The sequence below is a fragment of the Arachis hypogaea genome, chromosome 13, assembly GCF_003086295.3.
Source record: "Arachis hypogaea cultivar Tifrunner chromosome 13, arahy.Tifrunner.gnm2.J5K5, whole genome shotgun sequence".
NCBI lineage: Eukaryota > Viridiplantae > Streptophyta > Magnoliopsida > Fabales > Fabaceae > Arachis > Arachis hypogaea.
In genome coordinates this window covers 16,554,519-16,626,607 of record NC_092048.1, presented here as the reverse complement: position 1 = coordinate 16,626,607, position 72,089 = coordinate 16,554,519, and the positions used below count along the sequence as shown (strand labels likewise).

The 72,089-nt window shown below is 34.3% G+C and overlaps 6 protein-coding genes across 6 annotated transcripts; 3 read left to right on the top strand and 3 right to left on the bottom strand.

The window, feature by feature from the left end:
- Window positions 1–9,006: 9,006 nt before the first annotated feature.
- Window positions 9,007–13,504, bottom strand: LOC112737477 (uncharacterized). Its single transcript, XM_025787393.2, has 4 exons — window positions 13,015–13,504; window positions 12,472–12,573; window positions 11,411–11,574; window positions 9,007–9,391 (listed from the first exon to the last, which is right to left on the bottom strand). The coding sequence occupies exons 1-4, from the start codon at window positions 13,106–13,108 to the stop codon at window positions 9,284–9,286; spliced, it is 468 nt and encodes a 155-aa protein (XP_025643178.1). The 5' UTR covers window positions 13,109–13,504; the 3' UTR covers window positions 9,007–9,283.
- A 1,617-nt stretch (window positions 13,505–15,121) lies between these two features.
- LOC112737476 (dnaJ protein homolog) lies at window positions 15,122–17,699 on the bottom strand. Its single transcript, XM_025787392.3, has 6 exons — window positions 17,293–17,699; window positions 16,733–16,901; window positions 16,486–16,624; window positions 16,094–16,370; window positions 15,800–15,998; window positions 15,122–15,696 (listed from the first exon to the last, which is right to left on the bottom strand). The coding sequence occupies exons 1-6, from the start codon at window positions 17,440–17,442 to the stop codon at window positions 15,377–15,379; spliced, it is 1,254 nt and encodes a 417-aa protein (XP_025643177.1). The 5' UTR covers window positions 17,443–17,699; the 3' UTR covers window positions 15,122–15,376.
- A 23,386-nt stretch (window positions 17,700–41,085) lies between these two features.
- LOC114924959 (uncharacterized) lies at window positions 41,086–41,784 on the bottom strand. The gene has a single exon (XM_029291193.1). It carries the CDS (start codon window positions 41,782–41,784, stop codon window positions 41,086–41,088), a length of 699 nt encoding a protein of 232 aa, XP_029147026.1.
- An 8,042-nt stretch (window positions 41,785–49,826) lies between these two features.
- LOC112737475 (glycosyltransferase BC10) lies at window positions 49,827–52,631 on the top strand. The gene is made up of 2 exons (XM_025787391.3): window positions 49,827–51,306; window positions 52,367–52,631. Exon 1 carries the CDS (start codon window positions 50,194–50,196, stop codon window positions 51,280–51,282), a length of 1,089 nt encoding a protein of 362 aa, XP_025643176.1. The 5' UTR covers window positions 49,827–50,193; the 3' UTR covers window positions 51,283–51,306; window positions 52,367–52,631.
- A 2,835-nt stretch (window positions 52,632–55,466) lies between these two features.
- LOC112732793 (uncharacterized) lies at window positions 55,467–55,964 on the top strand. The gene has a single exon (XM_025781593.1). The coding sequence runs from the start codon at window positions 55,467–55,469 to the stop codon at window positions 55,962–55,964; it is 498 nt and encodes a 165-aa protein (XP_025637378.1).
- Window positions 55,965–68,169: 12,205 nt separating this feature from the next.
- LOC112737474 (uncharacterized) lies at window positions 68,170–70,601 on the top strand. Its single transcript, XM_025787390.3, has 3 exons — window positions 68,170–68,575; window positions 69,903–70,010; window positions 70,107–70,601. Exons 1-3 carry the CDS (start codon window positions 68,264–68,266, stop codon window positions 70,416–70,418), a joined length of 732 nt encoding a protein of 243 aa, XP_025643175.1. The 5' UTR covers window positions 68,170–68,263; the 3' UTR covers window positions 70,419–70,601.
- Window positions 70,602–72,089: the final 1,488 nt, after the last annotated feature.

The following is a 72,089-nucleotide window of genomic DNA, read 5'->3' as shown; positions in this document are numbered from 1 at the left end:
GTTCATTTTGTAACTCAATAGCCAATTGTACATATTGTACAAATAGTCCATTGCCTCTCTAGCAGGACTCTTATATGTTTCATATTCTTCTTTGTTTAATTTTTTTGCTTCCATTCTTGTTAAGAGAGTAAAATAAGATGAAACTTGAGAATGTAAAAGAAGATGATGATGATGATGATGATGAAAAAGAAGAAGAAATAGCAGCAGAAGATGAGGAGGAGGAGAAAGAGGAAGAATTTTGAATTATACAAAATTTATCAGAATAAAAATATATCGAAATATTTCTACAATACACCGAAAGATTTTCAAAATACACCGAAATATTTACAAAATACACCAAAACGAAAATAAAATAAATTTATCACAATAATAATTTAGATTCAGAATTCCTACACCGAAACTTTGCTACAAATACATAAAATATTTTCTTTAATGTATTTTTTTCTTCTTCTTTTTTTTCTTATTTCTTTCTTTCTTTTAGTTGAATGAATGTAGGTTCATCCTCTTTCAAGTAATTTTGCAGCATTATGTGTTTTTTTTTCTTCTTTGTTTGATTTTTTTTTATTCTTGTTAAGAGAGTAAAACAAGAAGAAACTTGAGAATGTAAAACAAAAAAGAAAAGATGAATAAGAAAAAAAAGATGATGATGATGGTGAAAAAGAAGAAGAAGTAACAACAGAAGATGATGATGAGGAGGAAGAAGAAGAAGAGTTTTGAATTATGCAAAACTTATTAAAATAAAAATACATCAAAAAATTTTCACAATACACCGAAAGATTTCCAAAATACGACGAAAGTTTTCTAAAATACACCAAAACGAAAATGGCTAGAACAGATTCATCACAATAATAATTCAGATTCATAACTCCAACACCGAATTTCTTTATTGATTGTGGCACACAAACTCAGTTTAAAAACAACACAAAAAAATGACTGAATTATCAACAAAAACACATCCAAATCAATTTTACGATAACAATAACAATCACGATAACTCATCAATATGGCAAAAATTCTACGATAACAATAACAATAACGATAACAATGATAACGACGATACGTATAAGAAGAAGACGACGATAACTATAACGATGATGATCATGATGATGAAGATGATGGAGGAAAAAGAGGAAAAGGAAAGAGGATGAAGATGATGGAGGAGAAAGAAAAAAAGGAAGGAGGAGAAAAAATTTCAACGAGAAAAGAAGGAGGAAGAGAAGGAAGAGGAGGAGGAGGAGATGATGTTGTTGGTGACGGCAATAATAAAATATCAAAGTGACGAAGAAGAAAAAAAAGAAGCACGTAAGATAAATTAGATTACAAGAACTTGTATAGACTTATATGTCAAAATGATTTGTATATAAAAAATATTTGTTTAGAATTTTAGATTCACTTGTGTTAATATAAATCCGTTGACTCCCGTGTGTTTCATTTTTTTTTTTTCTGTTGTGTTCGGATATAATTTTACTCTCCTGTATATGCATTTCAATATTTAGTTGTATAACTAGTATTTTTACCCGTAATATTATTACAGGAATATAAGTCTTTTAAAATTACGTAAGTCCTAGTATTATAGATTATGACACGAAAAATTTATAGTATTAAACTACTTTTATAAAATGGTATTAAGGGACAAAAGTCCCCGTCGGCTAAGAAGACCAGAATCTTAAACAAAATTAAATAATAAATTTTTTAGTTATTATTTTTAAATGAAAGAGTTTAATTTTTTTACTTAATTTTAACATTCGTTATCTAAAATTTAAAAGAATTTAATGTGTATATTTTTATATTTGATTAGGTATTAAGTTTGTTGCACAAATAGAAATAATTAATTTTTATACTTACTATTTAAAAATAATATTTTTTCTATATATAAAAATATAATTAGATATTAATATAAAAAAATTATATTTATAGTTATAAAATTAAATCATTTTTTTTAAAACAATTGAATCTTGATTCTAACTTTTAATCACAATATTAGTATTTTTTTTAAAATTATATGTAATAAATATTTAAAAGAAGAAAAGTAAAAATATATATTAAAAAGATAAGTAGTAAAAATTTAAATTTAAATAAAATATATGTATATAATAATATTTTTTATTTAAATTATATTATGTTGTTAATTTTATTTTTTGTAGAATATAAAGGTAGAAAAAAATAGAGAATGAGAGAAAAGAGAGAAAAAGATAAAGAAGAAGAATGAGAGAGGGAGTTTGTTAATTTTGGAAGTTAAGAAATTTTTTTATTTTAATTATAATAAAAATATCTAGTGACAAATTTTGATTTGTCAGATTACTAATATAAAATATGAATTATAAATTATATATAGAGTAGGAAGGATAGAGAGAAATAGAAAAAAAGAGAGGTAGATAAGAAAATATAAGAAGGATGTTTACTAATTTTAAAGGAAAATATTTTCTCTAAATTTTAATAAGAGAGTGTCGTATGACACATTTTAGTTATTAAATTAGTTAGTAATATATAAATATAATATAAAATATAGCTATATTTCAATTTTAGTATTTTAATTTAATTTAAATACAATTAGAGAATGTTATATTGTATATTTTGATTGTCAAATTCGTAATTAGTCATTAATAATGATAATGATATATAAGAGAGATAGAGTGAGTGAATGAATGAGAGAGATAGAGAAAGGAAGAGAGAAGAGGAGAGAGTTTTTTTAATTTTGAAGGGAAAGATTTGATTTCAATTGCAATGAGGGAGTGACATGTGGCACATTTTGGCCTTAAAATTAGTAATATATAATAGATAATAGATATATAAATATAATATATAATATAGCTATATTTTAATTTTAATTTAATTTAAATACAATTAGAGAATGTTATGTTGTATATTTTGATTGTCAAATTCGTAATTAGTCATTGATAATGATATATAAGAGAGATAGAGTGAATAAAGAAATGAGAGAAATAAAGAAAGGAAGAGAGAAGAGAGGTGAGTTCTTTGATTTTGGAGGAAAATATTTGATTTCAATTACAATTAGAGAGTGACATGTGGCACATTTTAGCCTTAAAATTAGAGATATATAATAGATATAATAGATTTGTATTTTGGCCTACCATTAATTTCCTTAATAATGTTTAGTTTTTGACAAAAGTTTCAGTCTTTTAAGCCTTACATAAGATGAATGCATTTTACTGATCAAAACATTCATAGTATACAACTAGGATTTTTTATTTAAATAAATTAAAGAATTGTTTTATTTATTGAAATAAATAATTTTAAAAATTATTAGAAAAATATGTAAGATTACGAATCTTGTTTTTACATTATCAATAAGATAAGACAGTACGCATAATACGTTCGTTTACAACATAAACGAGATAAGTATGGATAAAACTTATATATATATATATATATATATATATATATATATATATATATATATATATATATATCGTTTACAGCGAGATTATGAGTCCTATTTCCAATTTTTCCACCACTTTTTCTTCTCTTTTATTCTTTTCTGATCAATCGACTGAACGCGACATGGCACTATAATGGGGCAGCCGACTTCACGGTTAATTTTGTTATTTTGATGTTTATGTTGAGAGAGAGAGAGAGAGAGAGAGAGAGAGAGAGAGAGAGAGAGAGAGAGAGAGAGAGAGAGAGAGAGAGAGAGAGAGAGAGAGACTTGCATTGCCAAGAACTAGAATACAATTTATGGTTTAAGTGGCTAAATATATCATTAGCAACAGGTCACCGATAGGGTATAATTCTAGAAAAGTGGTTCTCATTTTTTTGTAATTAAGTTTTTAATTACATAATTATTAATTTAGATATTGAATGCTGGGCTAGATATTTTTCAACCATTGAAATTAATTTATTAGTTATATACAAACAACAACAAAGCCTTGTCCCACTAAGTGGGGTTGGCTACATGAATCAAACGACGCCATTGTGCTCTATCATGTATCATGTCTACAGAGAGACCGTTTACATGTAGGTCTCGTTTGAACACCTCATGGATGGTCTTCTTAGGTCTTCCTCTACCTTTCGCCCTTTGTCCATCTTCAATCTCTTCCACCCTCCTGACTAGATGTTCTACCGGTCTTCTTCTCACATGTCCAAACCACCTGAGACGCGATTCAACCATCTTTTCCACAATGGGTGCTACTCCAACTTTCTCCCTTATATCTTCATTCCTTATTTTATCCAATCGCGTATGACCACTCATCCATCTCAACATCTTCATCTCTGCCACACTCAGCTTATGTTCGTGCTCCCCTTTAGCCGCCCAACACTCCGTACCATACAGTATAGCCGGTCTTATAGCGGTGCGATAGAATTTACCTTTAAGTTTTAAAGGCACTTTTTTGTCGCATATAAAACCAGATGCACTCCGCCATTTTGACCAACCTGCTTGGATCCTATGATTTACATCCTGTTCAATCTCTCCATTGTCCTGTATGATGCACCCAAGATACTTAAAACTTTTAATTTTTCGTAGGGTTTTTTCTCCAATCTTCACCTCTATATCGGGGTTTTTCCTTCTCAGACTGAACTTACATTCCATATATTTCGTCTTGCTACGGCTTATGCGCAGACCATACACTTCTAAAGCTTCTCTCCATAACTCCAACTTCTTATTTAGGTCTTCCCTTGACTCTCCCATAAGGATGATATCATCGGCAAAAAGTATGCACCATAGCACAGGCTCTTGGATGTGCTCTGTGAGTACTTCCAAGACTAATGTGAAAAGGTATGGACTTAAGGATGATCCCTAGTGTAATCCTATACCAATAGGGAATTCCTCTGTCACACCACCTTGAGTCTTCACACTAGTTGTGGCCCCATCATACATGTCTTTAATTGCCCAAATATATGCGATCCTTACTCTCCTCTTTTCTAAAACCTTCCATAAGACATCCCTTGGTATCCAATCATACGCTTTTTCCAAATCAATAAACACCATATGTAGATCCCTTTTATTACTACGATACCTCTCCATCATCCTTCTTAATAGGTATATCGCTTCAGTGGTAGATCTACCTGGCATAAATCCAAATTGGTTCTCTGTTACTTGTGTCTCTTTTCTCAACCTCCGTTCTATCACCTTTTCCCACAACTTCATAGTATGACTCATAAGCTTAATCCCTCAATAGTTTTCACAACTTTGTATATCCCCTTATTCTTGTAGATAGGTACCAAGGTACTCTTTCTCCACTCATCAGGTATCTTCTTTGACCTTAAAATCTCATTAAAAAGCATGGTTAACCAGTTGATGCCTTTTTCTCCAAGACCCTTCCAAACCTCAATCGGGATATTATCAGGTCCTACTGTCCTGCCATTTTTCATCTGTTTTAGAGCCTCTTTTACCTCGAAGTCTCGAATCCTTCGATAGTAGTCAAAGTTTTAATCTTCTTCCCTTGTGCATAATCGACCAAGGCTCGGAAGAGTCTTCTGTCCCTCATTAAATAACTCGTAGAAGTAGCTCTTCCACCTTTCATTAATCTTCTCCTCTTGAGCCAACACCTCTCCATCCTTATCCTTTATGCACTTAACCTGATCCAAATCTCTCGTTCTTCTTTCCCGACTCTTTGCGATTATATATATACCTTTTTCTCCTTCTTTCGTGCCCAAAGACTGGTAGAGACCCTCATATGCTCTTGTTCTTGCTTCACTTACAGCCACTTTTGTCTCTTTCTTAGCCGCCTTATATTTTTCCCAGTTATCTGCATTGCGGCATAAAGACCACTCTTTGAAGCATTCCCTTTTTATCTTTATCTTTTCTTGTATACTCGCATTCCACCACCAGGACTCCTTGTCTCTTGGTCCTATTCCTTTAGATTCACCAAAACTTTCTTTTGCTGTTCTTCTAATAACTTCTGTCATCTCCCTCCACATCTCTTCCGTGCTTCCATTTCCATCCCACTTTGCCTCTTCTCCTACCCGTCTTAGAAAGCTTCTTTGTTCTTCACCTTTCATCCGCCACCACCTTTCTTAGTTATATGTTTCTTAATTTATTAATTTAGTTATTAACTATCCAAATAAAAGTTATTTTTTAAGTTAAGTGAACAATTGTGTAATTTTATATTTACCTAAATTAAATTATTAAGCAAAAATTTGTTAATTAAATTATTAATTATTTTAGTCAATATTTTTATTTTAAGTAATGTATTGAAAAAATATTTATTAATTAATTAAGTAAATATTGATGTAAAAGTTTTATTGACATAAATTCAGTTAGTACATACGTGTAAATTTCTGTTAATAAATGTATATAATAGTTAGCTTAGTGTTTATGTCAATGTACGTATACAAATTTTTTTTAATGAGTGCTAGGGGCCAGCACTTTTGTTAAATTTTGGCCAGTACTTAACCATTAAAAGAAAATTGAATGATTCTACATCATTAGATGCAATCTCACACCATTAAAAATATTATTGATGGCTAAAAACCACAAAATCTGCTGGTCCCCTAGACTTTTTCTTTTTTAATTGTGATCATTTATTTTTTGTGAGAGGCTTCGCTTACTTCTGCCTCGACGAGTGAGTCACACGCTTCCACCACCGGACGCCATCGTCCCATATTTGAGGGAGGCTGGCTTCGACAACGCGATGCCTCTCAGGGACTTCGTCTTTGATAACTATCTGATCACGGTATTCGTAAAGCACTGACGTCCAAAAACCCACACGTTTCATCTGCCATGGGGTGAGGCTACTATCACCCTGCAGGACGTTGTGTACCACCTCAGGCTACGCACGCACGGGACTCCAGGGACATTCAGTTGCAACTTGGCGGCAATGCACATGTTACTTTAATCGGTCCGATTCGAACACTTGATACTCAGCACTTATGGAAATGCTGTAGTTCTTCACACCTTGCATTACTGCATCTCTGCTTTTGAATTTGTGGTCGACCCGAAACTCCATCCCCATAGTACAGTCTAGGTTGTATCGTCTTTTCGTGTGTTAGAAAATAGAGATTTTTCATGCATCGTGTCTAAATCCAATGCATGATAGTGACTTGGTACATCTAATAGCGCCAGAATCGGGTGGGGGGAGGCAAAACATAGCGTACTGCTACCTCGGCCGGCATCTCTGGAGCAGACTCTTCCTCCTCATCATCTTCAGAGGAATCACTATCGTTGCTATCCACAACGTACTCTTCGTTGGAGTCTTCATCACCCACATCTATGTCTTTTACTGGACTAGCAACATGAATCGGTGGTGTGAGAGGTGGGTCATCCTGTATAAAGGTTGAGTGGACGGATCCACGGCCACCAACATCACCAACCTCGGCGGAAAGCTCCATCACTTGTTCAGCCATTATTCTCCCATTGATGTCAAACATGAGTCGCACATGTTCGTCGCCCTAGAGTCGAAACAGACAAAACCGAAAAACTCCGTTACCCAACGGTGCTAACAACCTATATCCCACCCTTCCGATCTCTTTTCTCCATAAACCACCAAGGTTGCTCAATATCAGACTCTTCAACTTGGACAACGAACTTACATGCCGAGTGCGCAACAGTAATGGATTATCACACTCAAATATCAGTCCATTGTCATTGTTCCTCATACGACAATTGTGATACACATACAACCACATATCCGCTACTAATGGACATTTTTGTCTATTTTTTAGAAGAAAAAGGGAGGAGAATAAGATATGAAATGTATGTGGAGAATGTCAAGAGTTGCACATCCTTTTATAGCTGTTGAAATTTGTCTTACTGTATCTCGTTTATACTATAAACGTTGTAATTTACCATGTATTTCATTTATAGTATAAACGAGATATGTTGTAAACGAGATATACACGTGTCACGCACACTGTCTTATCTTGTTTAAACTGTAAACGAAATAAATAATTTTACGTATTTTTATAATAATTTTTAAAATTATTTATTTTAATAAATAAAATATTTATTTAAATAAAAAATCCTATACAACTAGGATCACTGAAAAATTTTCTGATATAATAGAAATAAGCATGTGTGTCAACAATAGGAAACTTTAAAACATGTTACAAAAATGTAATATTTTGAAATTTGTGACATTTCCTTATTGAATGCACAGTAAAAATGTCACGTTCTACAATCTTCATATATAATAAATCAGAGTGTCGTGTTCCATTTATATAAAAAATATATTTTAAAGAATAAATAGTATTTATAAATAATATTTTTTTTTAAATCGAAAATGAGAGAGAATTAAAGATATAAAAATTAAATTAAATCTCAATGGATACAATTTTTTAAAAAATCGAAAAATTCGATTAAAAAATTATTATAATTAAGTGATTAGATTTAAAAATTGTTTAAAAAATAATATTTTAAAGAATAAATAACATTTCTCAATTTGTTATAATAGTTGTTAGGTATAATTATTATTATAATAGTTGTTAGTGCTACATCAAACGTTATTATTATTATTATTTGATATAATATCAAACATTAATTAAAATTAAAATTGTTCAAAATTGATATAACATCTTTTTTTTATCACTCATAGACAACATAATAAGAAAGGAAAAAAATGAATTACAAGAAGTTCTAAGTTCTGTTAATACAACTGTCTAATATTTAATTAATATTTTTTATATATAAATCAAACACTACAAAGTTTGATATGTGAAACACTACGTCCGAAGTGTCGTATTCTTTATATCCCATTCCAACACATTAGTTTTTATAGTTTGTTTGTTTTTTTTTTTTTTTTTTTTGGATAACTTGGTCTCATGTTTTAAATTATTAGACAAATTAGTTTCTAATATTTTTTAGGAAATGTCAAATTAATCTTTTATTATTCTAAGAATTTATATGATTGAAAATTTAAAATTGTCTAAAATTTTAAAGAATAAAAGATAAGTTTATCTTTTTTATTTTATTAAAGATTAATTTTATCAATATTCTAAAATATCAAGAACTAATTTGTCAATTATAGTTGTTTGAAACTAATTTATCTAAAGCAATTTGTTATGAACCAATATGAGCATTACTCTATTGATTTTCCTGTCTGAACTATGTTGTGGAAAGGGAAATCATACTTTCTGATCTAAAGATCACAGAAAGCAAACAAGTTTTGTCATTGACATTGATTCAAGTATGCACAACATACACATGTTTGGAGTTGGACATGATTGTTCTCTCAGAAGAACATTAAACAACACTGCCCCCACTACATCTTTCAATTTTTCCCACCTTTATTGCTAAGATATGAATCTTCAAAGCTATCGTGGTACATATTACAACACAAACATGACAACCATGCAGTAACAACCAGATGAGAGTGCAAAAGAGAATTTAGGCATCCGACACCATGGATCCAAATTGAATTTTGAAGCTAAACTTAATGCAAGTTAAGAGCTCATTTTTGTTATCCTTCAGTGTCATCTTCAGAGTGTAGGATCCCTGCAGAGAAACAAAAATTGCAGTGAAAACTAGGAAATGAACCCAGCAATTATTGGACTTAAATGTTCACCTCCACCGGGAATATTGTCATCAAATACAGGATCAACTAAAACGTGAATGCTAGTAGTTCTATGCCCAATCTCTGAGAAATATTTGCATGCTTTTATAACACAATTCATGTATGCTTTAGGAACATCTATAGCCATTCATTTCATATATAATATTTAAAGTTACATATATAAAACAAAAAATGAGTGGTTGGAAGCTGAAACTCCATTTCCCGTATAATACTCAAGTCGTCTCTCTATAAACAAGGGCATATAATGCTTCTGTGTTTGGGTAGGTGGATGTTTTGGGTTGATGTATCATGTATGAAAGGTTTCACACTTCAAATTTAAACCATTAGTGCTTATGCATATGTTAATTCGAATAACACTCCACATGAGTTACAATCTCATTGCTCAGCCATACTATTTCATCAAAAAGCATTTTTTTTCTCCACTTCATTAGAGAAATTACCGTATTCCAATAACTTAATAACTCCATGCAAGTATAACTACACATATAAATGGATACTGGAAAATGGGCTGTTCACCCAATTACAACAATAAAAAAAAGCTGAAAAGAAATTTGTAAAACTAATTAACTAACCGTAAGGAACCTGGGATTCATGCAGGAAGATTGCACTAAACACAGAAATTCCTCTGGAATTAACACTGAAATTGCAAGAACAATACAATGTGTATGGCACTTCAAAGGCCAATCCTCATCCTCATAATTCTGAGGCATACCCCATGATATCCCTCTCATTCCCTTATGTAGTTCCCTCTTCTTGTTAATACCAGAATACTGATTCCTCTCACTCACTTGCTAGTTAAGCAAGTTAGTTTCAAAACACCCAAGCGATTAGTTTAGAAATAAGTCCCTGGTTTATTGTTGACTAGGTTCCTGACACTAGCATTAAAGCAAAAAATACCAATCACAACAGACAAAAAATGGTTGTTTAACAAATTTCATTTTGTCACCAAGCTAGAATCATATCTGACTATCCCAAAGACTTCGTAAGATTGACCAAATAAAAGTTCGGTTCTGCTAGGGAACCAACTAGGAGTGAAGCCAACTCCAACCAACTAGTTGAAAAACAGGTTCGTTAAAAAAAGAAATAAAAACAAATCCTCACTACGCTAGTTTTTCGAATGTCAAAATAAAAAATAAAAGGGAGTTGGCTTAGTTGGTTTGTTATGTAGTTGGTCTCTTATAATGTATATTGTATACCACACTATTGTTGATATTCTAAAGAGAGAAAAATTTAATTACACTTTAATCTTGATTACGTTACATAGAAAACCAATTTTGCATTTACCAAGTCAAAAGGGAAGATTGAGTAGCATGCCAAGGACAAATTTGCAGTCGAATAATGAAAAGCTTATCACCCAAATCAAAGTCATATGAAGTAAGTTAATAATGCTAACTTAAATCTAAGTTTCAAGGCTCAAGCACAAAATGAGTGGGAAATCACAATGATTTTCAATGAATTTCCTATCATAGTATCAATTAACTTGCATCAAAGGTTGAAGTAAGCTTTATTTCATGATACTATGATAGGATCATACTTTTAGAATCTTTTAGCATTGGTAAGACATATGAGTGTGCATGAGACAAATCAAAACTAACCGGTGGAGTAAATGAAGGCAATGTCTGGGTGTGGAAAATCACAATTCAAAAGGGAAGAGTGAGTAGCATGCCAAGAACAAATTTGCGAATGTCGAATAATGAAAAGCTTATATTCAAATCAAAGTCAAATGAAATAATGGTAAAAAGAATCTAAGTTTCAATGCTCAAGCAGCAAATGAGTGGTAGATTACAATGATTTTTCAATGAATTTTCCATCATGGTATCAATTAAATTGCATCAAAGGTTGAAGTAAGCTTTATTCATGACATTATGATAGATCATACTTTTAGAATCTCGTAGCATTGGTAAGACATGTGAGTGTGAGTGAGACAAATCAAAACTAACCGGTGGAGTAAATGAAGGCAATGTCTGGGTGTGGGAAATCACGAAGTCTCCAGAAGCGACAGGGCAGGAGGATACTTCTTCACAAAAATCATGATTTTCAGTACGGACAGGTATCCCAAGATACGAAACTGCAATTACCAACTTCCCTCCAGAAATAGCTTGACCTGCATGAAAGATAGAAAAAAGTACACTCATAATTCAGCAAACTAATGCATGATACATTAACTTGATGAAGCAGCACCAATACAAATATTAAGAAACAAATAATGTACTCAGAATCCAGAACATAAATGGTAAATTGTATTAAGTCTTCAGATCTAGTATTTAAGGCATATTGTGTTCCTGAAAACAATAATAAAATGGGTGGAACTTGTAATGTACTCAGAATCCAGAACATAAATGGCAAATTGTATTAAATCTACAGATCTAGTATTTAAGGCATATCGTGTTCCTGAAAACAATAATAAAATGGGTTTAACGTGTAAGGGACTAGGGCTAGAAGTGAGTTAATCCAACTCATGAGTCACGAGCTATTTCTTGCTTGATAAACTAAGGTCATGAGCTTCATTGGCTGACTTTAAGCATTGAGTTTCATATTTGAGCGTTGGACTTATTTGCTAAATGAGTCGAGCTTGAGCTTTGCTATGTTCAACTCAGTAGCTTGTACCATATGTGAGGTGCATAATTATACTGAGAACAAGTTACCTACTTATAGGCAAAAGCTTAATCTATACTTGAGCAAGCTTAATCTCAATAACCTTCTATTTAGTTGTGCTTGAGGCTCATGGCTTGGCTCGGTAACAAATGAGCCAAATCATGAGTAAAGCCTAATATTATCAACCAAAGCTTGAGCTTCCAAGCATAGGCTCAACTCAGTTCATTTCCATCCCTATATGTGACCATTCTGGGTCAACCCCTGGAATGCACTGTAATTTGCAATTAATAATTAATCCAGTACCTATTAACTACATTAGAACTTCTAACATGCTTTTAAAGCATATGTTATGCGAATTGGAAAAGCGAGAATTAAACAAGAGAAAAGTGTGAAGAAGAGGGATTACCAGAAGAAGCTTTAATTTTAAAGGTAGCAGGTTTCCCACTAACAACAGGCTCTGGAGATATTTCAACTGCAGAAACCTTCACATCATAGTTTGCCTTCTTATCTGCACAGATTTTGAGTGTGAAAATAAACAAATAAATAAATAGGCAAAAAGAGCACAATCCAAAACCAAATCCGAATCAAGCATTGACCAAAGGTCAACAACAGTGAAGGATCACACTCGCACATGACCTCAAACACAAAAATCACGAAAATCCATTTACATCAAAATGAATGCAGCAGTTTACAACAAAAACTTAATCCCATAAGAAACAGTACGATTATAAAGAAAAAATATCCAACTTCAGAAATCCATTCGATAGGATCAAGTCAACTGTAACTTCCAGAACTGCAAGACTATTCAATTACATAACTAGATAGAAATAAGCAGAGGAAATAGTAAACTAAACAGTTACCTCGAAACTGATTGAGCCTTAGGAAAAAGAAAAAGAAGAGGATAGTGAAAAGAGAAAGGTGAGGGAGCAGCAGTAGAAGAAACGCATACCGCAGTAGTCAAATTCGACTTTGGCATGAGCGCGAAAGGATGAAAGAAGGAAGATGGACAAGCATAGAAGAATGTTGAGCTTTGGAAAATCCATGGGGTTTCCGTTTCTGAGGAAGCTCAAAGGAAAGGAAATAATAGAAAGATGTTGAATTAGGGGTGTGGACTGTGTAGGCCTACATTCTGCATTAATAATATATGGGACACAGCGTAACGTGGTAGGTGTCTTCGCCTCACCATTTGGATTCGAAGTTTTGACAAACCAAATGCAAATAAAGAGACAAAATGGAAATAAAAATTAAAAAAATATATTATTATAATAATAATAATAATAAGTACAAAATCTTTGACAACTAGGCCCAATTTTATCTTGTTGAATGTTGATGGCATTATATTCACGGTTCTTTTGGGCTTCCGTCTTTTCCTTTCTCTCCGTGGGTCTTCGGTCTTCACAATGGCCGAAAGCAATCCAACTACTCTGTTCCCATAATCTGTAAAGTTTAAACCGAAATTAGATGAGCGAAAGAAGAAAAAAAAAATAGTTACATAAGAGTATAAGACCAACTTTTGGTTATCAAATTAATGTCCCAAAAATAAAACTTTTGGTTGCCAAATGCCCTAATCAGTCTTTAATTTTTTATTTTATTAGATAAATTAATTTTTATATTTTAATAAAAATAGATAAATCAATATCTATTATTATTTAATAATAATTTTTTTAAAAATCTCTCTATAGACAATTTGTCTAATATAATAACAATTTAAACACTAATCTGATAATTAAATCTGATATAATAACAATTTAAATAATAATTTAATAATTAAAATTTATTATAAACTAAGATATCCTATTAAATTTTTAAATAAACTAAATTAGGAAATTACGCTTCCAACATATTTCATGAGTACAACTGAACAATCATCCTTGACATTTTCCTTTTTAGGGTACGTTACAATCATCCTCGAACATTTTTCCCTTTTACGGGCAAAGTACGTTAGTACTTACTCAATTTACTTTTACTGTTATTACAGAGACTCGAAGACATTCAATTTAGATCTATGAAGTACGAACACTTCACTGAGTTATCGTCATCTGACACATGTGTCTCCAGTATCCAATCGTGTTTTAATAAAAAATAAAAAAATTCTTTTCCAAACACGTTTGAATACACCTAAATACTATCACGTGTCAGCGTGTCAAATCTTATTCTTAACAAATATTCTTAAAATAAATTTAGATATAATATATATTATTATTTATTAAAACAAAAAATATTTTAAATACTTGATATAATTAAAATAAAATATTAAAAATAATTAAAAAATTAATTTAAATTTTAATATCAATAAAATATCAAAATATCATTACAATTTATTTAAAAAATGCTTTATATTTTATATGTATGCATATTCCCGTGTCATGTAACATTTAAAATTCGCGTGTTGGCGTGTGTCTCGTGTCGTGTCCTGTGTCCATATCAGTGTCCGTGCATCATAGATTTAGATTTAGTTTAATAAAACTTTTACTTTTCAAAAATAGTTTATAAAAATTAACTTTTACAAATTGTAACATTTATATTTGGTAAATGAGTAAATCAAATTAAAAATAACTTTTAATAAATACAAATAACATCAATTTTAAAATTTTAAAATACTATAATAAATATAAATATAAATATTAAATTTAAAAATTAATTAACATATGAGATAATATTAAATTTTTAAATTTTAAAAAATACAAACTAACTTTAAAAAATTCTATTTTAAAAAATTTTCAATCTTTTAAAAGCTGCAAAATGCTTTAAAAAATACTCTATCTTTTAAAAACTGCAAACAAAAATATATGATTTTTTTTATTTAACAAACGAAAAGTTTAAGAAGCAGAGCACATCCCTATTCCATACCCCGGCTACCAGCCTACACTCACATGACGCGATATACGTAAGTCTCGGAATCCCTCTGATTACACTCGCTTGAAATACTTCGGGAAAATTCAGACATTCAACTTTTCTTTCCTCCAGTTACTATCTACTAAGTGTACAAATCTCTCGAATTTATCAGATCAAGTAATTCACACACCAAAACAAGGTCATAAAAAAACTGTCTGGAAAAAATGAAAAATCACTCCATAAAGAATATTCAGTGAAGTCGTTGTTGTCAAGAATAGAAAGTATCCCTTAAGAAAAGGAAATTATCCCTTAATAATAATATAAGGCAATAAGTACACTGTTAAAAACTTCAGATCATTGATCAAACACTGTTTTATGCTTCTACTCCACACACTAAGGTCAACAACACTCATCATAGAATCCTTCATCATTATCATATCTGACTCTACCCTCTTTGCCACAGAACAGAACATTCTCTACTGCTGGGCGCACTGTACCCTCTGTGCACCACCAGGCATGTCATCATCTTCTTCATATGCCTCCTGCTGAGCTTGTGCCTTCCTCCTTGACTCTTCCTCCATGTTGACATCATGTAGTGTGGTCTCCTCACACTCATCAAGCTCCATGTCTGTTAACTGTGAAGAAGGCCTCGATGGCAGAACAGCTTCTAGAGCCTTAACCTGATCAGGGTTCAAAGACTCTGGGAATTCAACAGTGAAGTGGATGTAAAGCTTGCCCTTCATGAATGGCCTCTGGTATATTGGCATTCCCTCATCATTAATCGCTTTGAATGAGTCTGCAATTATATAACACACAACCCATGTTAGAAATCACAAACATAATCAAACACTGCAGAATTGAATGATAGGGGAACTAATGAACTATTTGCTATTGCATACCAGGCTTGACAACTTCACCAGGGTTTGATTTAATAAGGAGTTGCCTGCCATCCAAGTGTGTGAGCACAAATTGGAAGCCACATAGCGACTCAGTGAGGGACAAAGTGTGTTCTACAAAAAGGTCTTCTGCCTTCCTTTTGAACTTGGGGTGCTCCTTTTGCTGAAGGACAAATACAATATCCCCAGTGATAGTATCTGGCTGCAAAACACAAACAATTCCAACTCAGTCCGAATACTGCAGTTGATTATTAAGCTCAATATAGTAACACTTTAAGGTATTCCTCATCGGCTCACCGCTTCATCGGCTTCACCAGGGAATGTAATCTTCTGTCCGTTCTGCATACCCTTTTCAACATGGACCTCAAGAACCTTCTTCTCCTGCACAACCTTCTCTCCTTTGCACTGTGGGCAACGGTCCCTGTCACTGATGGTTTCGCCAGTACCCTTACATTCATTGCAAGGATGCTGCATTTGCTGAATCATAGAGGGACCAAGGTGCCTGATAGAAACCTTCATACCAGTTCCTTGGCAACCAGCGCACTTTGTAGAATTCCCAGACTTGGACCCTTTGCTGCAAAGTTCAATAACACAAACAACCACACAAACGTAAGAAACCAGTGTACATACAATCAATCACATCATAATAGAGTACCAATAACTTGAAATTTTGATATGATTATACTTACCCATTGCACTTTGAGCAAAGTACATTGCGAGAGAGCGAGAGCTTCTTAGATGTTCCGAGGTATAGGTCTTCAAGCGAGACCTTGAGAGGGTGAACCACATCTTCTCCCCTTCTCTGCCTCCTCCCTCTGCTACTACCACCTGTTCAAAGAAGCCATCAACAAATCTCTCAAAACCCAATCAAAATACAAAATTAACACAACCAATAAAAATTTCCCGAAACTGAAAAAACATCTGATTATAACATACCGCCGCCAAAGGGACTCCCACCAAAGAAAGACTGGAAGATATCAAATGGGTCGTGGCCGCCACCACCGCCACCCATTCCTTCTTTGAGAGCATCCTCACCATACTGATCATAAATCTCTCGCTTTTCAGGATCACTCAGAACCTCATAAGCCTGGGCAAGCTCTTTAAACTGCAACAAACCAATCCAAAATCCAAATTAACAAACGAGTAATGCTTTGTTTCGTTTACTTTTGCAATCTCAGTTCTATATATATATATATATATGCACGTCATAAATCAGCTCAATCCGAAGTCCAAACACATCCCTAAACATGAATTGCACAAGAAAGCACAATTTTTAACCTATCAAACCTCGAATCGGTTCTTTAAATAAACACAAATTAAAAAACCTGTCTACACAGTAACAACATATCTTGACTTTCAATTTTAAAAATTTTAACGCCAAATCAATTACAAAACCCGAAGAGTGATGTTTTAACAAATTCAACAAACAACATCTTCATCCAAATCATGATAACAAAAGACACAAATCAGTAATCAAAGAACAAGAAATCCGTTACCTTCTCGGGATCACCGCCTTTGTCAGGGTGATTCTTGATGGCGGCTTTCTTGTAAGCCTTCTTGAGATCATCCTGTGAAGCGTTCTTGGAGACTCCAAGGATCTCATAGTACCTGGTGTTATCGCTCTTCTTCGGCGCCCTCCCAAACATCCTGGTCCCTTATCGAAGAAGGTCAAAACTTCGAAACCCTAACTACTTCCGCCCAACTGAACAACAACAAGAAGAAGCGTTGTAGTCAGAGGGTTCTAGATCTCACGCGCACAACAACTAAAAGAAGCTAAGGTGAAAACCCTGGTTTTGGGCCTCGTATATATTTATGCACGGGTTAACACTGACCACGCGAAATACTTCAGTACTCAATTTCTTTTGGGGAGTTTAATTTTTCTTTTTATGGATTTTAGGGTTTGATGGATGGACGGTTAGGATGGAGTGCGGAATTGTACTTGGTGGGTCCCAGAGAAGAGTCTAGAATTTGTTGACGCGGGCCGTTGGATTTGTTTACCTTTGTTGAGAATTTGTTCTAGATCCTTCTCAGCAAGCTCTAGGAAAAGCTACCGAGTTCCATTTTCTTTTTTTATTTAAATATTTTTATTTTTTTTTTTATTATTTGTCGTTAGATCAGAACCCAAATTTGACCAGCCCATGAGGTACGTCGAAGTTAGCTTTTCACTTCCTCACAAAAAAAAAATAGTTTTTCACTTCTGTTTTTTACTTTGTGGAGGTATGCAAATTATAAAAACAAAATTAATATATTTGATTATTTGTTGTAATATATACATTTTTTTAAAATAAAATAAAAAAATAATTAATTTTTTAAATAAGATTTTTAACTTTAATTTTTAGAATATTATTTTTTTAGCATTAAGAGCAAATTTTTATATTTTTATAGAGTACGTTTTATTTTTGGCGAATTTCAATATACTTTTCATAAATATTAGGGCGAGAAAAAAAAAATTATATGGTTAACAATGGTAATCATTATTCTCGTCTTCAGAGAGTATATAAGAGTACACAAGAGTACACAAGAATAAGTCGTATTATTTTTTTGGAAAATAGTGATTTTTTTTTAATTTATAACTAAAAAAAATTTAGTTAAATATGATTTTTTTCTGTATACTCTGGAGACGATGTATTCCTATATAGTGTTGAAGAGATGATAATGACTTAAAAATTAGAATTTTTGAAAATTTGAGTGAAATTCGTTGAAGTGCGGTGAACTCTATAAAATTATAGAAATTTACAAAAAAGTTGGACGAACTCACTCTAACAAAAAAAATTGTATTTCTGAAATTAAGATTGAAATATTGACTTTGGAAAAATAATAATTTTTTTATTTTATTTTAAAAAAAATTCCTGTAACAATGAAATTTTACCTAATTTTTTCAATTTTAAAATAGCTTGATTTATCGTAAGTTAAATTTAATTTTTTATTTAATATAAATTTTGATAACCTAATTAATTAATTATTTTATTTTATAATATCATTTTATATTTTTTTTCTTAAATCACATATTCATTAATCACTTTTAAACAAAAAAAATTCAAAAGATAACAAAAAAGAAGAAAAGGCATTTCGGAGGGAATAAAAAGGCTTAAGGTTAGTTTGGGTAAATTTTTTAAATAAACTCTTTTGAAAAATGAGTTTAAAATATAACGATTTTTATTAATAACAGCTTATAAATAAATCATTTTGTATTTAAATTTTAGTTATAGAAATACTTATTTTAAAGTCTAATTAGTGAGTTTGTTATGACTTATAAATTAAGATCAATTATGGCTATTTGACATTTTCCGAAATTTGGGGATGACGAAGTGGAATTAACTCTTCTTAATTATTATATTTGTGGTCAATGACTTGGATAGGAAACCTTAACTCTCAATCTTTATCAAGATGCATTTTAGCACTTAAATTTCTTCGTTTTTCTCTTTACTTTCTTCTCATTTAATTTCTTGTCTTTTGCATTTTAACCCTTTTTTCTCATAGCCAATAATACACACACCTCATTGTAGACCCTAGATTTAAAACTCTGGTTTTTATTGGTTTGAATTGCGATCCAATCTAAAATCTTATAGGGTCATTTGTTGGTTAGGAATTATACTTACGACGAAATTCTACTAAAAAATTATAGATCGACGTTTGGCCTGCATCAGCTGGCAAGATGATGAACTTGCGAATGACGCTGTAGAATTCAAGGTGGGTGACTATATATTCTTTAAATTGTAGCCATACTGACAGTAACTAGTGGCATGGCACAAGAGTCAGAAATTGGGAATGAGATATTTTGGTCATAATCCAATAGTCAATAGAATCAGGAAGGTGGCTTATCGACTGCATTTAGCGTAAGTCACTTCATTACAAACCTAAATTGTTCAATGCTAAGAGGGCGTATGAGTTTCATATCCACCTTACACCCACAGAACTACTAACAACATATCAATCCACATTATTATCTATCATTTATACCCATCATATTATGGTACATTAGTTCAATGAGTAAACACTATACAAGATTGAAAAAAAATAACTAAAAAATATTTTTTCTTAAAGGATGGGGAGTGTTCAAAGCCAGACTTGATTTGATTTGACTTGACTTCAGCACAGGTATTGCATCACTTCCTGTCCAACCTTACCAGATGCTGTTGATGCTTTGCCGCTGCTGCCTTATCAGCAGCCTCGCGCATCACTGCATCAGTGCCCGCTTTGTCCATTTCTCTGTTGTAACTTTTTCAGCTGCCTCTTTTTTCTTTGCCTGGCAAGATAATGAACTTGCGAATAATGTTATGGTATTCAAGGTGGGTGACTACGTATTCGTCAAAATTCAATCATACCAGCAGCAATCAGTGGCATGGCGCAAGAGTCAGAAGTTGGGAATGAGATATTTTGGCCTTTTTTTCAATAGTCACTAGAATCGGGAAGGTGGCTTATCTACTACATTTAGTATAAGTCAATTGATTACAAACCTAAATTATTCAATGTTAAGAGGGTGAGTGAGTTTCATCTCCACCTTACACCCACAGAACTACTAACAAACATATCAAGTCACATTATTGTCTATCATTTATACCCACTAGATTATGGTAAATCAGTTCAGTGAGTAAATATTGTACAAGATTGAAAAACATTAAGTAAAAAATAATATTTTTCTTAACGGAAAGGGAATGTTCAAGACCTGGCTTGATTTGATTTGACTTCAGCACATGTATCGCATCACTTCCTGCCCAACTTCATCAAATGTCGTTAATGCTTTGCAGCTGCAGCCTTATCAGCAGCCTCCGGCATCAATTCCCACTTTACCCGTCTTTTTGTCGTAACTTTTTCAGCTGCCTCTTTTTTCTTTGGCTGGCAAGATGATGAACTTGCGAATGATGCTGTGAAATTCATGGTGGGTGACATTGTATTCGTCAAATTGCATCCATACCGACAGCAATCAATAGCATGGCGCAAGTGTTAGAAGTTGAGAATGAGAAATTTTGTCCATTTTTCAATAGTCGATAGAATCAGGAAGGTGACTTATCAACTGCATTTAGTGTAAGTCAATCGATTACAAACTTAAATTGTTCAATGCTAAAAGGGTGTATGAGTTTCATTTCTACCTTACACCTACGGAACTACTAACAACATACCAAGCCACATTATTGTCTATCATTTTACCCCTATGGTATATTAATTCAATGAGTAAACACTGTATAAGATTGAAAAAAAAAAGTAAAAAATATTTTTATTCTTAAGGGAATGAGAGTGTTCAAGGCGGCTTGATTTTATTTGACTTCAGCACAGGTATTGCATCACTTCGTACCGTATCCTTATCAGCAATCTCCCGCTTCAATACCCTGTTTGCCCGTCCCCTTGTTGCGACTTTTTCAGCCGTTTCTTTCTTCTTTGGCTGGCGAGATGATGAACTTGCACTTCCTAGATCCTGGAAGTTTGATCGGGAGACTGGCCTTGTTTCGAGCCACCGAGATCTGACATAACCATTGTCTCTCTATTCCATAGCTTAAACCCCTTCCTATTCCATCCCATATTTGGCAGGACATCTCCTTGGATTTTATCACCAGGCTTCCAATATCACATGGTCGCTCAGTCATCTTAACGGTAGTGGACCGCTTATTCAAATTTTTCCACTTCATTGCCTTGCCAGCAGGTTTTGACAGCACATAAGGTAGTGGATGCTATCCTTAGAAATGTAGTGAGTGTGCATGGAACTCCTCAATCCATTATTTTCGACATGAATAAAGTCTTCACTAATAAATTTTGAGAATAATGCTGTGACAGACAGAGAATCTGGTTGGCACGAAGTTCAGTATACCATCCAGAATCGGATGGACAAACATAGGTTCTGAATCGATGTACTTACGCTGCTATACTTAAGAGAATTTTTGTTATTGGTACCATCTCTTACTGTGTGCAGCTTTTAGCCACAATACATCATATCGTTTGGTGATTGGAATGTCTTCATTCAATGTTGTTTTTGGACGGGATTCCCCTCCCATAACACGCTATGAGATCAACTAACACAATGGATACTCCAGTAATTTAGGAGGAGAAGGTACCTCTTCGACGGCCTTTTCTCTAAGATGCTCTGAATTCCTCAAGGACTTGATTTTCGCGAGCCTCCCCTAACTCTCTATCTTTCTCTACAAATGACACAACAAACAAATTAGTAAGATGACCATTTTCATACAAATTCAATTTTAAAAAACCAACATAAAATATTACTAAAACATTGACAAATTTATTCAAACCAGATTGAAAATTGAAAATTTAAAATGAGACCATTTTCATGAATAAAATACTCCATACATTATCCAAAAAAAAATATTATTCATGATTTCTAACTTCGTAATTATCATGATATTCATCATTTTGCTATTTTTTTTCTTCCTTCAAAATGAACTATAATCTTGTAATAATTTATATTTCTGGTGCATAAAAAACTCTAATTTGAGAGATGCAAAGGAAAAGAAAAACATATATATATAAAAAAATAATTCTGTCAAGTTGAAATGTTAAAATATGAAATTCACTAGCATTTACATCGAATTGTGCATGAACCAAATACTAGAGAGTAAGAAGAAGAAAGAGGCAAAATGACCTCAAAGCTCATTGTTGAGGTGAGTGAGCTCGACGCGAACTTAGTTTTCACATTTTGCCATTTTGGATAAAAGAAACAAAATGTCATAATATTGTAATAAGGTTTTGGTATTTCGCACAAGGGTTTTGAGTTTATCAGAGGCATTCAAAGAGAAAATGAGCAAGAGAGGTATTGTCCTGTTTTCTCTATAGCTTTCTGTAACATTTTCTTCTTTGTCTTTCTGTGTGTTGTGTTTTTTCTTTGCTAATGGAGTTTGAGAAGGAGAAAAATGAGAAAGTTAACTGGTCATATGATTGGGTAAACGAGGATGTGAAGAAACATTCGTCTTTGTTTCTGGATGAGGATGCTGTGAAAGAGATAGATAAGAGTAAGATTGTGAGGGGTGGTTATGGGGTCCGGCTTGAGTTACTTCCTTGTTCTGATAGTGACCGGGTATTTCATAGGGAGGAAGGTTTCGAGTATTTTTACATGTATAGCTGTGTGTTAGAGGAGTTGAGGATGAAACTCCCTTTTACAGATTTTCAATGTCAAGTGCTTAATCAGTTGAATTGTGCACATTCTCAACTTCATCATAATGGGTGGGTATTTCTTCGTGATTTTGAAATCTTGATGGAGTTCTTGGAAGAGACGGGTACAGTGGAGTTGTTTTTCTCTCTGTTTCAAGTTAAAGGCATTTGGAAAGGTGGTTGGGTGAATTTGAACAGTTCACCGAGGTTTGCTGTTTTTAAATTGTATAAATTGTCCTTTAAAAATTTTAAGGAGATGTTTTTGAAGGTTAGAACGGCGGAGGGAGATTTTCCTTTTTATGTGGACGAGCATTTGGGAGAGAAGTTTCCCCTTTGGTGGTGCTCGGAGCCTCAAAATATTCTCAGCCCTGAAACTATAAGTGGAAGGGATGAATGTATAATCGAATATTTAGTTGAGAGTGTTGATCGGAAGGAGTTGATTTCCGTTTTTCGATCTACTACAGTGGGACGAGAATAGGCAGGCAATGGTAGAGTACTTAGTTGAGCTGTTTGATCATAGTAGTTAGGATGAAATTGAAAAATTATAGTAACTGTTTGATTTTGTTATTGTTAGGTGGAAAATATCCCGGTGTTTCCGCGGCGACCCTTAGAGCTCGGGTAAAGAGCAAAAACCTGGATAAGGAAAGGTCGACGTCTAAAGCCAAGAAGGTTGTTGGTACTGGTGAAGTGAACTAGCCAAAGCCTAGAAGAGTAAAGGTGATTATGAAGAAAAGGAAATATGATGTGGTGGATCTTTCTAAGGGATCCGAAGATACGAGGGATGGGGTTCCCATGAAGGAGATTCGGGAATCTTTTGAAAACCAGAAGAAATTGCATGAGGTTGCTGACCAAAGTGATGGCTCTTCTCTGTGGGGAAAAGATTTTCCTTATATGGTTGTTGCCATCGAAGTTTGTCAGACCTTGGCGGACATGACTTTGGCGAACGAGGTTGGTGACATTGCTATTGATCAATATCTGCAGGTATGTGTGTTGTTTGTTTGTGTAATTTGGGTTGTATTTATTAGTTTATTTGGGTATTTATCGGGTATAGTATCTGTTTTTAAAGGTGGTTGGTCTTCGGCTGGCGAGCTTAGGGCGTAGCCGAGAAAAGAGGCATAATCGTGAAACTGCTGGGCAAAAAGAGGAGCCGACTTTAAGAGAGGAGTTGGTTTTGAAAAGTACCAGAATATCCGAACTGGAAGCTAAGTTATCAGATGTTGAGAAGGAATTGAAGTTGATGAAGGAGAATTATGCGAAAGAGGTGGAGGATCTGAAGAAGAAAGAAGCCAACATTTCTACCATGAGTGCTCAGGTGATAGAGGTGATGGCAAAGTTGAAGGAGATGGAAAAACAGAAAGGAACGGAGATCCTTGATTCCTTTGTTGAAGGGTTTGAGCGAGCTTCTCAGCTGGCTAAGTTTTTAGCCCCTGAAGTGGACCTTTCCCAGATAGATCCGGGGATGGGTTATGGTAGAGGATGATGGTAATCCTAAAGAGGAGGATGAAAATGTTTGAACAGAAGTTTATGTTTTTCTTGTAATTTGTTTGAACTTCTTAGTAGTAGCTGGTGAACTGATTTGTTCATTTTGTGAGTATTTGACTGTTTTTGTATGTGCCTTTTCTGATAAAAAAGAAAAGGCATTATTTATTTTGAGAAATAGGTAATTTTGAATTTGCGTAATTTAATTTTCCAGATATGACGGTGGTAATGTTGTTGAGTAGTCATAGCTGCTGAAATGCCTTTTGGAATTGTAAGTTTTGAATTGTCAGAATGGATTGATGATTCACAAAGTGTGATGCGGAAAGATAGCGGATTGTTGCTCTGCCTTTCAGATTTGTTGAGAATAGAGAGGTATAAAAGATTGGTTGGCTATATCTTGAAGAGATATAGATAAACAGATAGGTTTGTCTGATTTAATTGTTGTTTAATCGGTAACTTCCGATTTGATCAACGATTGTTTACATTGATCGGTAATAGTTGTTTGTTGGTGAAGTCCGAGTGTTTGGATTTGGAATAGAGTTGGACTATTTGATTGATCCGTAATATCCGATAATATCAAATGTCTAACAGAGTTTGAGTATGTCTTTGATCGGCGGGTTCCGATTAATCGGATTCGGAATTAGGTTATTTGTTTGATAGGCAATTTCCGATAGATCAGATTCAGAATATAGGTAATAGCTAAAGTTGCGAAAAGAAAGTAAAGATGCTTATAGTTAAATAGAATGGATTAAAAGTATTTTGATAGACCTTTGAGTACAAAGGTGTAGGTAGGCAAGCCTCGTTAAAACCTCTCCAAGCAAAACCCATTTTGGGAAAAAATCTTGGCAGTAGGAAAAAGAGTACTTGCATGTCCCTGACTTTTAACTGTAATATAACTTTAAAGATGATACATTCCAAGTATTAGGCAAAGTGTTAGCATCTAGGGTTTGTAGTCGGTGAGCCCTGTTTCCGAGGACTTCTATGGTCCGGAAAGGGCCTTCCCAGTTAGCTGCTAGCTTGCCATGGCTTGATGGTTTTCTAGCCGTTCGGTTCTTCTGAGCACAAGGTCGTTTACTTGAAAGGACCTTGGGTGAAGTTTCTGATTGTATCGCGGAGCTATATGTTGTTGCATAGCTCGGTGTGTGATTGCTGTTGAAGATCGAAATTCTTCAAGGAGTTCTAGTTCGGATTGCCGAGCTTTATCTGTTGTAATATAGTCAGCCATTTGAGTGCGAAGTGAGGCCTGAGAGATCTCGACAGGTATCATTGCGTCGGAGCCATACACTAGTCGGAAAGGTATTTCCTTTGTTGTTGAGTGGATGGTGGTATTATATCCTTCTATGATCTCTGGAATGAGTTCGGCCTAAAGGCCTTTGGCCTCGTGGAGTTTCTTCCTTAAGGCATGCAGGATGACTTTATTCGCGGCTTCTGCTAATCCATTTGTTTGTGGGTGTTCTACTGATGAAAAATGTTATTTGAATTTTAAGTTATTCAAAAAGGAAATGAATTTTTGATCGGCAAACTGACGGCCATTATCAATGATAATGTGCCGAGGTATGCCGAATCTACAAATAATATGTTTCCATACAAAGGAAACCATTTGTTGTGAGGCGATTTTTGCTAAGGGTTGTGCCTCTATCCATTTTGAAAAGTAATCAATTGCTACTATTAAAAATTTTATCTGCCTGGCCGCTAAGGGGAAGGGACCGAGGATGTCGAGCCCCTATTGGTTGAACGGCCAACTTATCCCGGACCTCGTCGGTTGCTTCTTGGGGTTCGTATCTGTTGACTTTAGTAGAAGTGACAGTGGACGCGGAGTTCTTAATAGTCAAAACTATAACCGTGTTTCCATGGGACTCATTGAAGAAAATGCTAACACACTTGACCAAGAGACCGATGGGTATCTAGTAGATGACCCGGATGACGAGGACGAGGATGAGGAGGATGAAATAGAGGAGTCCGACGAAGATGAAGAATCCCATAATGATGGTATTATATTGTGTATTTTGCTTTACATGTCATATTATAAGTTGATTATCTTGTATTCATAAATGGTATATCTGTTTGGTTTACATGTCATGATATGTGGTATCTTTGTTGGTTTGATTACATTATATAGTTTATGTAATTGTTTAATTAAATTGTATACAGGTCAGGCACGCACTTTGGATGACACATGCAAAGGTTACAATCTGAGGGTTGATCCGCCACGTCGTAGCGCTACTCGGTACACTCCATCTGTGTTCAAAGAGGCCGCCAAGAAATGCAAGAATCTTGTGAAGGATGTAAAGTGGGCAATGGGAAAGTAGTTGTTGTGTAGTTAACTTATGTAAAGTGGGCAAGAATCTACTGCGCTTCTCTGTCGGCATTTGCACCAGCTGACTAACGGCATCTGCTATGACGGTGTCTCTCAGCCCCACATAGCCTACATTGCCTGGGACGCCGTAACATTCGCGTGTCTATCTCATTCAAGAAGCGCGTCATCCTGGGACGGCCTTTGGTAACGCGTCTCAGGTACAGATTCGGTATGAATCGAGGCCCATTGTAAGCAGGTCATATAGTAGGATTACCCAGTGACCTAAACCTAGCTCGGTACACCCGCCGAACTTGGTCCATCTTATACACATCATACACATACACTTGCCAATCCAGTCGTTGATTAGCACAACATGCGAACACATGTCGACAGGGGATCCGGTCCACCTGGAACTCACCACAGTCACATCGGTGGCGACGAAGGTCGACTGCAAACTCCATTCCACTTGGCATCTCGCGCACTTCAAAGACCTCATTTTGCCGGTCGAAGCAATTAACCTGAATGTTTCCTGATGCAAGTTGGTTTGCATGCAACTTCGAGGTCACACGTTCAGAAAAAATATGTCCAGCATTAATCCGTGCTTCCGCCTCGGCTCTTTTTCGGGTGAACAACTCGTTAAGCCTGTAGAATGTTGCCTTCACAAGAGCAGTAATGGGGAGATTGTGTGCACCCTTCAAAACATATGGAAAGCTCTAGGAGGTGACCAAGCTCTGTTACTGCATTCCACAGCTGCATTGATGGATTCGTGTCGGTCGGATATTAGTCCCACACCATCCCGAGTGACAACATGTTGACGCAGGTTACTAAGGAAAAAGTGCCATGCATCAGAAGTCTCTCCCTCCACAATAGCAAACGCAATTGGGACGATATTGTTGTTGCCATCCTGTGAAACTGCCACTAGTAGACAACCCTTATACTTTCCGTACAAGTGAGTCTCATCCACCTGGACAACTGGCTTACAATGTCTGAACTTTGAATCCCCTAATGCAGGGGTAATAACTCCAAAAGACTCGATGCAGTACCCGAATATCACCCACCAAGTCATCGCCTTGATATGCAGGTATAGTCTCAAAATGGACAACGGCTGATGGCTCCTTATAACACATGGCCTCAAACCATATAGGCAACGCTTCGTACGATGCTTTCCAACCTCCAAATATTTTTTCTACTGCCCTTTGCTTAGCCAACCATGCTTTCCGATAACTAACGGTGTAGTTGAACTTCGATTGTACTTCTACTATAATCGATTTTACCTTTAAGGAGGGGTCAGCCTCAACCAACGGCTTTATTGCTTCTGCAATTGTGATAGAATCCAGCTTCGAATGATCCTGTGAAATGGCGGCTCTAGTACAGGTGTGACTACCATTATACCTCCTTATAACCCAACAGTACTTCCTGCTGATCATGCTAACCCTGATAAGCTAATCACACCCTGACACATACTGTGTACACTTGGCATAAAATGTCAACGTCTCAGACTCATACACCCGGTAGTCTACGCTTCTTCGTATGCTATACTCTTTTATCGCCTTAATAACAGCTTCCCTGGAACTGAATTCCATACCAATGGCAAATTCACCATCTGCGACAACAGGAACTTCTGCCGGGATAGCCACCATACAAAAACAAATTAATACACAGATATTTAAACATCGAAAATAAATGTAAATCAATATTTACTGCATCAATTATGATATAAATCCAAACCTTACATGATGTTATTATATCATTCTAAACAAAATAAGAACATCAGCCACAGTTGTAAAAACCGGACCGGACCGACTAGATTGACCGTCAAACCCAATGAACCGGACCCTAACTGGTCCGGTCCGATATCTGAACCGTACAAGGCATCGGACTAGTGCGAACAGTAATTACAAACTCACTTATTTTTTAATAATCATATCATATCTATTAATATTATTTTCTAATAAATACTTGTAGTATATAACAGTATAAAAGATATAAACTAATTAATAAATTATTAAAATTTAAAAATAACAGTTGTTTTAATATAAAAATAAAATAAAACATTCATGATAGAGTAAAAATAATAAAATATTTATTGTTCATGTTCCATATTGGTTTAAAATAACTTGATATTTTTAAAATAATAAAAACATATGTATTTTAAATTTTAATTTTAAAATTCCGACAATTTTTTATTTTTTATTTACATAGGACCGGGTCAACCGGTTCAACCGATAACCCAGCAGTTGAACCAGTGACTCGCGTGACTCAGTGACCTGAACGGTTTGATCACCGGTTCGGTTCTAACAACTATGACATCAACGCATGATTAAATAATGGTTAATAAATACTAATTTATTCTTAACTTAATCAATAACTAACTAAAAAAATTACTATCTTAAACTTAAATAAATAAACAGATACACAAAAACAAATACCAATTGAGTATATTTTCGCACTTCACTTAACTATTTGGTCCATTTGTCAACATAAATTAACACAAAATTCTAATCCTTTTTATAAATACGACAAATTACGTACCTACACTCATATATTCCGGAAACTCCGCTACATGCATGGCTTCCAAATCCAAAACTTGCATGAATGATGGCTCCTCAAATGACACTTCGTTTGCGAGTGCATTTGCCACCTCTATCACATCTGGAGCCATAGTTTCGTCACCTTGATCTTCATCTCCGTCTGGACCAACAACATCGTAGTTGCTTTCGAACTCTTCTTCACTGTCACTATTGTAATCTTCCCGTAAAATATTCCGATCGGCCTCAGATTGTTCAAACTCAACATACAACTCGATGAACGAGATCTGAGCCCGATTTTCAATATACATCGAAAACATCTCTTGCATGCTCGCTTCGTCCATCACATATTTGGTTTGAAATTGGACGAATCCACCAAACACCGTTATGGGATATCTGTACAAAATACAAGATATTTTCCTTGCCCTCTCAGAGTCAATCTTTTCACAGATCACGTCTTTGAACTCTTTAAATGAGATTGTGAAAGGAATAACAACATCTAACGGATTTTCACAAACAAATTTCACTCATTTAGATGTTTGTAACAAAATCTGACCAAAATAATTCACTTTTAATATAACGCTGTCACTCATTTCTCTCAATCACTTAAACAAAAACATAAACTTGACTAATAGATTTGTTGGTTTCATACTAAACAAGGAAAAAACACAGTAAAAAGAAACCAGGAAAAGAAGCCGTTGAAGAAGGAGAAGAAGACATTGAAGAAGGAGAAGAATACGCGACTAGATCTCTTCCCTCAGTTACACACTTTTATATATGCACATACAACAAAATCGGACCCTTCGATTAGGTTAACTGGATTAAAAAATATATAAAATAATCAAATCGTACCCTCCGATTTGATCCCCCATAACGTAAAAAAAATTACCAACAACAAGCAAAACGAAGGGTCCGAATTCCAGTTTCAAATTTCAAATTTCTCCAGCTCCAAATCGGACCATGCGATTTGTGAAGCAAAATTTTAAAATTAAAGAACTCACATGGTCCGAGTTATTCTACCTGAGACTCAGCAAAAAGCTGTCCCACATATCTGTCTTGTACGCTATAAATCCATATCTGGGCAGATCACACACAAGCCTTCCATATCCATAAAATTGTGCCTCTATTTAAACGTCGTGAATAGATATTATTCTAGTATCTCATTTTTAATGAACGAAGGATATTTTTGTAATTTTAAAACAAAATAAACTAAAAATGGTGTGTCAGTAGCTATAGAAGGTGTAGTAGTAGCCTATCTCACTCTCTTTTTTTTTTCCATAACAACAATAACAATATAAATTTGTTAATTTGTTAACTTATTATTAAAGAATAAAGTTTATTTAATACGAGGACAATAAAAATGATTAATTTATATATTAAAAACTAGATCATAAAAAAGAATTTAATAAGAAATGTGTATTATGCCGATAAACCATTAGTATGCTATAACATTTATTTACAACCTTTTTTTATTTTGAAATACAATTTACTAAATGTAAGTTTATTTTATATAATTTTTAGATCCACCTCTACTATTTCTATAATGATGCCAAACTTTAACATAAACAAGAGATAGAAGTATCACTTAGGTTAGTCTTACAAAATTTTGGTCCTATCTCATTGGGCCAAATTAATAAAAGATTCCAAAAAATTTAGAACCAGTCCATGAGTCACTTCCATTTTTTTTTAGTCGTATCGGCGGAGAAGAGGAGAAGATGAAAATGCGACGCTGGGACAAAGAGAAAAGGAAGATGCGACGACAGCATCTGGAGCCGTTTGAGGCGTCATGGCGGTGGCGGCTGAGGGATGAGTGCGACGGCAGGAGGCGGAGAGAAGAGTGAGGCCATGAGAGAACAGCTGTGCTAAGAGAAGAGAGATTGAGTTTATAATTACGGTTCTTTGTTTTTGGTAATTTAGGCTTTTGATTGATTTTGGGCTTTAGGGTTGACCCTGGCCTAACTCTTATTTTTAGGGTCTATTTAGGGTCAGGGCTTATGGTAGTGTTTGTTTGCAGAGACTAGAACTGATACTGGGGGACAGGATCTCAGTATTGTGTTTGTTGAGGTAGAGACTAGCACTGAAAATTGTGTCTCTGTCTTAATAATTTGAGTATTTCAGTGCTTCAAAAAATTGGGGACACTAGAGACTGGGACAGAGACAGAACTTCAACTAATTATTTTATCACTAAAATACCCCTAATGTAATTATCTAATTCCAACATTACCCTTTCCCAATCTGAAATTAGGGCTTGAGTTTATAACAGCCCCTCGATACATCTTCTCCTTCTTGCTTGAAGGAGGTCCTGCTCGGCGTCCATAGCCAAAGGTCCGTCCACCTCGCCGGCCTAACCAGTTGAAGGTAAGCGATTGGCACTTCCAACCTCCTCTTCCGAGGCCTCCATTTCTGACGTCTTCTTGCTTGCCCACAGATTTTGTGGTCCGACGAAGCTACAGGAGAGAACCTGCCGTGTCGGTGTGGAGGCCATCTGAGAGTTGTTGCGAGCACAGTTTCCGTTATCCAGGTTAGTAAAGCTCCCTTTCTGTGATCTAGGTTCTTGTGACTTTATTTGGTGTGGGATGCAGTTTGTATGAAGAGGTTTGGGTGTAATTTATTTTGTGGATTATGCTCTGTTTCTGGTTTACTGGGTTTAGGAAGTGGGAGAAGAAAGTTGAAGTGGAATGTATGCTTTAGTTACTGTTAAGGGGTACTGAAAAAAGCAGATTAAGAATTGAACATAGAAGATTATACATTCAAACAAGATGTGTAAAAGGTTAAACACGATAAATTGCATGGTCTATTTGAATTTATTCATTTGTTGATTATTTATTTAATTCATGAATGCAACTGAAAGACAGTCTACTTTGTGAATTTGTTACAATTCTATATGACAAACAGAATCCATTTTTTATGTTGTAATTAAGGTATTCATAGTTTGTGACAGTTGATGTAACTGAATCTGATACAATGTTTGTAGTTGTGTCTATGTTTATAATGTGTTTATTTTTTCTGAATCTGATACTATGTTTGTAGTTTGGTATGAAATGAAATTAATTGTTGAATTGACAATGTTACTAAGCTTGAGCTTAGGTTTTGTAATTGATACATACAGATTTAGATGATGCCCTTGTTTCTGAATCTGCAAAGGGATTGCACGCTTGCATATTTCTGTTAACATTCTTGTCTTGTTATACTTTTCTACCAGAAATCAAATAACCACATCTTTAATTACTCTTTGACTCATTGTTAAATGATAACCTTACTTTTGAAAATATCAAACTAAAATTTTCTTTTGTCACAGCTAAGTATAAGGATAAGAATAAGGTAAAGGGAGAAGGGAGTTAACCTAATTTAGAGACTGACACTGCTTTGTTGTTAACCTTGGTTTTCATAAAAATGCCAAAGTCCAAACTCCATACTCCCTTTAAAGTTTTGTGTGTTTCATATTTTTTAAGTTAATAAAAATATATGGTAAGCATTTGTTTGGATCAAATAACGTTATTAATAAATAAATTGTAATGAAAATTCTGAAGTTGTGTAAGAGTTCTTTGGAAAGTTTATGTTTTTTTTTTTTTTTTTTTGAAACGATTTTGCTAGGAAGAAATGGAGCGGTCGGAAATTATTAAGCGATGCGTGTCTTTTTATGAAGAGATGAGATCCAACCATGAAGAAAGAATGTTGTTCTTTGTGCTTACGCTGTTTGTTTACTTTAGGGGTAGAACTAGTGGCCAACTATCGTTAGGCGGAAGAATGAATAGTAGAATTAGACGTGAGGCTTTAGAGCGTATTGTTGGTGAGGGTGATAGGAATTGTATCTCAGAGTTGAGAATGAACACAAATGCCTTTGCTAACTTGTGTGAGTTGCTCCAAGTTCAGGGCGGAATTACAGAAGATGGTCATGTAAGCCTGCCGGAGCAGGTTGCGACCTTCTTAATTATCTTAACGCATCACAAGAAAAACCGTAGTCTACAGGTTAGATTTTGTAAGTCCGGCGAGACAGTTAGTAAGTATTTTAATAAAGTTTTGAAGGCTGTAATACGGATTCAAGGGATGTTGTTCGCGAAGGCTACACCAGTTGCCGAGGACTGTGTTGACCCCACATGGCGAAGGTTTAAGGTAGAGCTTATTCGATGTTCTCTATGATTCATGTTTATCTGATGGATTCTCTATCTGAATATCATAGCTTTCTATGGATGGTAGGGTTGCTTGGGAGCATTAGATGGCACTTATATAGAGGTGACAGTCCCCGAGTCTGAGAAGGCAAGGTACCGCATAAGAAAGGGTAAAATCTGCACGAATGTCTTAGGAGTGTGTAACCGGGAGATGGGTTTTGTCTACATACTCAGTGGATGGGAGGGTTCGGCATCTGATTCACGGGTACTTTGAGATGCAATAACTCGTCGTAATAGTCTTAAGATACCCCACGGTAATTCTGCCATCTCTAGAGTTAAGTATATACAACTAGATTGAGTTCATGATAGCCATCGTCTTACGTTGTTTGCGTTATTTGTGCATAGGTAATTACTATTTAGTTGATGCTGGCTACACAAATGGTCCGGGGTTTCTTGCACCGTATAGAGGGACTTGATATCATGTAAGAGAGTGGGCCCAGGGAGCACGTGCACCGCGCAACTATCAAGAATATTTTAACCGGGTACACTCTTCTGCAAGGAATATCATTAAGCGATGCTTTGGTTTGCTGAAGAAGAGGTGGTCCATCTTAAGGAGCCCTAGCTTTTATCCCGTAAAGACACAATTTCAGATAATTATCGCCTGTTGTTTGCTGCAAAATTTCATTAGAAAGAGTATGGAGATGGACCCGGAGGAGGAAGGTAGCATATTGGATGAATTTACGCCCGATGGAGACGAGGAACAACATGGATTGAGCGAGGTGGTCGAAAACACGAACGAGTGGAGTCACTGGCGTGACAACATAGCAAATGAGATGTATGAAGAGTGGCGTGCAAGTCGTACGAAGTAGTGTTGTGTGGTTTAGGGATGTTGTAATGGCGGCAAGTTAATTTGTATGAACAGTAGAGTGTCGAGACATTGTAACAGCACATCATTTAATTTTCGGCTACTGCGTATTTGTGATATTGTTTGCTGTTTTATTTCCATTTGTCGTGGCAACGACCAGTGTTTTAATAATTGAACTACTTGACTATTTTTTCCTTATTTCATCTCTTATGGTAAAGACCAGTTTTAGTAATTTTGTTTGTAGTGTAATTCTTTGCTACTCCATTCGTAATTTTTGATGACCTACTTTATTACCTTGGCTAATTCATGTTATTGTAACTTACATTATTAATGTAGGGTTTTTATTATCTTAATGTTGGTAGCAAGAAATGGAGAACAAGCGAATGTGGAGTGATGAAGAGACACTGACCTTTGTTGGCTTCATGGAGGAGTTTGTCGTTGACGGTCAGAGGGCTGACTGTGGGCAGTTTAAACCGGGAACATTCGAGAAGCTGGCTTTGAAGATGTTGGAGGCTTTCCCCGGTTGTACACTGACTGCGAAGCATTGCAAGAATAAGCACAAGCGGCTCAAGGAGAAATACCAGTACGCCGCTGATATGCTTGCTTGTAGCGGATTCGGATGGAACAACGAGAAAGAATGTGTAGAGGTTGACAGCAAAGACGTCCTTGATGCTTGGTTGAAGGTGCGTGTGTTTGAGGAATTCCATTGGGTGGTTGCCATTTTGTGCTACTTGATAAATCTGTTTGAGTAATTAGGTGGTTTCACTTTTTACACTTAAGCTATGCATATAGCAATATTTCTTACATTCCGAATAGAATATAGGCAGTATGAAATTATTTATGCTAATAATAAGAAAATTCAATTTCGTCAATGATGTGAATTCATTCTAATCATTGCCAACTATAAATAGTTTAAGCAGACTTGTATTATTTGCTAACTATTGTATTCTGCACAAATTTAACCAAAGACATTTCAGATATTTCTAATATAAATATTGAAAAAGCTTGATCTATTTAATTTGTGGTTGGTTAATCACTAACCATAGCTTTATAAAACTTCATGCCTCTAATTCCCACCTTGTACTACTATTTGAAAGTTTGTATACAAACACATGCAGTTCCATTCACTTTTGTGTTCTAGTAAAACTCTTATAGGATGCGATATTCTTCCTATGTAAAAATTGATTGTTCCGTTTACATGTAGATGCTGATTGACGAGTTTGATTATCTGGAATTGTGTTATTTTCTGAACATTACTGATTCCATTGTACATGTTTTGCAGGCACATCCGACCAAGTTCTACACTCCTGGCAAGCCATTTCCTTTATTTCACCGGCTGGAAGGTATCTTTGGAAGGGATAGAGCCACGGGAGCCGGGGCCGTTAGTGGCTTCGATGCGGAGGAACAGGTTAACGAGGAGACAGACGACACTGCTGCTGGATTTGATCAGTCTGAGATGTCTCCACCTCCAGACCAAGAGGGAGTTGCAGCAATGCAAGGACAAGTATCACATTCTGAGGCCGGTGCGACCGCGGGAAGCACAAGGCTATGCGGGAGGAAGAGAAAACAAGTTGACGTACTCGAGAGAATGGCCGATCAGATTCAGCAATCATCGGCTGACCAGCGAAAGAATGCCCAGCTGATAGCTGATGCCATTGTTGGTGTGAACGAGAAGTGGAAGGTTGGCGAGAAGCTCACACAGCTTGGATTCGGTGATGACGATGTGGTGAGGGCGATTCTGAAGTTTGCCCAGAGTCCTAATGTGTATGCACATTTCTGGGGCTTGTCAAATTCACAAATGATTGCGCTTGTGCGTTCCATTATATGAAGTTCAAGACTAGTTAAATTTATTAACATTGGGTTCTGGTATTAAGCTTGGTTAAGGGTGTTAACTTTTGGGAGGTTGGGTCTTAGGATTTAAGAACATTGTTATGTTTAACACGGTAAAACTTTGGTACCTTCTGTGTGTTGCTATGTTTTGGTTTCTTAACTATGGAATTTCCTTTGTTTTGATCTTTTTTGGATGAATACTTTGGTGGTTGATTATCAAGCTTAACAAGTTCCTCCATTTTCCGGTTATATTAATTTGTATTAGGATTTAACTTACAAAGATTTCTTCCTAGTAAGTCTAATAATTCTGTTTCAATTCTTTTTAACAAAAATAGTGTTTTGTAACACACACATAGGCAACATGTTGATACATTTGGCAGCCAAATGACTTCATCAGAACTACATCATGAGTGTAAACATACATATCCACTTATACAAACAAAGGTGAAATTTCTCTCACAGGCAAAAATGGCCTTGAGACAATATTGGTTCAAAATATGAATTCCTTCCATCTTTTATACCAAATATGTGCTACTGTTATTCACATCTTGTTCAAAGGCCATACTACAACTTACACAACATAACAATGATCAACACAACACAAAAAACGGAGACAACAAGTTGACCGCACATTAGAAACTTCAGATACACAACATCAGCATGAAGTTTTTCCACTCGTTTGCTCGTCTTAAAATTAAAGTTAAGCTGAGAAGATCGATCATCTCCGGAGTCAGAAGGCTGGATATTTGGGCCTGCCCATCTAAATCATCCACATCGCCTTGTTGGACACGCGTAATACTTTCTACCCGGGTTGGCCATGCTATTCGAAACTTGTAACGGTGCTCTTAACCCACACTCACAAAAAACGGTCTCCCGTTATGTTCCCGCTGCCGTACGTACCACTTGTTGATCTTCGACTTGAGGAAGCCATTGTTAACCACCCTACAAATTTAACAGTAACTCAAACAATTTTAATGTAGTACACACAACACATAAAAGAAGAAGAGGATTCATATATAAAACAACCAATGATGATTCAACCGAAACAAATGCAGAAATGTAAAAAAAAAATTTTGGTTGCAATCATGTCTCTGTACCAATTCTTCTCATTTTTTTTAAAACAAAAGGAAAGTTTCTTAGAATAGTTTGAGCATCTAGACATAGTATATCATCAAGACTGCTGTAGACTTGTATTGCAGGTTACACTGATTCAGAAATTGTTAACTCATTCGCCATTCACAAACAGGAGGTTATATTATAACAATATTATAAACGGTCAACTAGTTAGGATGAATATCAGATAAGAAGAAATGAACAATTTCTGTGTAGGAGGATATATCATTATTCTCCAAAAGATTTTCACTTTGCGCAATTATAACGTATATACATTTTGTATATATAATAGTTTGCATAAACCTTCTCAACCATATACAATAACAAATTAATACACAGGCAGACACAAAAAGCCTGTTTCTAACAACTGCACTACAAACCATTGTTAGGAAGCAAAAGGGACAAATTCATTGAAACCACAAATTAGTTGATGCAGAGAGAAAATCAAGTGTGCTTAGTGCATTTGCTAGGAACAACTGTGCTTAGTGCATTTGCTAGCTAAATTAGTTGCTACTACACTTAGCAGTAGAGTATGGTCACAAAATAGCTCCTAATATGAATTTCATAAAATATCAAGACAATAAAATGAACCTAGAGAACCAACTATAGGATACATCTTAGGAGGATCTTTCAACTACAGCAAAACGGCCTTACAGATAGTTTCGTGACAAACATCTCGCAAACAATTACCAGGAAAATTCTATGATAACTTGCATATCAAGTGTTAACTGTGTCACCTCTTACTTGGCAAAGTTCAAATAACAAAATTTGAGTACATATAAACACTTTATTATGAGTGATTAAAGCAGAAAGATTGTTAAGTGGACAAATAAATGGATAACTCAAATTGAACAGGTTATTTAATTGATAAAAGGTTAAATTTTAGATAGTTGCTGGAACAGATACCTGCTTAATTAAGCTCACTTCTCTTTTCAGCAGAGCAAATATTTGCCAGCAGAATTACAATTTCACAGTAGAACATACATAAACGAAATACCATTGGAAGACAAATATGAGCAAGTATTGACAGCAATTCCTGAGAAGTTCCTTCACTCAATATTTTAAATTCTAAATTCAATACTATGTTCGGCAAACGGTTGAGAGGTCTGAACAGAGAAGTCGAAATTAAAGATGAACTAATTAAGGTTTTTGAGAAAGGAGCAAAACAAAAAAGACAGCAATGCAAACAAACGCTACCTCACAAACGGCGACGAACAGAGGCACAGATCCGGTACCGTGGCGACGCACACCCACAAAGATCGATTCCATAGTGGCGTCACAAAACAGGGGTCACTAGCGGGTCCACCAACTCAAACCAGGGATCACTGCCGAGGGGCCTTCGTCGATCCGACCAAAAAAGTCTGAAAACCTGAGGTCCAAGCGGTCGCGGGTCAGGCTCCAGCCTACGTCGCCGGAAGAGGACAGCAGGAACGGTGGCTGAGAGGAGAAAGGGGGTGAGGGTTTGCCACTATCGAAAATGAAATTGTTTTTTTTGGGGGGGGGGGGTTAGGGTTCTTTGCTGAAATTAAAGGGGCATTTTAGTAAGTTCATAAATTTAGTCTTCATCTTTTACTTCAAACCAAACACTATACTGAGACATAACTCAGTCTTGTACACCATTACACTAAACACAATACTATACTTATTTCTGTCTCTGTCTCTTGGTCTCTGTCTCTCTGTCTCTGTCTCTTGGTCTCTGTCTCGCAAACAAACGCTACCTATGAGATGTTTTTCTTGATATATTTTAGGATTGTGGGTTGAATAAAAAAATAAGTGTAATAGCCCGTGCCATGCACGTGATAAGATTGAAATTATAATTTTAAATTCTTTTATTAAAATTAATTTGAATTATAATAATTTAATTTGATTAATAAAAATATAATATATTATGTATTGTTTATTTTTTCTTAATCTAGTATTAAATGTATTAACTCTAAAATAGTTATTAATTAGTTTTAGTAATTTATTTTTTTCAATAAATCAAACATATATACTCAATGTGACCATAAATAACCTAGTAATACTTAGACCCACCAACAATTTTTTATATGTTGTTTTACTGTCAAGTAAGAACATATCAAAATCAGCTCAAAATAAATAATAAATTATTAGAGAATTCTAATGCACAAAATTCTCTAATAAACAATAAATAATTTAAACCCACTAAAAAATAACTCAACACTTTTCTTTGATACCTGCAAAACATATACCTGAAATAATATTATATCAATGTTAGTATACAGTTTTACAATCATCGACCGTATTTACTATACGTAACTCCTTAAAAGTTATTCTACATACGTGTGCAGTCGAAAGATAAATTACTGGACTTTATTTTATTTTTCTAAATTACTACTATTATGCATTATTCATTAAATGCAACTTGTAATATAATTGTAATATTGTAATATAATTATAATAAAGATATTTTTCTAAAATAAATTTAGAAGAGAGAATAGTGCTTTCATTTTGGAGGGAAAATGAATTTATGAGGAATTGACACTTCACTTTTATTAATTGATAATGTATTAAATATTGATTTTATATAATTATAATAAAGATATTTTTCTAAATTAGTATAATCATGCATTATTCGTTAAATGTTAATTGTAATATAATTATAATAAAGATATTTTTCTAAAATAAATTTAAAAGAGAAAATAGTGATTTCATTTTAGAGGAAAAATGAATTTATGAGAAATTGACACTTCACTTTTATTAGTCGGAGGAAAAATTCAGTTTTAGTATATTTTTCGTTATTATATATTTTTCTCTAATCATATATCCATTGTTTTCTTTCCTTCGTTTCAGCATTTTGAATCTGGGTTTAACTTGTCGTAGTTCTCACTTCTCAGTCATTCTATTAGATGTAGTTGATAACTATTAAAATTCTTTGATTAACATAGGAGAAAAATATATTATTATATGATAGAATTAATATGAATATATTTTGTTATTAAATACACAAAGTTAATGTAAAATAAAATTACACATAAAAAAAGCAAAGAAAATAAAATTAAAATAGCAAAAACGATAAAAAGATTATTTTTACAATTTTGTTTTGTCATTTTTATGTATAGAAGATTAGAAAATAATAAACTTTTGACTAAATTAATTTTATATTTGTTGTATTCAAATTAAATAAGTAATAAGTTATATTATTTTAATTTATTCCTTAAATTTATATATCATAAAAATCAAATCAATATACATAATTTTAAATTGTGTGATACTTAAATATCTAATCAAATCAATTAGTTGATATAATTAATGCATCATAATAAATTGGGTAAAAAACCCAAATGAGCCAAGGGTGTCTCATATTTACCGAAATCCACCAAATGAAAATCTAAGACATCAATCCACCATAAGACAATATTATATAATTCGAATCAAAAGAGTTCGAATTAGGGTTACACATAGTTCGAATTGATTCAATTCGAATTACTCCCAAGCACAAATCGCATGTAATTCGAATAAAGTTTTCTCGAATTAACAAAGGCAAGTTCGAATTAAATCAATTCGAATTAATGGAGAAGGGCACACGAATGGAGTTCGAATCATATTGATTCGAATTAGGTGATTTTGGTAACAATAAATAATTCGAGTCAAGTTGATTCGAATTATAAGGGTTTTAGCTATATAAGGAGTTCGAACCAAGTTCATTCGAATCACTTTCTCATTCTCATACCCCACCAAATCCCAGAGAAAACGACCAACATTCGAGCCGAGTAAGACCGGAGCGGCATATTGATGTTATTGTAGTTCTTATCAGTCACTTAGACAAAAAGCGTACTTTGCTTATGTAACTCAAGTTGATAATTAGAAAGACATTCAAGATACATATGTGGTTCGCAGTACAAGTTTCATCACTTATAAAATACAACTGAGTTCCACCTAGAACATTGCTTTCAAACTAAAATAAAATACAGCTGCTGAAACTAATAGGAATAAAAACACACAACAGAACGTTCCTATTCATTTCCCCCTGTGTGGGTGGGTTGTCCGGCCTGGGGACAACTCCGACGAGTGTGTCCTGGTTGCCTGCAGAGGCCACATCTCTTTGGCCGGTTCGGATCTGCATCATCCATGTTGGTGTGTATGCGGGTGGACCTCGGACGACCCTCCCTAGCACGCCTCATGTTAGGATCTGGTATAACGATAGGCCCGTCATATGGTGGCCAGAAACCCTCCGGAATGGGAGGTGTGAATCCCATCTGATAGACACCGAAAACGGAACTTAGGCGATAGACCTGGTGGACGTAAGGTTGCCAAGTAAGACGTGAATACGCACAGCACGCTAGTGCGTGTGAACACGGAAAATGAAGTGCTTGGAAGTATCCACAATCACAAGTCTGAGACGCTAGCGAGACCCTGTAGCTACCTAGTGAGAACGAACCTGTCGGCATCGTTTCTGCCACGGTGTACTCGGAGTTATCTCTGTCATAAACAGTCACCGTGAAACACCTAGCTGTCTTCAGGTTGGCCTCGATACACTTTACTAGGTATTGACTGAATTGTTGACCGGTACCCAGCTGTGCCTCGGCCTCCCTCCCCTTACGGACAAATAGCTCCGCCAACCTTGCATATGTGGCCTTGACCAGTGAGCACACGGGGAGGTTCCTTACCCCCTTCAGGATTGAATTCACACACTCAGAAATGTTGGTCGTCATGTGCTTGAATCTCCGACCCTACTCAATCCGGTTCGCCCAGTCACACATTGCCGGATTTTCAGAGCGCAGAATGTCAAACCAGTAGTCGAACTCCACTTCAGTCTTCGCTTATGCGGCGTTCACAAGAAGCCTCCGGGCATCTTTGCCCTTGAAGGTGAGGGCGAAATTCGCTGCTACGTGTCGAATGCAGAATGCCCGATATGCAGCCGGAGGTAGCCATCCCCCATCGGGAGCCTCGAGCGCTGCCTTGATGCCGTTATGCCTATCTGAGATAACTAACAGACCCGGCTGATGTGTCACGTGCTGACGGAGGTGGGAGAGAAAGAAAGACCATGACTCAGCATTCTCACCCTCAACAAGTGCAAATGCCACAGGGAGTATGTTGGAATTCCCGTCCTGTGCAATCGCGACAAGCAACGTTCCCCCATACTTGCCATATAGATGGGTGCCGTCAATACTCACCAACGGCTTGCAATGACGAAATGCCTCGATACAAGGGGGAAAGTCCAGAACAGCCTATGAAAGTAAGCCTGAGACTCGTCCAGCTGTCCCCCAACTCGAACAGGGCAAGTCCTGAGGACTGCTATAGTACCAGGCATCGTCAACTGAACTCCTAACACCCACTGAGGAAGCTCGTTGTATGACTCATCCCAGTCCCCATAGATGATGGCAACGGCCTTCTGCTTCGCCATCCATACCCTCCTATATGTAGGCCTGAACCCAAAGTGTGCGGCCGTGGCATTTAGAAGCACCTTGATGTTGACGGATGCATCAGCCCTAACCATTGGCATAATGAATGTCGCTATCACATGGTAGTCCAGACTCCTATGGTCGCTGGAGATGGAGGTGGCGAGACAGGTATGCGGTCTATTGTACCGCTTGACTTCCCAGATGCCCTTGCGCTGCCGGAGACTCAATCGAATCAACCATGTACACCCATTCCCAAACTCGGAACACTTTCCCACATACCTTCGATAGTCAGACTCAACTACCTTGTACTGTACCCCTCGGCGGATGCTGTAAGTCTTCACACTCAACAACGCCTCATCTTTATCCTGAAATTGTTGCCCAACCTGGAACTCTGTCATACCGGAAGACCCTTTCGTATCTCTAGCGCCAAATCCAGCAGGCTGCCCAGGATTTTCGTCATGCCTCATGGCATCCAGGTCCAACGATGAAAAATAGGGTGGGTACTGCTGTGTGCCAGAACTAGATCCACCTGTAGCCCTTCTCGGATCACTAGCTCCAAGATCATCGCCGCTGTCATCAGCGATCATATCCGGCTCGACATCATCGTCATCTGGATCATCAAACAATCCCTCTCCAACACCAGCCGGTGTAGGACACCGTAATTCGGTCGGATGATGTTCCCCATACCGAACCTCGTCTGCAACGTTGCCGTTGAGATCAACAGCAAACGATGGGGAGGCGACAGGCTGTATCGCTGGCTCATTCACAGGAACGGAGGATGAAGCAACCGCAGGTCTCGAGCTCGAGCCGGCCACCGTGACTATAGTGTTGGGATTCCGGTTCGAACCACCCGAGCTGGATACCACATCAACCAACTTTGCCAACAGCTCTGGTGTCCTCACCTCGGGAAACTGCCTACGACAAAGATACATAACCTGCAAGTCCTCATCACTCCTGATCGTGAAACAATCATACTTCACCGTATCATGGAGCACCGTGGTTGGGATGCGATAGTAAAACTTTTTAACCCTTTTCACTCCTTCCAGACCAAGCTTCTCCAGCACAGAGCTAACGAGAGCATCGTAGTTGGTCGTTGGCCTCACAATAATACATAGAGGATCCTTATCAGTAAACTTCATGCCAGACCGAGTTTTTCTCTTAATCGATCCTCTGTGATGTACAAGCACTAGAAAACTATCCTCACTAGCCATCTCACCTCTTTGATGAGAGCAACATGAGTTCACAGCATATATATAGAGCTCCAGTTCACAGTAATTCGAATCAACTACATTCGCACTATATATGTATAATTCGAATCAATTCAATTCGAATTACCATTCCTTAGTAATTCGAAGCATTATGTTTCGAATTATGTATAGCTTGTCCTTTCTTAGTAATTCGAATTTACTTAATTCGAATTCTTCTTTCCTAATTCGAAACAAGTTGTTTCGAACTACTTGTAGATCCTGCATGCCTATAATTCGAATTTAATCACCTCGAACTGTATGGAATTGTAATTCGAATCGTATAGATTCGAATTATATAAAAATTTGCTACTGGTTGAATGGCGTCTACGAATTCAGTTTGGCTGATTTCCGTAAAATTTCTTCTCCCATGGCTTAATCACGTTTTTTACCCTAATAAATTGTATTTAATGAGTTAAACAAAATAAATTAAGAAACACTCTCAGAAACATGCTACGTTGACTCTATCATTAAATGTAAAAAATTGATTTTTATATAATAGAAACGATAATATAATAGACAGCGAGAAAGAGAAAGATAAACATTTTAGATCTTAAGTTGTTTCATTTGGATGTTGTAATGTGGGTATCACATTATCTTACTTATTCTACCATATGGACCTTTTTGCAATTTTATTTCAGTATCAATAGAATTTCACTACCTTTTAGTAATAAATTAAAATCTAAAATAAAATTAAAAAAAGTAAAGAATATAAAATTATTGATTGAAATTTTATTTTATTTTTTGTTATTATAACAGGTTACAGGTATTTTTATTTAATATATCAACATCGTACAAAATTAATCGTAAAAAAAATTATAAAATATAAATAAATATATTGAATTAAGAGATAAAATTATATTTGTTATCTCATTTTTACTTTTAGCAGCACAATAGAATATCATGTACTCAACATAATTTAAGATGCAAATTATAATTAATTATACTTTTTATTTTAAAATTAATCTTAATATAAATAAAAATAATTTAATATATTAAATAAATTAATAGAATAATATAAGTTAACTATTTTTTTATTAATTTTGTTGTTTTTTTCTGACTACCTTTAAAATTACGACTTTTTTAAATTTGACCTGTGAAATAAAATTAGAGTTCTTGGTCTACACCACTAAAAAAAATAATACTATGCAATTATATTTGTACATATAACATGTTCCTAAATTTTTATATGCTAAACTTAAGATTCTGTATTTCTTTGTTTATGTCATAAATAAGTATTATTTACAATAATTCGTATTGATTTAAAAGTTTAAAAATTTTTGTACGTATTAATTTTATATTTAATATTAAAACATGAAAATTTACTATGTTATTTTACTATTAATGTATGTAGTATTACATTATAAAATATAAAAATTAAAATGATTATTATATAGCTTAGATGGATTGAACTAAATATAAAAATATAAAATAGAATTGTATTATTAAATTTTAGTAATTTTAATTAGTTAATAATATAAAATAAGATAGAAGTGACTATTTATAATTGAATAATTTTGGTTGATTAGACTAAAAAAATCGAAAAATACTCTAAATAAAAAGCCAAATTAACTTTAATATTAAATTCATTAATACGATTTTAATTTTATATAATAGTTAGATAATAAATTAGTAAGCCAATGAGTAATAGTTCAAATGGCATAGTCTCCCCATACTCAATTAAGAGGTTACGGGTTCGAGTCTCCTATCTTTGGTATAAAAAATAATAATAAATTAGTAAAAGCAAATGCAATGATGGCTTTAATTAGTATTTGATAAAATATTCATTTAGAATAATTAAAAAAAGTAAAAGTATGATATTATTAAAAATAATATATTTTTATGTTTAAAATATATTTAAATAAAATATTTATAAAATACAAAATTTAGAATAACATAGCTTCATGAATATTAATCATTAATCAATTATGAACTAACATAAAATTATAATACAATTTATTTACGAAAAAGAATCAACAATTAATATTAATAAATATAAAAGTCATCCAAACACTTTGATTAAAAGTATAAGTGGTTAATTATCATTTATTATTAATAATATTTTGTTCATAACTAAAACTAAAAATATAGTTATTCAGATTTAGATTTTAGAAGAATAAACGTATAAGTAATAAATAATCTATTTTATCATGCATATTATAAATTAATGAATTAAACTAATTGATATAATGAATTATAATTAATTAATTGGTATAAATTATAATAAATTATATGATATTTAAAAAAATAAAATGAATAAGAAGAAAATAAAAAAAAAATAGAAGAGATAAAAGACTACAATAAAATAAATTAAGTGTGAGAGTTTTATTTTTTTTTACAAATTTTATATCACATCCGTTTCAATAATAATAAATAAAAATACATCAACTTGATATCTAAGAGAAAATGATGAGATAAAATCATAATACAGTTCTAAAACAAAAGCTTAAATTAAACCATAATATCATTACACAACACAAATTGAATGTAATTTCACACTATAATATACCACACAAACAGGTAAATGACTTAAGCTTAATTACGGAATTTTTTTTATTTATGCATACATGATAACACCATGGTCTATAAATGCTTCATGGATAACATATCATATATTGCTCTGAATGATGAGCACGAGAGTTGAAGAGTGTGTGGTGGTTTGTGTCCACGATAGTTGACTTCTTGCGATGACGCCTCATAAGAAGAAAAAGAATTGTTGTAAAAGCTACCTAATGAAAGAGTAATTGGTAAATGAATGATATTTTCTTCTAACATATATGGTCTTTTATAGTGGTAAAATAAAAATAGAAGGAATAAAATTTTATATTTTTATATTCGGAATAGAATTTGATATTTATCGTAATAAAATTAAATAACTAATCAGTTATAATTCATGTATTTAAATAAATAAAATAAATTAAATAAAAATATTTTTAAGAATTAATCAAATCAGTTAGTTGATACAAATAATTAGTATAATTGCTTTTATTTGATTTATTGAATTCAAAAAATAAATTAAAAAATAATTGATTAAATTAATTAGTTGATATAATTAATTTATTATAATTGATTGGATTTAATAAATTAAAAAAATAAATAGAAAAACATATGAGACAATGATTTTTTTAACTAAATTAATATGTATTTATTGTATTTAATCATCATAAGTAACAAAATCACCTATGTTATTATGTACCTTATAAATTAATAAATTAAAATAATTGATATAATAAATTATAATTATTTGATTGATATGAATTATAATAAATCGTGTGATATTTAAATATTTAATCAAATCAATTAGTTGATATAATTAATTTACTGTAATAAATTGTATTCAATGAATTATAAAAAATAAATTAAGAAACACGCTCAAAAGTAGTGATGGATCTAGAAATTTTAAATAGTGGAGGTAAACATATAGCATATAAAAATAATAAAAAATATTTATAAATATATCAAAATATATAAAAAATAAATAATATAAAAATACTAAATATTAAATAATTTTTATGTAATGATTATCAATATTAATATATTGATAAATAATAATATGGTTATTAATTTATCTTTCTGTAAATTAAATATAATAATAATAATAATAATAATAATAATAATAATAATAATAATAATAAATGAAATTAATCAAAATATAAATAAGTTGTCTTCTAATCAATAATAAAAGTGAAATATATTTTTTTATGCATTATATACAATAAATGATATTTTAAATAAATGATATTTTTTATGTTATATTTTTTTCAATAAATGATATCACGGATAATTATTATTATTATTACTATTATTATTATTAAAATGATTAAAATTTTTTTAATTGATAATTAATAAGTAGTTTAATAATGCATTAAATATTGATTTGATATAATTATAATAAAGATATGTTTCTAAATTAGTATAATTATGTATTATTTATTAAATATTAATTATAATATAATTATAATAAAGATAATTTTTATAAAATAATTTAGAATAGAGAATAGGAAAGTTCATTTTGGAGGGAAAACGAAGTCACGAGAGATCGACACCTCACCTTCATTAGTTGGGGAAAAACCTAATTTTAGTATATTAAGTAGATTAAATGGCTTAGGGCCAACCCTAGAATTAGAGTTTAAATTGACATCTCTAGCCGAAGAGCCTTAGCTCAGGTGGCGTTTTACCCCCTCCCTATCATTAAGGTCTAGAGTTCAAACTCTAGAGGATGCATTTGAGGGGAAAAATGTGATAAATATGTGAGAAGTATGTGGATGTGTTGTGTACCTAGAATTGGGAGTTGTCCAATCCATTGGGGTACCTAGGATTGGGGGTTGTCCAATCCACTGACCCAAAAAAAAATTGACATCTCTAATTAGCGATAAAGATGAAAGATCTCAAATAGGACTAACAATATGTACTTTATCTGTGGCTACTCAATCTAAACCAATCCGTTCGGATAGGATTGTCTACCCTACCCGCTGCAGATAGGATAGAATATAGTGCAAATTTGTCTGCGGGTATGGTAGGATACGAGTTTAGGGTATACCCTACTCTACCCTACCTGTACCATTAATATATTATATAATATATATGTAAAAGTTATGTATGTAGTGAAGAAAGTGAGTCTTGTACTCACAATCTTCTTCTTATAAAAACTTGAAATAATCACTAAACTGGTTGATGATCATATTATTTATAATTTCATGTTGGATTTCTTTAAGATTTTATTTTTTTTAATTTTAATTTGAACTTAGTTTTTTATTTTCTATTTTATTAATATGTATGAAATTTGAAATGGTTAAATTTTATATTTATTTGATTTTTTTTTTTTTGCGGGTAGGGTAAGGTGTAGAACTTTAGAGCGCGGGTAAGATTAGGGTTGAGAGATTCTCAACCTACTGATAGGATAGGGTAGAATTTTAAGAAAGTTTTTAACCCGCGAATAGGATTAGGGTAGAGTCTAAAGTCTAAACCCTACTCTATCCATTGCCAGCCCTAATAACTTATTAAAAGAAATTTTTCAAAATTTGTCATATTTCATATAGGAACACAGAATTTTTAGTGCTTAACCTATTAAGTATGGATACTTATTTGGACACAATACTCGTCGGACATGAGTATTTTCGGTATCTAATCATGTTTTAATAAAAAATAAAAAAAAATATTTTTTAAATATGTTTAGACACACTTAAATATTATTAGGTGATGAATTTTATTTTTAATATATATTTTTTAAATGAGTTTAAAAATAATGTACATTATTTATTAAAATAAAAAATATTTTAATTATTTTATATAATTAAAAAATATTAAAAATTATTAAAAATTAATTTATATTTTAATATCAATAAAATATTAAAATATTATCGTAATATAAAAAAATATTTTATATTATATATATGGGAAGTGCTGGGTAAACAATAACCATTTTGAACAACATAAACAACCACTAATTAAATAAAAAATACACTACACTTCTAAATTAACCTTTAAAATATTAATATTAAAATAACCATCTGTACACCTAATAAAATAAACATCAATATATCTATATTCATATTATTTAATATTTTCATTATCTACCTATACTTTTTCTATATATATATATATATATATATATATATATATATATATATATATCTTATAAAAATTTAAAATTTATGCATATTCATATCGTATATCGTATCGGTATGAATATTCTATGTATCATAGCACTTGACTCAAAAGATACAAGAGAAAACAAAATTATCTCATATTTTTCTTCAATGATGAGAATTTGTATCATTATTTGCCAATTGCCACGTGCTCATGTGGTTGGCTCTTAGGTATGAACCTTAGTAGCTTACATGCGTGTTTTTATAACTTCCTTTCCTTATTGTCCGCACATAAAATTGGCCAAGAGAATTAATCTCCCGTTCACATAATATAGACGAAGGCTTTCATAAGAACATTAATTAGATAATTCAACAATGAGTAATAATTAATTCAATTTTGTTAAGAAACCAATATTTTTTTAACTAACGAAGTGGTATCTCAACTAAAATCCCCAACTAATGTTAAGGAAAATCAACCGATGCACCTCTAACTCCTCTATGGTTAACAAGGAAAAAGCCAAAAAGGTATTATATTTGCCATAGAAAAAGAGGAACAAGTAACCAACTTCAGTTGTATAACATCAAACGGCCAAGAAAAAGAAAGGGGGAAAAAATTTATCAAACACACACCAAAGCCTACTTAAATTTGGTTCAAGTTACTAAAAACACACAAACATACTAATTTTGGCTCCAAAACTTCTATGACCAATATTCCATTGACATCAAAATGTCATATCCTCCCTATATCCCTTCCTCCATCGTCTCAAGTACCTCCCTCCAATCCAAACATAAACATGCCATAATCATAAACCACCAAAAAAACCAATCTTTTCCATTGTTACACAAACCCAGCAAACTTATTTCTATGATCATATTTTGAGATTCAAATGTTGCCACACACAGCATTGGTTCTTGCATTTTCTATCCTACTCTCCCTTCCTGTGATCGTCATTCTTGGGCCCACAGTCTTAACCCAAAGCCACCTCCATCTCCCATTCTCCCCACAAGACGAACTTGACGACCTCTCCCTCTTCACGCTCGCTTCCACGTTCCACCACCACGCGCCACCCCAACACAAACCTTCTAGAATCTTCCAATTCTCCTATCAAACCAAACCAAAGCCCAAGATCGCATTCCTCTTCCTCACCAACACCGACCTCCACTTTGCCCCTATATGGAACCTCTTTTTCCATGACCAACCCACCAACCTATATAACATCTACATCCACAAAGACCCTTCCGTGAACCTCACGCGCCCCGTCGAGGGAGTTTTCAAGAACCGTTTCATCCCTTCCAAGAAAACTGCACGCGCCTCGCCAACCTTAATATCCGCCACGCGCCGTCTCCTCGCCCACGCGCTCCTCGATGACCCTGACAACGCGTACTTCGCACTCCTCTCGCAGCACTGCATCCCTCTCCACTCCTTCCCTTACGTCTACCGCTCCCTCTTTTTCTCCACCACGTTCGACTCGCCCGGGTTGACCCGACCAACTCAGACTCACCGGAGCTTCATCGAAATCCTCACCCATGCGCCGAGACTCTGGAACCGATACATCGCGAGGGGCAGGTTCGCGATGCTTCCGGAGGTGAAGTACGAAGACTTCCGAGTTGGATCGCAGTTCTTCACGCTCACGCGCCCCCACGCGCTTCTGGTCGTGAGGGACCGCGCGTTGTGGAGAAAATTTAGAAGTCCTTGCTACAAGAAGGACGAGTGTTATCCAGAGGAACACTATTTTCCTACGTTGTTGTCAATGATGGATCCTGAGGGCTGCACCAATTATACGTTGACACATGTCAATTGGACAGGGACTAAAGGTGGACACCCTTATACTTATAAGCCCCAGGAGGTTTCCGTTGAACTGATTAGTCGATTGAGGGAATCAAATTTCTCTGAATCTTACCTCTTCGCGAGGAAGTTCACCCCTGATTGCTTACAACCCCTGTTGTATATTGCAATGGCCATTTTCAAGGACTAAAATTCATTAAGATCATCCTACATGGTACGCTGATTATTTTATTTACGTATGAAAAATTGTTTTCATGGTGGTTGTTAAAATCTAACACTGTATGTTTGATTTATATAACCTATAAGGAAACGGTGATAAAGTTAATGGTGTATATAACTAGTCATTATCGTAAACAAGACCAATTGTTATTGTTTACTCTTACAAAGAAATAATATCTGTACCATTAAGGTGAAAAATATACGTAAAAATTATGCATACATCATTACTGGGGAGCAAAACTATTTCCTTTTTGACGGAGTGGAACCCGAGAGTCCCTTGGGTGAAAGCCAAACATCTTAGACGCTGGACAACGATATATTTGAATCCATTTGTACCTTACTTTATTTTAAAAGAAGAGAAATATTAAAAATTTAATATTTTTTTATTAATATTAGCCAATATTTTATTTAATATTTTATTTTTATATTATTAGAAATAATAATTTAGTATTTAGAATTTAGAATTTAATATTTAAAACATAAAATGTTAGCCAAAAATAATAAATTTTATTAGTAATGTGTATTCTCTCTTATTTTAATAGATACGTATTATGCTCGGATGCATTTATATACTTGTGGAACAAGTACTCCTACTAAAATTTAAAAGTTTCCTGAGTAGAACATAAAAAGTATGTATAATTTTTTTTATTTTATTATTAAATTTAATTCTACTGTTCTGTCTCTTTTATTTTATTTTATATTATATTATATATTTTTTGTTTCTACTAATCTGCTTCAATCTTAATATGTGAGACAGGCGTTTTTAATTTGTCTTTTTGTTTGGTTGTTAGGAAATATTGTTTCTATTAAATCATAAATGCATTGATTCCTTGCAATCAAGTCCCTATTAGCAGTTGAGACAGATGTTGGTTTATAACATCTTTAGTTCACATAATTTCTTACAGCACATTATTTTACATTTTTATTGATACGTACGCATATACATTACACAAATTTTTTATCTATTATATTAAAAAGGCCAAGAAAACAATTTCTTATTGGATTCAGCAATTTAGATAATAAGTAGTTGAATCTCATTTATTTTATTCTCACAGGTGGAATTTCAGTGAAGACAGGAGGATATGTAGCTAAATGGAATTGATGCATATTGTTCATAGTCCCTATTAAACTTTCTTGGGGGCATATATATATATATATGGTACGAAGAGGCTTATCCCTCTGGAACTCTTAACAACGACAGAAAAATACACATGCAACATAACATGGAATTATATTAGAATTTGAACAAATTAAACAAAAATTGTAAACAGCTATGCTGTAACTTCAAAATTTGAATGGCAAGGAGGTCTAGTGTAGCTAGCTTAGTGTCTTTTTTTTTTTATGAGTTGAAAAAGAAAGCTGAGTGTCTTTTATTCGTAAATTTGGTAGTTTTGACTTTTGACATTTAACTACATGCAAATTTGTTTATAATTAAATTAAAATAAATAATTTATATTGTAAAAAAAATAATTAATTTAATATTATTTATTTGGCATATGGTATATATTGATTATTTGATTGGCATATAAAAGATGCAACAAAATCTGTACCTATCAATAATAAAGTGAAAAAATTTTCATGGATATTTTGCTAATTATATTTTAAAATTTTAATCAGTTCTATGTTGGTTAATATTATTTTTTGTACTGAATATTAGATTGACATATAACATTAAAGACGTGGTAGGATAATAACATCTATTAATTAGTTTTTTTAAATAACCTGATAACACAATAAATATCTAAATTTTCTATTATATGTTTTTTAACCGTTTCAACCTTCACAATATTATACAGGCTAATTTAGATAGCCAAAATAAAGTAAAATAAGTAATAACAAGAAGATATAAAATTCTACTTTTTGTTATATGGTACAAAAATAATATAATAATATAATAAACTGTAATAAAAATAAAGTAAAATAAGTAACAACAAGAAGATATAGAATTTTACTTTTTATTCTATAGTACAAAGATGATATAATAATCTAATAAATTGTAATATTCTAGTACAAAAGAACATAAAATTTAATCAAAAATGCTATTTGTATACTAAAATCAGCCACTAAAATCAACCACCAATGTATTTGTGTATAAATACATGTGTAGTTTAATTTATTTTCAATGTGTATTTATATTCTAACATGTATTTTATACTGGTGGCTGACTTTGGTGGCTAATTTTAGTGTACACGTAGCATAACTCAAACTTAATATTATCCTTTTCAGTAGTTTTTTTATCTTTTTATTTTAATTTTGTTCAAAAATACTAATACCATTTACTTTTAAGTTTTAACTTTTAACTTTTATATACCAATATTAAAGCGAATGCCAGAGTTTGGTGTCCAAATTTTATAGATATCATTTGTCTTCGAATAATTCATTTTATGAACTAAATTTATGGACAAAATAGTAATAATATAATTTTGTTTTATTAAAAAAGCCATTTACCCACAAAAGAGTTAAATAACTACTGATCGTGAGAGAATTAAATAACTGTTCCACTTACAAATATTCATCATTGTTGTCATTCTTTTTTTATATGTCTTGCGACCTTTTGATTCTGACATGCATTTATTAAGAAATAGAAAATTTAATAAATCAATAATCACGTTGTCACCGCAAGAACAAATACTAATACCATTTACTTTTAAGTTTTAACTTTTAATTTTTAAGATAAATGTAAAGATGTGATATTTTGGCTAAATAATTTCAATATGAAAAAAATAATTGAATAATGCCTGGAAATGGAGCATTTTAGCGTATATACATATGGGTGGGTGTTACAGAGAGTGCAGTACAACACGCAGGTAGCGTGCTGACTCAGCAAGCAGCATGCGAGATGGACACGTGGAGCAGATCGGTGCAACACGCACCCTGCATGATTGACACGTGGCAGACGTGGATTAGATCACTTTGCAACACGGAACCTGCGAGGTGAGTCCTCTACCTACAAAAGTCGGAGCTCATTACCATTTTACTGCGTTAAAAGAGAGGAGGCGAGTCCTCTGCGAGGTATTTTTCTCTGTTGTGTCATTGATGGCACTGCAAATATAGTGGTTTACCACAACGGTGAGATTTTACGTAATATATATGAGGGCGTGAGCTTTGCTTGTGAGAGTACATATTTGTTTGTGGTTCTGTGTACTATAACATTTGCGAAACTACAGTACGGGCTTTGTGAAATTTATAATTTTGGAAGTCCAGACAAGATTCAACTACACTATTAGTTACCAAAAGGGTTGGTTGGCAAAGCAGAAGTCGATAGCAAAAGTTTTCGGTGGATGAGAAGAATCTTACGAAGCTCTGCCATTGTGGTTCTCGGTAATGGTTCAAAAGATGCCTGGTTCACAAGTCCAAATAGAAACACGACCCGTGTATAATGGGAGTGAAGAGGTGGCGGGTGTTAGAATACTTCATCGGCTATTCTGGAGTTTTAATCCATGCACTAGAGACTTCAAATATTGCAAGCCGCTGGTTCAAGTTGACGGGATCCACCTATATGGAAAATATAAAGGTTACCTTTTGGTTGCAGTTGCACAAGACGAGAATTAAAACATCGTGCCCATTGCCTTTGCCATTGTAGAGGGTGAGACCGCTGATGCGTGACACTTTTTTCTTAGTAATTTACGAAGGCATGTTGTAAGAAGAGATGGTGTGGGTATAATCTCGGATCATCATGAGTCAATCCGGGCAGCAGTAAATCGTAATGGAGGAGATTGGAAACCTCTGAGAGCATAGTGCATGTTTTGTATTTGGCACATTGGTAGCAACTTCTTAAGAGAATTCAAGGTCCGATATTTGCAAAAGTTTGTAGTCAACATTGGGTATTCAAAGACGGTGGAGGAGTACAATGTCAATTACAAGAGGTTTCAAGAACGAGGCGAGGCATATGCCTGTTGGTGCGACAATATCGAGCTACCTCAACGGGTGTTGGCATTTGACGAGGGACATCGATGGGGTCACATGACGACAAATCTTGTGGAGTGCATTAATTCTGTGTTGAAGGGTGCCAGAAATCTGCCTGTCTTGGCGCTCGTCCGAGCAACATATTATCGGTTAAACGAGCTGTTTACGTAGAAGAGTTCCGAGACTTACCAGCGCAAGCGTGCTGGATTTACTTATTCTGAGTTTGCCACTTAGCGGATAGAGGCAAATATGCAGCGTGTAGGAAACAAAATCGTGCACCGATTTGATCGAAGAAACGAGGTATTTGAGGTGCGTGAAATGTCAAGTGGACGAGTGTTAGTAGTTAATCTTGCACGACGAAAATGCGACTGTGGGCATTTTCAGGTGGAGCGACTTCCATGTCGCCATGTGATTGCGTGTTGTGCTAACCAGCGCCTCGATTGGCAGGTGTATGTCAGTAATGTGTACAAGATATCGCAAATTTGCAAGATCTATAAAATTGAGTTTGTCCCCGTGGGCGACACGGCGACGTGGACTGATTACCAGGGACCAACGATGATCGCAAATCCTGCCCTGAGACGAACATTAAAAGGTCATCCCAAATCAACTCGTTATTTGAATGAAATGGATTCACGGAAAATGCGTGGGCCACAGGTATGCCGTCTTTGCGGGAGGCAGGGTCATAGTCATAGTAGATGTCCTCAACGTGCTGGACCGAGTGGGGTTGGTGGTAGTGGTGGTTCATAAGGTGAATGTATTTCAAAGTTAATGTATTTCTAAGTTTACGCATTTCCAAGCCAATGTATTTCTAAGTTAATGTACCAATTAAGTTAATTACAACTAATAGAAATTTCAAATATTGAATCTTCGAATGATAATACTGAGTAGATAATATTAAGTTCGACTCAACTGAAGACGCATACAACAAATACAAAGATTAGATAGACTAAGTTTGACTCAATTGAAGACGCTTACAACTAATACAAAGATTATATAGACTAAATTTGACTCAACTGAAGATGCATACAACTAATACAACTAATCAAGTCACGGCTTCTTCTTGAAAAATCCCATTGTCTTGTTCACAATCTTGTCAACAGTTGACGGAGTAAACCTGTTCGGTGGACAGACATCTGTTCGTAGGTTGTACTGGTGACCAACTCCATGTCCCTCTACTGGACCTGACCCACTTGCAGCTGGCGGAGCTGAAGGACCAGGGATATACTCGTCGACAACCTCCTGCGGTGTCGGCACATTTAAGTCAATAGCTCTCGAGGGTTGTGGTGGCACATCCATACGACCCAAATCAATCTCAAGATGCGGATCGATGCAACCATTTGCTCGACTATCGGGTGTGGGAGTACAATAGCTGCGACGAGCGGATCCGTCCACTGATGCCCGGTGTGAGTGCGGCGATTCCTGCGGTGGCGATGCATCGAAGACATCCTCAATAGGAGCAGCACCAGCAAGGAAACTACGGATGATCGCATCATCCATATACAGCTCAACTTATGGTGTAAGTGCGCGAAAGTCTGCAAACTCAAATCTCTGATGGACATGTTTGTGATGGGGCTGTGGTGGCTCTAGTGGATGACTGTGGTGGCTGTGCTGGCTGTGATGGCTGTGCTGGCTGTGCTGACTGTGATGGCTGTGGTGGCATTGGTGGCTGTCCTGGCTATGATGGTTGGGATGTGGTGGCTGAGGTAGTGACAGGCGATAATAAGGAAATGACTGAAACACTGCATATGGCTGTCGGGGTGGCTGCTGGGGTTGGTGGCTGCTGGGGTGGCTGCTGAGGAATGAACTCCGACAACCTCAAGTACATCCCGAATGAATCGATGTACCAACGGTATTTGGCAGACGGGCTAAAGTCGGCGATCGATTGCAAATTCCTATCTCGCAACCGACTGTTGCGACCGCTCCCCCACTACTGAATCCACTCTTCAAGTATCGTGCTCCAATCATGGCACTGTACTCCCTGAAGACTGTAACAATGCTAGTCAAGAGGGATGCCCTGTGCTGACAGAAGGGAGGACTGTGTATACCCGTACTGGCGGACCACTCGATACTTCCATTACGCTAATCTTCTAAAATATTAAAAAACATTGCTCTATACTTTAAAATTTTAATTTCAACTTCCATTGCACTAATATTCTAACTCAAATTGATTTTCTAATGGTTAACATTATTTTCATTTTAATTTTTATTTTTCTTAACCATGTATTTTTTTTATTATCTGTCAATACAAAAAGTTCATACCATTTTTTTCTGAGAGTGATAAGAAAAAAAAGAAAGATAAATAAGACAAGAATTGAAATTGAATAGAAAAGATAAATTGTAAATAGAAAAAAAAAGATAGGTTGGAATTTGGGCAATTTACATAAATAAATTGTTTGCCCTTCAAATTTACACAATTGCATTCTTTCAAACATGAAGACGCAAATACATTATTTCATATATCTATAGAAACCGCTACTGGCAGTAGCGGTTTACGAAAACACATAATCCGCTATAGCCAGTCGCAGATTACATGCAAATGGCGAAACACAGAAACTGCTAAAGGCTGTCGCGGTTTCTGTTTATTGATGCTTGGCCAGCGATTTATGTGTGTGAGAAAGTGTGCATAAACCGCTGGAGGTAGTAGCAGTTTACGTTGAACAAGATATTTACTGTTTCTGTACTAATTCGGTGTCAACTTATATGTGATGATTTTTTCATATCTTGTCTTCATATACATGGGCATGCGGAGTAGTCTTAGCAAGATCGAATTTTGATAATAATCTTATATGATGTTTTATTATCAAAATTCGATCTTGCTGAGACTACTCCGCGTGCCCATGTACACGAAGACAAGATATGAAAAAATCATCACATATAAGTTGACACCGAAATAGTACAGAAATAGCAAATATCTTGTTCAACTAAATCGCTACTACCTCCAGCGGTTTATGCACACTTCCCCACACACATAAATCGCTACTGCCAATAGCGGTTTATGGCCAAGTATCAATAAACAGAAACTGCGACAGCCTCTAGCGGTTTCTGTGTTTCCCCATTTGCATGTAATCCGCGGCTGGCTATAGCGGATTATGTTTTTTCGTAAACCGCTATTGCCAGTAGCAGTTTCTATAGATATATAAAACAATGTATTTACATCTTCATGTTTGAAAGAATACAATTGCATAAATTTGAAGGACAAACAATTTATTTATGTAAATTGCCCTTGAAATTAAATTAAAAAAATCACTCTATTTTCTATTATTAGAGTGTCACATGTAAAAAAATTAGTTATCAAGAATCTGTTATGAAAAGTCTTGTATACAAGTGTAGGATATATATTTGGAATCTCAGTGTAAAGAAACAATTATATACATTTTCAATAATCATTCAAAACAATCATATCAGTTTTCATTTTCCTCTCTTCTTTCTGCTCTCTCTGGTCAAGTTTATATTCCTTTATGGTATCAAGAGCACACAAGATCCATGGCTCAACTTGAAAATATTCAAACCAATGATGATGATGCTGCTAAATCAACACCAGCAGCTTCTACTTCATCAAATTCCAAGGATAAACCATTTAACATTCCACTAGCAGAGAAATTGAGTGAAACCAACTTCTTGACCTGGAGACATCTTGCAACCCTTTCAATCTGCGGGCAAGAACTTGAAGATCACCTGGATCAAGGCAAGGGTGAGAGAGAAATGTATAAATTTGAGAAAGTTTTCATACCTAGAGCTGTACAATCCTCTTATAAATCACCTTCAGTCTTGTTTGCAAAGTGTGTTTCATTGGATGTTTACCATAAACGTTTTGGACATCCCACCATCCCTATTGTACAAAGAATTGTAAATAAGTACAATTTACCAGTGAATAAAATTTCTACTTCAGATTCTGTATGCTCCTCTTGTTGCATGGCCAAATCGCATAAACTTCCATATACTCCATCTATGCATGCTTATTATACTCCTCTATCTCTAATTGTGTCGGATGTATGGGGACCAGCTTCCATCACTTCTTTGCATGGTTTTCGGTATTATGTATCATTTATTGATGTCTTTTCTCGCCATACTAGTATTTTTCTTCTCACAAATAAGTCACAAGTTTTTTCAGTGTTTAAGCAATATAAATCTTGGATGGAAAATCAATTGGGTTATACCATTAAGGCTTTCCAAATTGACAATGGTACTAAGTATATGTCACGAGCCTTTCAAGAATATTTAGCTCATGAAGGGATTGTTCATAGAACTACCTGCCCACATACTCAACAACAGAATGGGATTGCTGAAAGAAAGCATTGCCATGTTGTGGGGACTGGACTTGCTCTCCTAGCAACAGCTTCTCTCCCTCTCCATTTTTGGGATGAAGCCTTTTCTACATCTGTATACTTAATAAATCGAATGCCTTCCCAGGTTACAGGTAACAACTCTCCTTATGAAATTTTGTACCATCAAGAACCTGACTATGCCTTCTTTCGTGTTTTTGGGTGCCTTTGCTTTCCTTATCTTAGGCCTTACAACCACAACAAGCTTGAACCCAGATCACAGCCCTGCATCTTCCTTGGTTACAGCACAACTCAAAAAGGTTACAAATGCATGAACCAAAATGGCCGCATCTTTGTGTCTCGGGATGTTGTCTTTGATGAAACACAATTCCCTTACACTTCCCTCTTCTCTAAATCAACACAAAACTCTCCCACTCCACAAATCTCAGAATCGTTGCCACAAATTTCTACATTACCCCCTACTACTCTCACACCTGCTCAGCTCATCCCTTCTCTACCTCCTAATCACCCTTCATCTCAACCACTGTCTTCAGCAGCTAACATACAACCTTCGCCTTCCAACAATAACAATTCTACAAATGAAACAGCATCAGATGTCCATGCACCCCTACCCCCTTCCTCTATTTCTCATCCAAACCCAACAAATACACACAATATGCTTACCAGATCCAAAACTGGACACCTTAAACCAAAAACACTTCAAGCTCAGACATTGCCTGCATCACATATACTTCCAAAGAGTGTGAAAGTAGCTCTTCAATCTCCACATTGGAAAGAAGCCATGTTGACAGAATATCGAGCTTTGGTCCATCATCAAACTTGGACATTAGTGGAAGCCCCACCAAATGAGAAAATCATCTCTTGCAAATGGATATTTGCTGTCAAACGAAATTCAAAGGGTGATATTATTCGCCATAAAGCCAGATTAGTGGCAAGAGGCTTTAACCAAACTGTTGGAGTGGATTTTGCTCAGGTATTCTCACCCGTGGTTAAACCTGTGACTATTCGTTTGATTCTAACCTTAGCCCTTTCTAAAGGTTGGACACTCAAACAATATGACTTTCATAATGCATTCCTTAATGGCATGCTATATGAAACTGTTTATATGAGTCAATCCCTAGGTTTTTCCCACTCAAATCCTCATTTAGTATGTAAACTTAATAAAGCAATCTATGGACTACGCCAAGCACCTCGTGCATGGTATATGACCATTACTGCTGCATTAAGAAACTTTGGTTTTCAGTGCACAAAGTCTGATCCCTCTCTCTTCACTAAATTTTCTAACAAATCTATTATTTATGTTTTAATTTATGTAGATGATATGTTAGTAACAGGAAATGATAATTCTGAAATAATGAAAGTACTACAACAATTACATTCTACGTTTCTTCTTAAAGATCTGGTGATATCAATTTTTTTTCTAGGAATTGAGGCCCTTCATTTTCCTGGTAACATGATCACCTTAAACCAATCTAAGTATATTCTTGAGCTTCTATCTAAATCAGGGATGCAAGATTCCAAGCCCATGAGCACCCCTATGATTAGCAATTCTAAATTAACAGCAAACACTGGTACTCCCTTTGAAGACCCCACTCTCTTTCGATCTATACTGGGGGTCTACAATATGTCACTGTGACTCGCCCTGACATTGCCTTTTCAGTAAACAAGCTCAGCCAGTTTATGGCTAATCCCATGCTAGAACATTGGAATGCAGTCAAGCGAGTACTTCGTTACCTGGCAGGTACGCTTCACACATGCTTAGAATTTTATCCTTCAACTGACTTAAGATTAACTGCTTTTGAAGATTCTGATTGGGCTACGGATATGGATGATCGCAAATTTATTTCTGGTTACTGTGTTTATTATGGTTTGAATCTTATCTCTTGGAAGTGCAGCAAACAACCTACTGTCAGCCGCAGCTCTACAGAGGCGAAATTCCGCGCACTAGCAGCTGTGTTTGCAGAGTTGATCTGGATTCAGAATCTCCTAATCGAAATTCAGCAATCGTGTCGTACATCACCTACTGTGTTCTGTGATAACATGTCCGCTGTGCTGTTGGCGTATAATCCAATCCTCCATGATCGCACTAAGCACTTTGAACTCAATCTTTACTTTGTTAGAGACAGAGTCATCAAGGGTCAAGTAGCAGTCACTCACATCCCTTCCAGTGAGCAAATAGCAGATATCTTCACTAAACCTCTCTCCAATTACTTATTTGAGAAGTTTCGAAGCAAACTCAGGTTGTCCACTAAGCCTCCCTGAGTTTGTGGGGGGATATTAGAGTGTCACATGTAAAAAAATTAGTTATCAAGAATCTGTTATGAAAAGTCTTGTATACAAGTGTAGGATATATATTTGGAATCTCAGTGTAAAGAAACAATTATATACATTTTCAATAATCATTCAAAACAATCATATCAGTTTTTATTTTCCTCTCTTCTTTCTGCTCTCTCTGGTCAAGTTTATATTCCTTTATCTATCCAATTTCTTGATACAACAAGAGAGCGATTTCTCAACCTAACTTGTCTACATCATAATTTGGAAATTAAATCGAAGAGACTTCTCAACCTTCTACCCAATTTTTCTTGCAACAAAAGAGGGACTCACTCAATTTCATTTGTCCACACAATAGTTTTATCACGAAACCAAAAAAAGTGCTTTGGCACCTCTTATAACTGAATACCATGACAGCAATAGTTTATCAAATATTTATAACCTCTTGTTAGATTAAAACAAAGAAAATCCTAAGCCTACAAACACAAAATCCAATCTAGTAACTAAATAAACAAAATTAAAATACATCAAATTAAATTGAACATTCTAACAATATAAACTAATAACATCTAAATAATATTTGAACTCTTCATATCACAAACATTTGAATTTTAAAGTATGTATCATTTTTTTTCTCTTCCAAAAAATGTTGTCGTCGAATCTTGTAGCTAAAAAAATAGTATATGAAAAAGACAAATACAAAAAAAGATACTTTTTTATTGTGTTTTTTATTCTTTTATTTTTGCACTATATATTTTTTTATTTTTTTAAAAATATAAAATTAACAATAACAACAAGATAATAATAAAATACAAATAAAAAAGACAAGAATATAAAAAAAAAGATGTGAGAGATACAAGACTTTTTTTTTAATATTTAGATAGAAGAATAAACATAAATTAAATGAAGAAATGAAGCGATAAAAGAAATTGCAATAAAAGAAATCATAAAATAAACGAAAAGAAAAGGAATAGAATGCAAAAAAGAAATGAAGAAAATAAAAGAAAAGCGATGATATGCGGATAGGGTAGGATGCGGATTCAGGGTATACCCTACCCTACTCTATCCGCACCTCTAATATATTATATAATATATATATGTAAAAGTTATGTATGTAGTGAAGAAAGTGAGTGTTTTTTTTTTTGTGACTGAAATAAATTAAACAAAGAAAAACAAAACAAACAAAACAAGGAACTGCCTAAATAGAGGGACAGTCCCGTTTAAGACTACTCTTAAACTCCTCCCAAGGTGAAAGAAGCTCCACATGCGAAAGTTGTAACTTCATCACCATCTTTGCCATAGTATCTGTCACCGTGTTTGTATCTCTCATAATCAAACGAAAGTCAACCCGCCAATTCCAATGCATGATATCTCTTATTTTGAGCACCAGTGGATCAATAAACCCAAAACCATCTTGAGGAAGGGTTGCCTTGGTGATGTGCCTCTTCCTTCTCTAAATGAGGAAGCTTGCAATAACCTTACGGCACCAGTTACTATGGAGGAAGTCAAAGCAGCGATTTTTCACATGAACTCTTTTAAAGCTCCGGGTCCTGATGGGTTTCAAGCTTTCTTCTTCAAAGAATATTGGGAGATCATTGATCTTGATGTTTGGAAGATGGTTAAGCAGGCATTCTCCGGTGTTCCTCTTGATCCGAGAATGTTGGAGACTTTACTAGTTCTCATTCCAAAGGTTGAATCACCGGTATCTATGAAAGATTTCAGGCCGATTAGTCTCTGCAATGTAGTTTACAAGATCATCACGAAGGTCATTGTTAATAGGCTTCGTCCTCATCTTGCGGAGATTGTTGGCCCGCTTCAAGGAGGATTTATTCCGGGACGAGGAACTCCTGACAACATCATTATTGCCCAAGAAGTCCTTCACTTTATGAAGAAGACTAAATCAAAGAAAGGCACACTGGCATTTAAGATTGATCTGGAGAAAGCTTATGACAGAGTTGACTGGAGGTTTTTAGCTCATACCCTTAAAAGCTTTGGTTTTCCTATTCCTACACTTAATTTGATTATGAATTGTGTCACTGCTTCTTCCTTATCTATTCTTTGGAATGGGAGTCGTCTGAATGGCTTTGCTCCTAGCCGAGGTCTTAGACAAGGAGACCCTATGTCACCCTATCTTTTTGTGTTGTGTATGGAGCGATTGACATGCTTTATTAGTCATCAGGTTGATTTGGGCTTGTGGGAACCGGTTGCTATTTCTAGAGGAGGATCAAGAATATCCCACTTAATGTTTGCGGATGACTTGCTTCTATTCTGTAAAGCTACAAAGAGACAAGTGCAAAATGTGATGTTGGTTTTAGAGACTTTTTGCAAAACATCTGGGATGAAGATTAATGTGGAGAAGTCTAAAGTGCTTTGCTCCAAGAATGTCTCTGCAATAAGGAAAGAGGTTTTCACTGGGGTATCCTCTATCAGATTTGTCCAGGACTTGGGCAAGTATCTTGGAGTTACCCTTAGCCATTCTAGGGTGACTCGTTCAGCTTTCAATGGTGTCCTGGATAAGATTCGGAGTAGGCTAGCAAGCTGGAAAGGAAGTTTACTCAATCGGGCTGGTAGACTTTGCTTGGTTAATTCTGTTGTCGCTGCTATTCCCACGTACCAGATGCAGGTCTCTATTTTTCCCAAAGGAATCATTAGTAAATTGGAGTCTATGATGAGGAATTTTCTTTGGAAAGGACAGGTTGATGGAAGAGGATTGAATCTTGTTAGTTGGAAGGTACTGGTTACTCCAAAAAAATATGGAGGTTTAGGGATTAGCGATCCTTATTGTGTAAATATTGCTCTTCTTGGGAAGCTAGTTTGGACTTTCTTCCAGCAGCCAAACAAGCTATGGGTCCAATTGTTGGATGCCAAATACCGATCATCTCTATATGACTGTTTTAGTTATCCTAAGAACAAGGACTCTCCCATTTGGAGGTGTCTTTGCAAGGCTTGGGAAGTGTTGAAGGATGGGTTTGCTTGGTGTATTGGAGATTTGAACCAGAATTTTTTGGTTTTCTAGCTGGAGGAAAGAAGGACGGTTATCTAATGAGATCGATTATGTTCACATTTCTGATTCGAATCTCCGGATACATGATATTTGGTCGGTTGGTAGGTGGCATTTGGATACTCTTTATTCTCCTTTATCTCAAAATCTGAAAGATAATATTCTTTCTTACAATCCAGATGAACAAGCAGGTCCGGAAGTGGGTTGGTATTGGAGTGGGTCTGCTGCCAAAGTCTATAACTCTCGCAATGGTTACTTGTGGTTGTGTAAGCAGCTATTTGGTTGGGAGGAGCGGGAGAATTGGCTTTGGCTTTGGCGCCAGCTTGTTCCGGAAAAGCATAAATTTTTGGCTTGGTTGTGTCTTAAGGAGGCTCTTCCTACTGCAAGTTTTCGCTTTAGAAGAGGGATGTCGTCATCGGATAAGTGTCCAAGATGTCTTTCTAGCCAGGAATCGGTTTTACATTGTATTCGGGATTGTCCCAAAGCTCAGCTTGTCTGGCATAGGTTGGATATTTCTTGTCATCCTTTGGATTTGAAGAACTGGTTCTTGTATCATAGCAGAGAGCATCCGTTCAAGTTCTTTTCGGGACTTTGGTGGATATGGCGAGCAAGGAATAATGACATCTTTAATCCCGATGAAACTTGGCCTCCGGAAAAAGTGATTTGTCTGGTATTAACTTCAGAAAAGGAGCTTAGGAATATCTTTGAATTACAACGTATGTCCCTTCTCTCTACTCTAAATGGTTTTTGGAATCCCCCATCCATTGATACTTTTAAGATTAATTGTGATGCTAGTTATTTTGGTTCGGGTGATAGTGTTGGTTTTGCTTGTGTTATTAGAGATTGTAATGGGAGCTGGCAAAGGGGGTGTTTGGGAATGATTGAGAGTAATAGTATTCTTCAAGGAGAATTGTTTGCTATTTGGAGAGGATATCTCTTAGCTTGGGATGTGGGTCAATGAGATGTTATTTGTGAGACGGATTGTGTGGAAGAAAGTGAGTGTTGAACTTACAATCTTTCTCTTATAAAAATTTGAAATAATCATTAAACTAGTTGATGATCATATCATTTAGTATGTTAGATTTCTTTAAGATTTTATTATTTTTAATTTTAATTTGAACTTAATTTTTTATTTTCGATTTTATTAATATGTATGAAATTTGGAATGGTTGAATTTTATATTTGTTTAAAAATTTTTTATTTTTCTGCGGATAGAATTGGGTAAGGTAGTGTTTAGAACTTTAGGGTGCAGGTAGGATTAGAGTTGAGAGATTCTCAATCCGCAAAAAGGGGTAAGGTAGAGTTTGAAAAAATTTTTTTACCGGCAAGTAAAGTTAGGATAGAGTCTAAATCATACCCTATTCTATTCATTGTCAACCCTAACAATGCATGTCTATGTTAATTTTAATCTTTTTATTTATAGAAAAAATCCTCTGAGTCTTTTTTTCTCCCACATTATTCTTTCAACTTATTTTCTAAAATTCGTATCATATTTCTCACTTTTAGCATAAGAGTCAAATATAAATTTTAGTGTTTAAATCAAAATAACCGTTAATCAACTTTATTTTTTTTTACATTGTCTGTCTCTAATTTTAACTCTCTTTAATCTTCATTCTTCTTAAAATCAACTTTGTTTACAATTGAAACTTATTTGAGTCAAGAGACCCATTTTTATTACCAACACACTTGGTAGTTGTACATATTATTTTCCTAATATTGAGTCATTGACTCGATAGATCTAGCCCCAAAAAAATTTGATACAATTTTTTTATTTTTTCAACTTTTCGATGGGGATACAAAATCGTAAAATAGTATTGAAGAGGATGGAAGAAGAAAATGTAACAACAGCTACCGCAACTTCCCACCGTCTAACAATTTTATTAATTTTCAATCTGGTTACATTACTAACAATATTTTTGTCAATTCGCTAGTGAATTATAGTTCAAATAACATAATTTCTCATACTCAATTAAGAGATTACGGGTTCGAGTCTCCTATCTTTGATAAAAAAATAATATTTCTATCAATTCTTATTTATTATTATATTTAATAGAAATGTCTTTGTAGATGTATCTAACAAAAATATCTTTATAAATATATTTTTTAAATCGATTTTTTTATACATGTGTTTAAAATATAATTAATTATCGTTAACAATAAATTGACAGACCTATACTTTTCTATTAATTTAAAAAAAAATGTAAATTATATATATAGAGATATGTAATGTTATATACATGTTTAAACATCGGTTACCAAATTAATCACTATATTTTTATAATATATATATATATATATATAATTTATTTTATTTTTAATATATATTTTATATTTTATTATATATTTTATATTAATAATTGCTTTTTGTTTATATCAATTATGTTATATGTAAAAAAATTAGTAACTAATTAATTATCGTTATATAAAAATACATATTTGATATTTTATAAAAATTTTATTAATTATTATAAATAAATTTGATTATTCGTCTAATATAAGTTTAATATTTTATTATTGTATTTGATTGTTTTGATAACTGGTTTAGTTAAAAAATTGTGTAAAATATTTCTCATAAAGAATATTTTAGTAAATATTTTTATAGTTATTATTTTAAAAAAAAGCCCTAGTCTAAATCTATAATTTTATATTGTTAAAAAAATAAGCTCATTTAATCTCTGATGTTATAACTAATTAAATTCTAGTATTTTTTCTTTAGTATGTAAAATGTTTTATTCAAATATTTTATTTTATCCTATTTTTATATCAAAATTATTTTCCTAAAAAAATATCTCTTTTCTAGACAATCTCTTCTTCTATATAACAATAATAATCACGAGTGTGACGATAATTATAATAATTTAGTAATAAAAGTGACCTAAAAATAGAAAAAATATTATTAAAAAACATGATTTTGACTCAAAGAAATACCACAAACTAAAATATTTGATATAAAATATGTAATAATATTAGATATATATTAAAATCAGTTATTAAAATTAATTATTAAAATAAAATATATAAATATATATTAAAAATCAGTTAAATTATATATATAGTGATTAATTTTGATAATTAATTTTGATGTACAAATAGTGTTTTTATTTTAAAAATAGAACAAAATGATAAATAAATTTCTTAAAATTTTAGATAAATTAATCTTTAAAAAATTTTAAATTAAGAACTTCTAATCTAATCATAGAAACTAATTTAAAAATAATATATCCATATATACTATTATAAAAAAATTTATTAATATTTTTTTTTTAAATAACTAATGTATCTAAAATATAAATACTCAAGAATTTACTTCTCACTTAGCTTCCCTCTAAAAAATATTAGATTTTATTCGCTAAGGAAGATTAAGATTTAAATAAAAAATAAAAAATAAAAAAGTCACCCTTAGCCAGTGCATTCAAAAAGTTGAGAGAAACAAAGGTTGGCATCTACCATCATCATTCATCAATCATCAACTACCCTACCCTTGAACAATGGCACGGTGGTTGATGGCAATGGTGGTGCTGACACAGGTGGTAGTAGCTGCTACTCTTGCTTCTGCCAGCAACACCAACAAGGTGTACCAGCCATGTGCTGACACAAAGATTCAGAGATCTGATGGATTCACTTTTGGCATTGCTTTCAGTTCCAAGAACTCATTCTTCTTCAACCAGAACCTCTCTCTTCAGCTCTCGCCTTGTGACACTAGACTCTCTTTGCCTTCTTCTAACTCCCAGCTTGCACTCTTTCGTCCCAAAGTTGATGAGATCTCTCTCCTCACCATTAATACCTCTACCTTCTTCCCTGTAAGCACATACATAACTACTTTCTTTCTCTCTTTTCTTATTCAAAGTTTACTTCTTTTTCTTGTTTTCTTGAAAAAGGTCAACGTGGCGCAAGAAAGGAGGGGGGGGGGGGGCGGGGGGAAGCGAAGATTGAAATCAAAAAGTGAAAAGTTTTGAACTTTGTGGTGACATATATGTCTGTGTATACTATTGGGGTTGAAGAATGAATGCCATTTGGTCATTGTGTTGAAAAGTTTTGGAACTTTGATGTAGAACATGCTGTTTTTATGTTTATATGTATCCTATTGGGGTTGAAGAATGCTATGATGGTCGTTTTCATTGGATGGGAACTGTGATTGGTTGCTTATTACTGTGTTGTTATTGCAGGTTTCCCTAGATGCCATAGCAATTGTTTTCTAGCTGCTAATTTCTAATTGATTTTTTTTTAAAAAGAATCTATGTCATTGTATTTTGTGTCAATACTCATTCTATTGCTCTTGAATTTTTGTATAATCTCTGTGTCAACACTTAAATTCTTGATTTCCACTCTCGGATCAGGTTAAGTATCCAATTGACACCTACTTTTTAGACTTTCAAATAACATTGGTGTTTGTACTTCTCTGAATTTATGGAAGAAAGATGGATCAAAAGATATTTAAGTTGGGCCACTTTGCTAGATAAGGAATATGGATTTGAGTGAGAAACTATTAGAAATGAGTCCCAATGAAGGGCCAAACTGACAACTGGATTAATCGAGTGTCACTGTGACATTAAAATTAAAAAAAAAAAAAATCAAAGGCTACTTAAACTTGAAAAAGCATATTATTATTGCTGTTATTAAGTGAAGATTTCATGCAAAGTTGTTTGCATCCCCGTTCTTAAACTTGATAAGTTCATGGTGAAAAAAGTACATGTGGTACTCAAAAGACTTCACATTTAAGGATAAGATAGGCATATTTAAAGGTCATAATTATTAGGAAAACAATGTTACTCAACTAAACCTTTGGCTTCAGTGTGATCAAGGTTTTGATTTGTTCAACTGCATCATGAGGACATAAAACAATGACCCCTAATCCAAAATAGTTTAGCAGATTATTTTGAAACATATAAAGATTTCTTCTATTCTGGAAAAAAACATGCTTGAGTTCCTGATTAAATAGCTACTAGTATTTTGTTACAGATTTTCCCTAGTTTTCTCTGCAAATTGGAAAGAGCTCTACTCAATTTATTTGTAATAGTCAATGTCTATTCTTGTTTGAAAACATGATTTCCCCAAAGAATAAATAGCATAGCAATTGTGTCATTATAAGAACTAGTTTATGATTTTCTTCTGCATAATGGTAAATAGGATTCCTATGGTGGGTACATGGTGGCGTTCGCAGGACGGAAATACGCAGCTCGTTCTCCCCCTGCCTTTGTTGCAAATAACACATTCATTGTGACAAGTTTTACATTGGTAAGATATAACAAAGTTTGTAAAAATTTGTGGACCCTTATAAGGTTAGTTTCTGGTTTGTTATTTTGAATAGCTTGATTTCTTCATTTGAGTTAGGTGTTGGAGTTTCAAAAGGGTAGGCTGCAAAATTTGTATTGGAAGAGAGATGGATGTGTTGCATGTAGAGGAAAATCCAGTTTTGTTTGCCTCAACAAAGTAGATTGCGCTATCAGGACATCGTCTTGCAAAGGCCGAGGAGGTTCCGTGGATTGTAGCCTTGGGATTCAGCTGGCGTTTTCCGGCACAGACAAGCATCTTAGAGTGCTTAATTCGTGGTATGAAGTTGAGAATCTGAGGCAGTACTCGCTTTATGGCTTGTACTCGAATCTAAGGGACTCTCTGACTAGTCAGTATAACAAATTCTTTTAACGAAGAAAAGATGAGTTGAATCTTTCTTTTACTTCTTGTATTGTTTGTTCTTGATAATCTTGTAATTTTTGTTTGCTATTTGCATTCTTGATTCCTTGTCACTTGACATTTTTCTGCTTCATCAATTTATTGTTCATGAGTCATGACCATATATATATATACATGAGGAATGTTCAAAGTCAACAATGCTGCACTTATTTATAACAAACCAATAGGAAGTGTTACATCAAAAATAATAAACTAACAAACAACAAATAACAACAACAACAAAGCCTTGTCCTACTAGGTGGGGTCGGCTACATGAATCAAACGACGCCATTGTGCTCTGTCATGTATCATGTATACAGAGAGACCGTTTACATGTAGATCTCGTTTGACCACCTCATGAATGGTCTTTTTAGGTCTTCCTCTGCATTTCGCCCCTTATCTATTTTCCATCTCATCCACCCTCTTGACTGGGTGTTCTATCGGTCTTCTTCTCACATGTCCAAACCACCTGAGACGCGATTCAATTATCTTTTCCACAATTGGTACTACTCCAGCTCTCTCCCTTATATCTTCGTTCCTTATTTTATCCAATCGCATATGATCACTCATCCATCTCAACATCTTCATCTCTGCCACACTCAACTTATGTTCATGCTCTCCTTTGCCCCCCAAACACTCCGTACCATAAAGCATAACCGGTCTTATAGCGGTGTGATAGAATTTACCTTTAAGTTTTAAAGGCACTTTTTTGTCGCATATAAAACCAGATGCACTCTGCCATTTTGACCAACCTGCTTGGATCCTATGATTTACATCCTGTTCAATCTCTCCATTATCCTGTATGATGCACCCAAGATATTTAAAACTTTTAACTTTTCGTAGGATGTTTTCTCCAATCTTCACCTATATATTAGGGTTTTCCCTTCTCAGACTGAACTTACATTCCATATATTCCGTCTTGCTACGGCTTATGCGCAGACCATACACTTCTAGAGCTTCTCTCCATAAGTCCAACTTCATATTTAAGTCTTCCCTTGACTCTCCCATAAGGACGATATCATCGGCAAAAAGCATGCACCATGACACAGGCTCTTGGATGTGCTCTGTGAGTACTTCCAAGACTAATGGAAAATGTATGGATTTAAGGATGATCCCTAGTATAATCCTATACCAATAGAAAATTCCTCTGTCACACCACCTTGAATCTTCACACTAATTGTAGCCCCATCATACATGTCTTTAATTACACGAATATATACGATCCTTACTCTCTTTTCTTCTAAAACTTTCTATAAGACCTCCCTTGGCACTCTATCATATGCTTTTTCCAAATCAATAAACATCATATGTAGATCCCTTTTATTATTACGATACCTCTCCATGATACTAGGACTAAAATCAGCAAATAATATGGGATGATAAACTTTTGACTACATGCTTAAAGAACTCAATTAAATATCATTATATTAAGTTTTCTGGTTAGAATAAAATATAAAAAATGGAGATTAATGTAAGGAAAAATTCATTTTGCTTTCATCTTTAATTTTTCATATGGCAAGAACTTGTATACAGCATATTGGCTAACATTGAAGAAATAGCTTCATGAAAGATCACCATCTACAAAGATAATCATATTTCAAATTACTGGCAATGTGTGTTACTGCATTGCTGTATTTGGTACAC

What these genes read in the sequence shown, in the direction of transcription:
- LOC112737474 (XM_025787390.3), top strand. Translation starts at nt 68,264, where the DNA reads ATGGCACGGTGGTTGATGGCAATGGTGGTGCTGACACAGGTGGTAGTA. An exon ending in ATACCTCTACCTTCTTCCCT is followed by an intron (nt 68,576 to 69,902) that starts GTAAGCACATAC and finishes AATGGTAAATAG; the next exon opens with GATTCCTATGGTGGGTACAT. An exon ending in TTGTGACAAGTTTTACATTG is followed by an intron (nt 70,011 to 70,106) that starts GTAAGATATAAC and finishes CATTTGAGTTAG; the next exon opens with GTGTTGGAGTTTCAAAAGGG.
- LOC112737476 (XM_025787392.3), bottom strand. Translation starts at nt 17,442, where the DNA reads ATGTTTGGGAGGGCGCCGAAGAAGAGCGATAACACCAGGTACTATGAG. An exon ending in CTGGTGAAGCCGATGAAGCG is followed by an intron (nt 15,999 to 16,093) that starts GTGAGCCGATGA and finishes TGTGTTTTGCAG; the next exon opens with CCAGATACTATCACTGGGGA. An exon ending in TGGTGAAGTTGTCAAGCCTG is followed by an intron (nt 15,697 to 15,799) that starts GTATGCAATAGC and finishes ATATAATTGCAG; the next exon opens with ACTCATTCAAAGCGATTAAT.
- LOC112737477 (XM_025787393.2), bottom strand. Translation starts at nt 13,108, where the DNA reads ATGGATTTTCCAAAGCTCAACATTCTTCTATGCTTGTCCATCTTCCTT. An exon ending in TAAAATTAAAGCTTCTTCTG is followed by an intron (nt 11,575 to 12,471) that starts GTAATCCCTCTT and finishes TCTTTCATGCAG; the next exon opens with GTCAAGCTATTTCTGGAGGG. An exon ending in TGCCTTCATTTACTCCACCG is followed by an intron (nt 9,392 to 11,410) that starts GTTAGTTTTGAT and finishes GTTTCTCTGCAG; the next exon opens with GGATCCTACACTCTGAAGAT.
- LOC112732793 (XM_025781593.1), top strand. Translation starts at nt 55,467, where the DNA reads ATGCAGCGTGTAGGAAACAAAATCGTGCACCGATTTGATCGAAGAAAC.
- LOC112737475 (XM_025787391.3), top strand. Translation starts at nt 50,194, where the DNA reads ATGTTGCCACACACAGCATTGGTTCTTGCATTTTCTATCCTACTCTCC.
- LOC114924959 (XM_029291193.1), bottom strand. Translation starts at nt 41,784, where the DNA reads ATGACGACCAACATTTCTGAGTGTGTGAATTCAATCCTGAAGGGGGTA.